The 72,089-nt window shown below is 38.2% G+C and overlaps 2 protein-coding genes and 1 pseudogene across 5 annotated transcripts; 1 reads left to right on the top strand and 2 right to left on the bottom strand.

Moving 5' to 3' along the window:
* Positions 1–43,019: 43,019 nt before the first annotated feature.
* Positions 43,020–43,902, bottom strand: LOC113305469 (annotated as a pseudogene).
* A 3,145-nt stretch (positions 43,903–47,047) lies between these two features.
* Positions 47,048–48,498, bottom strand: LOC113302933 (protein terminal ear1-like). The gene is made up of 4 exons (XM_026551907.1): positions 48,001–48,498; positions 47,760–47,888; positions 47,494–47,644; positions 47,048–47,406 (listed from the first exon to the last, which is right to left on the bottom strand). Exons 1-4 carry the CDS (start codon positions 48,435–48,437, stop codon positions 47,263–47,265), a joined length of 861 nt encoding a protein of 286 aa, XP_026407692.1. The 5' UTR covers positions 48,438–48,498; the 3' UTR covers positions 47,048–47,262.
* Positions 48,499–49,902: 1,404 nt separating this feature from the next.
* On the top strand, positions 49,903–53,857 carry LOC113306931. 4 transcript variants are annotated; one of them, XR_003338913.1, is made up of 6 exons: positions 49,903–50,289; positions 50,438–50,527; positions 50,698–50,744; positions 50,935–50,982; positions 51,880–52,297; positions 53,122–53,623. XR_003338913.1 is itself a non-coding variant. In XM_026555845.1 (6 exons), exons 2-6 carry the CDS (start codon positions 50,492–50,494, stop codon positions 53,430–53,432), a joined length of 339 nt encoding a protein of 112 aa, XP_026411630.1. In that variant the 5' UTR covers positions 49,903–50,289; positions 50,438–50,491; the 3' UTR covers positions 53,433–53,857. The 4 variants fall into 4 exon arrangements, 1 of the variants encoding a protein (XP_026411630.1); XR_003338912.1 differs by having other exon boundaries at positions 50,698–50,782; XM_026555845.1 differs by lacking the exon at positions 51,880–52,297 and having other exon boundaries at positions 53,122–53,317; positions 53,421–53,857.
* The last annotated feature ends 18,232 nt before the right edge of the window (positions 53,858–72,089 follow it).

Here is a 72,089-nt window from a genome sequence, read left to right as displayed (position 1 = left end):
TAACTTAAACTTAAAAAGACTAAGGAATGCAGTTTGCAAACCGTGGCTATAAAAGTTCATGAACCGATTCGAGTGAATCAAATCATCTTTGCTTCAATTGTGTCTTGTGTAGTACATGAGATTTCCTTGCAATTGAACAACTCTCTAACTAGTTCATGTGAAGTCATTTGAACTATTTATGGTGAAGAAGAACGTGGTTGATATGGAATGCTCATATGTCTAACCATTTGGTTAACTATTGTTGAACCAACAAGTGCATATGTTTGGGTACCGTTAACAAACCTAGAAGCGTGCATTATCAAGTGTGTGTAACAAGCTAAGTTTTCGATCTAATGGTTGAGAAATATTAGCTTGAATCTAAATCAGGTTTTCATCTGACGGTGGATATTGATTTCTTTGTTACAAGGTAACTTAATTGCAAACCCTGATTTGAAAGACTATATAAAGGAGACATCTAGTATTGTGCAAAACTAATCCCCACACCTCACGTGTGATACTAGCTTGCATACTAGAGTAGGTTCTCCTTTAACCTTTGGTTTTCTTCTTCTAAAACCAGGTTAACGACTTAAATACTTCATTGGGATTGTGAAGCCAAACCGATACTTTTTTTATCGTAGTCGTGTGATCTGATCTTGCATCTTCTACCGTACGAGTACAATCAGATTGATTGGCTTGAGATTGATATCTCCGATAGGCAAGATATAAAAATCAAACACAAACATCTTCGTCTCATTGTTTGTGATTCCGCAACATCTTGTTTCGCTACCATACGATTAAGATTGTTGTGAGGTGATTGATAACTCGAGGTTGTTCTTCGGGAATATAAGACTGGATTATCAATTGGTTCCTGTTCACCTTGATTATTATCAAAAGACGGAGCAAAACCTTTTAGGGTTTATCTGTGGGAGACAGATTGATCCTTTGATAGACCTGTCTGTGTGAGACAGATTTGTTTATTGTTAAGTCTTCGACTTTGGGTCGTAGCAACTCTTAGTTGTGGGTGAGATCAGCTAAGGGAATCAAGTGCGAAGTATCCTGCTGGGATCAGAGGTGTAGGGAGTACAACTGTACCTTGGATCAGTGGGAGACTGATTAGGGTTCAACTACAGTCCAGTCTGAAGTTAGCTTGGAGTAGGCTAGTGTCTGTAGCGGCTTAATACAGTGTGTGTTTAATCTGGACTAGGTCCCGGAGGTTTTCTGCATTTGCGTTTTCCTCGTTAAAAAAATTCTGGTGTCTGTGTTATTTCTATTTCCACATTATATTGTTTATCTTTATAATTGAAATAATACAGGTTGTGCGTTTAGATCATCAATTCGTATATCCAAACTTTGGTTGTTGATTAAATTGATTGATCCTTGGATATTGGTCTTTGGTACCATCCAAGTTATTTCTTGTGTTTGATTAAAGACTCGCTGATTTATATTAGCTCGAGTAAATCAAAATAAGAGAGAGATATTAACTCCTTGAGATACTTTTACCTAGATTTAGTCTGACGGTCTAGTTATTCTCTAGAAAGTATTTTGGAGTTATTCCTTACATATTGTTAAGCGAAATATTGGGTGATGTTGTTAGACTCCCGCTTTTTCAATTGGTATCAGAGAAGGAAAACACGTTTAAGACCTTACAAGTCCGTGTTTGTAGGGATCTGACTCTATGGAAAGAGATGCTATCTCTATTAACGTACCACCAGTCTTCGATGGCTCTAATTACTTATGGTGGAAAATTGTTATGCGAGTTTTTCTTCAAGCGCGTGATTTTCAATCATGGGTATATGTTGTTAATGGCTATGATGCTCGTTGTGTCAGTTGGAGATGTAAACGTTCCCAAGAATATTGGTGAATATAGTTCTGCCGAGATACTTGCTGCAAAGAAAAATTCCTACGGTTTGAACGCCATCATACATGCCATTACCCCAAATCTTCAGCACCATGTGTCAAATTGCACTAGGTCTAAAGATGCTTGGGATATCTTAGAAACCGTATTTGAAGGTAACTCCAGTGAAAAGGAATCCAGGCTTCAAAACCTTAATTCTGATTGGGAGAACCTTCGTATGGCAGATGAAGATACATTTGATGAGTTTAATCACAGAGTGTCTGAAATTGTTAATGCATCTTTTGCATTGGGTAAGACTATTCCTGAAAATGACATTGTGATGAAAATTCTCAGATCGCTGCCATCTAGATATGAGTCTAAGAAGTATGCCATCGTTGAGGGAAATAACCTTGATAATCTTTCCAGAAATACTTTGGTTGGAAAGTTAAAGATCCTTTATCATGAGCACACATCCAAAATCGGAAAGGATGTTGCCTTCAAAGCAAAAAAGAACACTAAATTACTTTATAAAAGTAAAAGTGTCTATGTCTCTGAGGATGATCAGTCGGAGGGTGATTTTTCAGATGAAGATCTTGACAAATCAATCTTCTTGATCACAAGAGAGTTTAGGGATATTCTATTGAAGATAAGTAAACGATTTTCAAGAGACAAACCCAGGTCATCAGATAAACCTCACAATCGCGTTCCTCCTAAAAACAGGGATGCTGACGAGGCTGATGACGAGGATATGCCACAGTGATTTAAGTGTAAAGGTTTTGGTCATTTTGCAAACGAGTGCCCAAATCGTAGAAAATACATTGGGAACAAAGGACTTGCTGTAACACTTGATGAGATGTCTGAGATCTATGATTCTGATGAAGATAGGAAATCAAGTGTTGGTCTTCTATGTGAAAAAATTGATTTTGATAATTGTAAAAATACATATATAAACCTTGAAGGTTTCAGTGAAGAAGAGAATCTAATCAAGCTGGAAGAATCAATTGACCCATCATTTGGAAACTCTATCTGTAATGTTTCAGGATCTACTATGTGTCTAGCTGCTTTCACACCACAGATGCCTGAATACTATCCAAGATTGACGTGCTCATTTTGTTTTCAGAGAGGTGATGAACTATCAAGATGTTACAAGTACAAACATCAAGTGAGGCACGCCAACAAACTTCACAGAAGAGCAAATCGATTGGCAAGGAAGCTTAAACTTGCCCAGAAGACTGTTGAGGTATGTAGGATTTTATCTTTGTCTAAGAAGTTGTTTTCCAAAAACAAAATAAGACCATTAGAGAAGAAGGTATGGTCAAATCGCTTTGATAGACAGAAGTCAGAGGATTCCTCTCAAGAGGAAAATGGTGGACAAATTGTTGCTCTCCACAACAAATTAATTGTGTTGATTGGTAAATCTTGTCTCATGTGCCTGATCAAAATAGATAAGATTGTGTACCGCTCAGGCTTTAGGAAAAGTTTTTTCTTAGGTTTGTTTTTCCTGTCTATCAAATAAAGGGTTATTATCGACAATTCTACTCTTTATAGGGTTTAGAATTGGACGTCCACGAACCTGTTAAAAGGTTGCGAACCCTACATTCCTTTTTCCTCTCTGATATCCTTTATATATTAAGACTGCTTGTTGAGATTGTGAATTCCACTCACAAAAACCAGTTGTTTATAAATGTTCTCCAAGCATCATGTCTTTGGATGGAAAAGATGTCAATATGATTGTTAAGCCATCAATCAAGGAAAAAGAAAAATCTCGAGTAACTTCTTCCTTGAAAAGAAAAAGGAGAATGCAAGAAAGCCAAGGGTTGTTCCTTCTAACTCTCAGAAGTTTTCTGATGTTCTTGATGAGTTAAAGGAAGATAGAAAGGAGATTCGTGAAATAAAGGCTTGCGTGTTAAGATCTTTGGAAATTTAGAAGGCCCTGGTTCGACATCATCAGCCAAGACGGTTTGTTGGTATTGACTCCTTCCTCCACGAACCTTATATTCCAATGGCTATTGACGACAAGGAGTTCGAAAATGATAAAGAATTTCTCAAAGATATTGTTGCCTAGTATGTCTTCTTTTTGATTTAGTTGGAAGAATAACTAGTGCTTTGAACAGCAACGATTGTGACTACACATAGCTAATATTTTTGAACAGCAACGATTGTGCTTTGAACAGCAACGATTTGTTATATTGCAATTTGTTATGGGATATTGGGGTTTACGACCGTGAACTATGTTTGTCCCATACTTTGTCAAAAGTAAAGTCGTCCGTGATCGACATTCACGTATTGATAAAAGAATGAATGGACTTTTGACAAATACAAAAGTTAAGCCTATATTTTCAAATATTTGATGGAAGATAGGTTAAAATCTTTTGTTTTCAATGATTATATTTATTAAATATCGTTATGCAAATAGTGATGGAAAATAGAATGAATCCTTGTATATTCCGCAGTATTGATCATCCTTGATCCATATTTTATGTATTACTGTGAGGCTTCGTAATATATCTTATGTTGAGCACTATAGAACCAAGTTGATTTTTTAGCTTAGTTGTTATGTCGAGCATATTGAACTAAATTAATCATCTTGTTTGATTATTTAGTTATTGCTCTGTAAGTTTTCTTATGTCGAGCAAAACAAATGACAATTAAATTGATTACTTTTGTGATTAGTTTGGTTGTGTATTCCAATTAGATTAATTATGGGTTCTCTTGTAATTAATCTAGTTGAGTATTTTCGTGTCTCCATAAGTTCTATTATGTTGAGCATAATTAATTGAATTGATCACTTTTTGTGTTTAATTTGATTGCGTATTCCGATTAAATTAATCATGGGTTTACTTGTGATTAATTTTATTGAGTTTTTGGATATAGGAAATCATTCTCATGGTTTTTTTGTGTCCAATAAAAATTCTTCTTTTCTTTCGAAATTAAGGTCGCTCTTGTTGTTCCTTCGGGAATGACATCAAATGGGGGAGAGTTCTTTTGAACTTGTGCTTAATGGTCATATCTTGAGGGGTGTGCGGCTGTGGAATTTTAGAGGGGTTATCTTGTATCTTTAAACTCCTTGATGAATGCATTTAGCTTCGGCTTTATGATTGCTGATGTAGATTTTAGATAACCAAAATTAATGATTAAATGAAACCCAGTTATATCCGCAAGCGCACAGGTCAATACTAATATAGATAGCAAATGCGGTTCGTTCCCACAGGGAGTGTGAAATACTCTACCAACTAATACCAAAACAAAATAATCAAATAGATAATGTTTTAACGATTTTTCAGAAATTAGGGACAAAAATGAAATAATAATAATTCAAACAATAATGGGAAAGGGTTGTTAGGGTTTTCGATTTTCACCAATTCAATCATATAAAACTCTACTAATCTCTATTTATTACTCAAGACAATTTTGAAACCAATCTCATGTCTCGGAAGATTGTATGTTAAATTCTCAAATATAGTTTCTATGTTGTAATCTCCTTCGCTTCAAGGGTAGTGATTCTAAATCATTACCTCTCTATCCTTGCATACCACGTCTAGGGATTTAACCGAAGCATGAAATATCAATTCAAAAGCATAAATAATCTAGAAAATCACATGAGCAATTAAATACCAAGCTATATGAAGAGAAATTACTAATCAATGAATTATTATTAGAAATATCATTGTTGAGTCTATATTACTAAATTGGTTTCCATCTCAACCCTAACAAACAATTTAGCAAACCATGGAGAAAAATGAAATCAAAACTGCAAACCCTTGTTTCTCCGCTTCACGGCTCTGCAGCCCCCCCCCCCCCCCCCCACCCCCACCCCCCACCCCCCCCCCCCCCCCCACACACACACACAACACAGACATCACTCCACCCTTTTTATGGTTCCTCCACTTCAGACATATTAAAGTGTACATGAGAATAATATATTCTTTCCTTATCAAATTTTTGCATGTGAATAATTAAAGTAAAAAGTATAATTCTTTCTTCAATCACAATTAATTTCCCTTGCATGTATCTTTGACCACCAACCAAAATGCATGTTCACAATCTCGTGCCCACGTTCAATATAATTCACTCCCACTAATAATGGTAAGTAAAATAATATTACTTCGTTACTTTATTTTCTTCCATTTTCCATAATACCACTTCATTTCTTTATTTTCTTTCCTTTTCCGAGTGAGAGTTGCATGTATGTGGATCTCATAATACTTCATGAATATATTGTCATGCCATATACCATCTTGCAAAATCTTTTAACATTGAATACTGATTCCCTCTTGACAACCACAATATTCTCTCATTAATAAATTAACACCAATTAATTATCCGTATATATTTTTCTTCTGCATGTCATTACCCGATGGAGGTGTGCCACTAAGGAAACAATCTTGGATATTGAATTTGGAAGTGTAGCAGGTGCTTCAAGAATTAATACGGCTACCTTTGGAAACTCAATTTTGTTTATGCTATACGTAAATTTACGCCAACACCGTTTTAGTTTCATATTCACCATTTCGACTCCCTTCTGTTGTCATGGTAACTAGACTGGTTGCTGATATATGGAAATACCAGGCCAACCCCGTTTCATCATGGTGGTTGTTGATACATGGAGATACCAGGCCAACCCCGTTTCATCATGGTGGTTGCTGATACATGGAGATACCATGCCAACCTCATTTATCATTGTGTTGCTGATATATAGAAATACCAGGCCAGCATATTTGATCATTGTGGTTGCTGATACATGGAGATACCATGCCAACCCGGCTGCAGATACATGGAAATACCAGGCCAGCATACTAAGTGTTGTTGATATATAGAAATACCAGACCAGCATAATAAGTGCTGCTGATATATAGAAATACCAGGCCAGCATATTTGTCATTTTCGTCGCAAACACCATTAAGTCTCACATTTTGCTGTTTATTCGTTGGATGATCGAATTCACTTGTACTTTCTAGAAAAGCACTAAAATAATATAAGTAACTAAAATATTGAATCCCAGCTAATATAAATATGGGTATAAAATGTAGAATTTACATGCTTATCAACACCCCCACACTTATATTTTGCTAGTCCTCGAGCAAAACAGAGATATTATGCAATCAATTTTTTTTTTTTAGTTCCTAAGAAAAGTGAAAATCTGCAAAAAAATATAGGTAATTACCCACTCCCCCACACTTAAAAATTACATTGTCCTCAATGTAATTGAGTCATCCAAGGTAGAAATTAAGATGGGAAATGTAAAAATAAACAAAAATAAAATAAGAGATAGAGTAGAGGGAACAAATCTATGGGTTGACTCACATGAAGCTAAAGTTATTTGTTTCCCGACTTGCCAGTAGCACGTTCTCAAACAATGTGGGGTTGGTACCCCGTGGTGAAGCTGCAAATCATATATGTAAAGCCTGAATAGTTGGGGATCAACCCAACTAATATGATTAGTCATAAACATGAACCTGCAGTAAGAAATATTAGTACCCAGAGAGATAAAACTGAATTCAATCTTATTTAAAACATAATTCGAACCTTGAATATGAAGTAAATCAGGTTCGCAAATAATTAGTAAAGATTGTTTAATGAATTGAACATTTTTTGTACTCCCTAAATCTGGTTCTAAGTCCGACGAAATAACTTGCGCCGCAGATATTGGTTCAAATTCACCTGCTGAACAAGGGATCAAAGGAGCAATAATATCTTGACTAATAGACCCATTCTCATCCACGATGGTTTCATTATTAATATTACCAAGATGAAAACAATCATAACTTGATAGATTAAGGGTCAAAGTCGGAGCTTTCTCGACTGATGGAACTAGTCCAAGCACGGGCAAAACTAGAGGTTCTAGTTTGGGATTCCATCTATTAGTGTCTAGCAACGGTGTGGAGTCTAACAAATCGTTGACTTCACAAATAATACTATCATCATCAAGATCATACCCAAAATGAGCTAAGCGAACCTCTAGTGGATCTTCCAAGTGGTCCTTGCCAAAGCTTTGCGAGTGCATCTTTTCGCCTGTAGCACTTCAAACTAAGGTATACCTGGAAAATATTCAAACAAACTGCGTAAAAAGAATTAAAAGAAATTATATACAAAAAAATAAAAATAAATTATATACAAAAACTGATATCAATTAGAGTGTATTATGCAACCACTCCCCGGTAGCGGCGCCAAAAACTTGATGTAGATTTTAGATAACCAAAATTAATGATTAAATGAAACCCAGTTATATCCGCAAGCGCACAGGTCAATAGTAATATAGATAGAAAATGCGGTTCGTTCCCACAGGGAGTGTGAAATACTCTGCCAACTAATACCAAAACAAAATAATCAAATATATAATGTTTTAACGATTTTTCATAAATTAGGGACAAAAATGAAATAATAATAATGCAAACAATAATGGGAAAGGGTTGTTAGGGTTTTCGATTTTCACCAATTCAATCATATAAAACTCTACTAATCTCTATTTATTACTCAAGACAATTTTGAAACCAATCTCATGTCTCGGAAGATTGTATGTTAAATTATCAAATATAGTTTCTCCGTTGTAATCTCCTTCGCTTCAAGGGTAGTGATTCTAAAGCATTACCTACCTACCCTTGCATACCACGTCTAGGGATTTAACCGAAGCACGAAATATCAATTCAAAAGCATAAATAATCTATAAAATCACATGAGCAATTAAATACCAAGTTATATGAAGAGAAATTACTAATCAATGAATTATTATTAGAAATATAATTGTTGAGTCTATATTATTAAATTGGTTTTCATCTCAACCCTAACAAACAATTTAGCAAACCATGGAGAAAAATGAAATCAAAACTGCAAACCCTTGTTTCTCCGCTTCGCGGCTCTGCAGCCCCCCCCCCCCCCCCCCCCCCCCCCTCCACACACACACACACAACACAGACATCACTCCACCCTTTTTATGGTTCCTCCACTTCAGACATATTAAAGTGTACATGAGAATAATATATTCTTTCCTTATCAAATTTTTGCATGTGAATAATTAAAGTAAAAAGTATAATTCTTTCTTCAATCACAATTAATTTCCCTTGCATGTATCTTTGACCACCAACCAAAATGCATGTTCACAATCTCGTGCCCACGTTTAATATAATTCACTCCCACTAATAATGGTAAGTAAAATAATATTACTTCGTTACTTTATTTTCTTCCATTTTCCATAATACCACTTCATTTATTTATTTTCTTTCCTTTTCCGAGTGAGAGTTGCATGTATGTGGATCCCATAATACTTCATGAATATATTGTCATGCCATATACCATCTTGCAAAATCTTTTCACATTGAATACTGATTCCCTCTTGACAACCACAATATTCTCTCATTAATAAATTAACACCAATTAATTATCCCCATATATTTTTCTTTTGCATGTCATTACCCGATGGAGGTGTGCCACTAAGGAAACAATCTTGGATATTGAATTTGGAAGCGTAGCAGGTGCTTCAAGAATTAATGCGGCTACCTTTGGAAACTCAATTTTCTTCATGTTTTACGTAAATTTACGCCAACAACGTTTTAGTTTTATATTCACCATTTCGACTCCCTTCTGTTGTCATGGTAACTAGACTGGTTGCTGATATATGGAAATACCAGGCCAACCCCGTTTCATCATGGTGGTTGCTGATACATGGAGATACCAGGCCAACCCCGTTTCATCATGGTGGTTGTTGATACATGGAGATACCAGGATAACCTCATTTATTATTGTGCTGCTAATATATAGAAATACCAGTCCAGCATATTTGATCATTGTGGTTGCTGATACATGGAGATACCAGTCCAACCCGGATGTTGATACATGGAAATACCAGGCCAGCATAATAAGTGCTGCTGATATATAGAAATACCAGACCAACATAATAAGTGCTGCTGATATATAGAAATACCAGGCCAGCATATTTTCCATTTTCGTCGCAAACACCATTAAGTCTCACATTTTGCTGTTTATTCGTTGGATGATCGAATTCACTTGTACTTTCTACAAAAGCACTAAAATAGTATTAGTAACTAAAATATTGAATCCTAACTAATATAAATATGGGTATAAAATGTAGAATTTACATGCTTATCAATTGCATCTAAATTAGTTGGTATGTATTTTTTTTCTTTTTGTCATGAAATGTCTCTCTTGGAAATTTTATTATGATCTCGTTCTTGTACCTTTGCCAATTTTATTGACAAAAAGGGGGAGAATTAATATATAGTTCACACTACAAATACATATGGTTTTCGGATCATTATGTAAGAGGGAGTGGTTTCCATGTGAGATGGAGTACTGACTAAGGGGGAGTGATACATATCACCATAGTATTATTGTTGAAGTTATGATACAATTGAACTTTGACGTTGTGTAATAATACTATGACACTGTATAACAATGATCGAGAACTATGTTTTCTCATTGTTATAGATACGGATCTTCAACAGTAGTGATGCTAAACTTACAACCTTTGGGATCATTGGAGTACTTGGAAGTGATGAAGATTTCGAGGAATGTTGAAGATTAGACATGTGTAATAGGAGCTACTAAAGTTTCTTTATCTTTTTGGTATTCCATATGTATTGATAGTTTTGTCACTAAAATTGACAAAGGGGGAGATTGTTAGAGCATTTCTCGGTCGAACTCGCATGCTTTGCTATCTCAAGCATGTTTGTCAATGTTAGTGATCAAAACTATAAGTCTTGCTTTCTAGTCTATTATAGCTATGTCTCGGACTAGGATAGAAAGTGTAGTTGAGATCAAGGACTTCATGGCAATTCATCATACAAGTAGAAGAACTACTCAAGGAACCGGTGGAACTTCTCGACAAAAAGATATGTAAAGACTTGAACTTATCTATCACTCAAAAGTCTATCTACTCTATCTCCTACTCTTTGAGACAAGAAGTCATATGCTATATATATATATATATATATATATATTGATTATACACATTTGGTATTTCGAGGCGAGTATACCTCGTCTATCTATATCTCGAAATATGAGTTGGTAAGCTTTTCGCTTTACCAAGTGTTGATGGTGGTTTTTAGCTTAGAGTTAAAATCGTAAAACCTTACATCTGAGATGATGTCACTACAACCACTAGCGCATTTATGGAATCATTCATCATACCTACGTAAGAATTACCAAGGTACCTTTTTTTTATATACATATGTCATGTTCCACGGCAGAACCCTTAGTATTGACCGACATCATCTTCGTACATACCCTAACTCTCATGCTACCACGCCAATGCATGCCAACCATGCCAGCTGCACCATTGTGCCAATGGAAAACCATGCCAGCCACATCTCCGCGCCAAGGCATGCCAACCATGCCAGCCGCACCACTATTCAAATGGAAAACCATGCCAGCCACATCTCCGCGCCAAGGTATGCCAACCATGCCAGCCGCACCACTGTGCCAATGGCAAACCATGCCAGCCACATCTCCGCACCAAGGAATGCCAACCTTGCCATCCACATTCCGCGCCAAGGCATGCCAACCATGCCAGCCGCACCACTGTGCCAATGGAAAACCATGCCAGCCACGTCTATCGCGCCAAGGCATGCCAACCATGCTAGCCGCACCATGCGCCAATGGCATGCCAAACCCTTGGCCCCACCATCCCAAGCCAACCGGACCTTGCCTTGGCCCCAACCATGCTAGCCGCACCATGCGCCAATGGCATGCCAAACCCTTGGCCCCACCATGCCAAGCCAACTGCACCTTGCCTTGGCCCCAACCATGCTAGCCGCACCATGCGTCAATAGCATGCCAAACCCTTGGTCCCACCAAGCCAAGCCAACCACGCCTTGCCTTGGTGATAGACGCATTTATGTGTCTATTTTGATCTCAATTGTATATATTGTTAGTGCTCGATTTGGTACTTATTTGGTTATTTTATATCTTTGTAGGTGTTTTTGGAGAAATACAATTTTGCGGCGAAATTGGCTCGAAAAGCGGTATTTGCGCTCGTGGCAGAAAATCACTAAAGGCACCCCTTATTTGGATAAGGGGCACTCAATTACTAAGGGGCACCCACTTTTTATTTACAACCAGGACACCCCAAGTGTTAAAGACACCCGACAGTTGGTTAAGGGGCACTCATCCTCTTTGTTTGAAATCTAAATTTTGGCGGGAAATCAAGTGCAGACACTGACAGATTTGGACTTGAGTTTTGGAGCTGTTGTAGAGAGATTCAATCGCCGAGTTGGATTTATTTAGGCCTGTTAATGCTAAACAGGTCCAGTATAAGCCATTACTTCGACTAAATTTGGATAGATATCGGTTGGAAGCAAAACAGGGAAGTAAAGTTACTCGGGTTATTCGAGTTATTTTTGGGAAGATTTTGTTGGAGAATTTCGAGAGATTTAGATGGAGTTTTTGTCGCAGTTCGATTGGGAATATCCTGTTAGGTTAAAACAGCATAGGTACTTGTCTCGGATTCGAAAAAAAAGAAAGGAAGAAACGTCAATTGGAAGAAAACAGAGGTGGAGAATATCACGGGTTATTCGGCGTATCTTAGGAAGTTATCTGGTGGATTTGGAGAATATCTTCCCTTGGAGATTTAATTCTATCATTAAAAGAGTCGATACCAACTCAGTTGACGCATAAAAAAAAAGAATAAAAAGGGAATAAATCCCGGAACTTGCGATGGAGAAGAAAGATTTTTTCGGGACATTGTGGTTGTTGTGTATAAATAGGAGGATAGAAGACCTAAACAAGGTAATAGGGAGTTGGGGGGTCAATTGGGAGGCGACAGAGGTGAAGGAAAGCAGTGCAGAGAATTATTGCTGCTGCTGCAATTAATAAGAACACGAAGAACATTGGACGAACAGAAACAGTCGCAATTCTGCTGCAGCATAAGACTATCGTTTTTCTACAGTCATAGAATGTTGTAACAGTGGCGTCTGTAACACCCTTAAAGCGTTGCAAATCTATGTGTTAAGCAATTTCTTCAATAAAACACCTTTTTGAGCTATGGATTATTATTTGGTGCGTGTTTTTGATATGATAAGCTAAACCCCAACACTGGGACAACGGAGGAAGCTATATTTCATGCATGTGGTAATTATATTTAATTCTTTTATGATTACTTGCACTATTATCATCGTTTTATGATTTTTCTTAATTGATTGTGATGTCGTATGATGATGTATGCTTGGTCTAAGTGCTTTTGATGCGTCATGCTAGTGATTTACTGTCAATATTTTAAAAATCTACTTTGGCAAATAATTAGAGTCTATAATGTTTGAGCTATAATTATTTGGAATAAATATATGAATCGCATAAATGAGTTTATGGTGGAATCCAGAGTCTCAATACCTCTCGTTATTGTGACAAACTTTTGTATATATATTTTTCTATTTCTAAGTCTGAAATCAATCTCAACAAGTCCGAGAAACAAACACTTTACTTACCACTAAAAAAATTACATCAATTTTTGGCGTCGCCGACGCGGACTTGTATTTAGATTTGTTTTAGGTTTCTTTTTATTTTTATTATTTTTGTTCTTTTTATGCGTTTTGGTATTTTTCGATTCTTTTCAGATTTGGAGCGAAGTTACAAGGAAAGAAAAGTGCTATAAAAGGAAAGCATCGCCATAGAAGGAAAGAAAGGAGGAATCTGAAAGGAGTGAAGAAGAAGATTTTGTATATAGTTATTTTGTTTTATTTTTAGAAACTGTAAATAGGGTTTTATTTTTTTAATTTTTCTTTTCCTTTTTGGACATTTTTATTTTTGGACTTGGACATTTTTATTTTTAAACCCTAAGGAAGGGTTAAAATTAAATATAAACTGTTTGCAGGGAAGGACGACAGTTACGATACTGTCTCGGCCCCTCGGGTTCGTACACTGACATAGGAGTCGGTGGCCTGAGTCGACTTCAACGGTTCATCGCCCGTCTGGTACGGGAGGTAAGACTCTATCCACCCACGAATCTCCTGTCAGTAGGTTTTATCTTGTGTGACAACTCACACCCCTGCGGTAGAATGTCGAACCGGTATTACAATATCCAATACAACGAATATCCGACTGAGTTTCAAAATGGACGTTACTACTTTGACCATAGTGTGAATAGTGGTTGGGAACATCATCCTTTTGAAGATTATGGTCCATACCATGGTGAGCCCAATTACTATCCACATACGCACCGGTCATATGAGCAAAATTCTTATATTTCTCCTTTAGAAGAGTCTCTCAGGAAATTAGAAGAGTCGACACGTAGGATAGCTGAGATGAATAATTCAGTTTATGACGAAAGAAAACTTTCTTTAGAGAAATCCCTCAACCTGATAGCTGAGACGAACGAAAAAATTGCTCGAAATAATCTTAATTTTCAATATAGTGTCTCCAATAATACCCTTGAAAATGAGGATAGTTATTTGCATAAACAGGATGACGAGGATAAAATTGGTTACACTACTTGTTTAGATGAGGTTCAACCATTTTCATGTTCTTATAATGATGATTATGATGAGGATAATGTTGATGAAGAATTTGAAATATGTAGGCATAGTGATCAGGAATTTGTTACTCCAATTAAGCTTTACGATGATTATATTATTTCTAGTTCAAATCCAAATAATTTCAATAATTATTCACCTATTCAAAAGGACGAGGATTTGACTAGAGATACACCCGTTTTAGACGATGTAGTATTTCTTGTTTACGAAGTCGATGATGGTTTAGAGGAACGAGTTTATTCTGAGAATACTATTTTAGAGTCCCAGGACTTAGAAACATTAGTCTTAGACGAAGAAGATGAACTCGTACAACTTTTAAATATGAGTGAGGATGCATCACCTGAGTATAATCTACACGAAGAAATTGACCATTTTCACGATTCTGATGATCTAGAAATTAGGGAAATTGTAGCTAGTCTATCTAGAGACACCCAAAACTCTAAGTTTATGGGTGATTATCATTCTCCTTGTGCCTTACCTTTAGCTCTTACAGAGATCCCTCACTTGGGACTTGACATATGTGCCTCAACCATTTTACAAGATTATCTTCATACACGTTTTCCTGAACCTAGTGATGTCCACAAGAAATTTCAGTTATTAGAAACCCATCCTCTGGTTGATGTGGTTTACCCAGGCTATGATACCCAGATTGACTTTGTTTTCCCACCAAATATTTTTCTTCCAAATGTGGGAATGTTTGATTTTCAAATGTGTCGAATATTAAGTTTTGAGACTAAACCTAATTACTTTAGGAGATTAGGGTCGACATACTTGTTTAAGGAAGATAACCACTCTCATTGTGGTCAGCTGTGTAAGTCAAATATGATTGACTTAAAGGATCCTCAATTATTCAGGTTATTATTATGTGTTTCTAAGTTTTTATTTGAGTTTTTCCAGACTCTAAAACCTGAACATTTGGATCTAACCTATAAGGAAATGCAACCCATGAAAATACTTTATTTAGACCCAGTTATAGATCCTGAACCTGAACCACAACTAGATGTAGTTGTCTTAAATAGGAAACTAGACAAGGGTGTGCTTTATTTGTTTATTTTCTTGACAGGTTGCAGATTCCTTTTACTTGTGATAGCTCTATTTGGTTTTGATGACCCACAGATATTTCGTCTATTACTTTATGATTCTATGAGGTGACTAATCCTTTCTTAGTCTGGCTGAAGACGTTAAACTTAGCACTTCTTGGGAGGTAACCCAATATTCATGCGACACGGTAATATCTTTCCTTATCTCTTTTGCTTCAAATGGTAACAGTTTCTCCTTATTCATGCTTTTAATTTCACCTTTGGAACATTGAGGACAATGTTAGATTTAAGTTTGGGGGTATAGGAGAAACTTTTTAGTTGCACAAATTAAACTCCAGAGCCTAGAAATTTATGCTTATTAAGGATGGCACTAACCAATTGGTAGGCTTCTAAAAGGTCCTAAAAATTATCCCCGGCAGCGGCGCCAAAAACTTGGCAGGCCTCAAAGGAGTGTATAAAATGAAGCGCAGAAAAACGCGGGCCTACAGTAATACCGCAAGTGCACGGTCGTCAGTTGTAGCTCGTGCAAGTACGGGTCGATCCACAGAGATCGGGAGTGTTTGGAGTGTTTCTAGCTATTTGGGTTCCTAAATTGCTGTTGGGCTTTGAATACCCTTTGAAATGGGTTGAACTGAGCTTGGGCTCAGTTGGTCTTTGAAGTGTAAATGGGCTTGTGATTGAAGTTGGCTTTGGCCTTATTCCTAAGAATGAACTGGGCTTAGTCTTTTGAGTTAGGCTTTTGGGTTAAGCCCACAGTTGACTGAATTGGGCTTTTAGCCTTAACCTAAACTGTGGTTGGGCCTTAATGAACTTGGGCTTTGGTCTTAAACTTAGGCTTGGGCTCAGTTGTACAAACAATAGACAGTGGGCTTAGAACTGAGAACTAGGCCTTGAACTGGACTGATGGGCTTTTGCTTGGCTGCAGGCTTGGCAGCAACAACAGCAGCAGCAGCAACAACAGCAGAGGCAACACAGAGAAGGCACCAGCAGCAGCACAAGGCAAAGATGGAAGCAGCAGCAGGGGAAAGAAAAGGCAGCTGCAGCAACAGCAAAAGAAAGCAGCAACAGCAGGGTTGCAGGGCAGATGGGTTGCAGCAGCAGCTGCACAAGCAGTGCACAGCAGCACAAGGCCAAAAAAAGAAAGCAGAGCTGGCAGTGAAGCAAAAACAAATGAAGAAAAACAATGCAGCAGTGCAAGGCAAGTGAGAAAGAAAAGATGGCAGTGAACAAAACAGTGAAGACAATAAAGAAAACAAGCAGAGAACAATGCAAGAACTAAACAAAGCAAATACTAGACAGCAAAGAAAGATAACAAAACAAACCAAGGCCTAAGGCCAAGGGCAGGGATGTGGAGAAGCTAACAGAGCAAAGCTAAGGCAAGAATACAGGCAAACAAAAAGAATGGGAAGAGAATTAGCTTGCTATGAGCACTAATTTCTCCCAATGCTCAATCAACAGTGCAACCTAAGCATACACAAATAGAATGGCAAGATAATCAGCTTGCTATGAGCACTGATTTCTTCCATTGCACAATCAGTTCAATGCTTCAAAGGTATCTAGCCTAGCATTCCATCAAACTAACAGCAAATTAAACACATTAACATTACACAAACATCAACAAGAACATAACAAATTAACAGGATATGAAACCAAGCACATTAACAGTAACTTAAACAGGATATGAAAATACATGAAATTAAAACTAACACACATGAACAGAAATGAGTTTGAGCTGAAATTGAAAAGAGAAAAAAACATTAACAGGACATGAAAGTCCTGGATGCTGGCTATTCCAAGCATAAAGTTTTTACATCACACCCACAGGGCTATTTATACCCACAGACCCCATTTCCCCAAAATACAAAATTAGGGTTCTTCACCCAAATCCCCAAAATCCAACAACACAGAAATTAGGTATTTGATTCTACCTAATTTGATAGTACAATTTGAACCCATGTTTTATCTTCTCTTCCTCCTGCTTTCCCTAACAGAAATTAGGGTTTTCTATAAAAATCCCCAAAAACCTAATTTGGACAGTTGAAATTAGGGTTTCGAATTTTACTCACCAAACATGTGATTTGACACTTCAATCGTCGACCCATTATTTTCCTTGTTCACCTGCTCCGTCCCATGCCTCAATTGCATCTTTCCAACTCGTCCTATTTTATTGATTTCTTCCCTAGGTTTTTAGAGAGAAATTAGGGGAGAAAACTATATAATAGGAGGCTAGAACAAGGGGGTAATGATGGAGAAAGATAGGGGTGATGATGGTGGAGGTGTGGTGGTGGCAGTGGAGGTGAAGAAGGTGGTGGTACGGTTCTGTTGAAGAAGGTGGTGAAGTTGCAGAGAGGAATGGGGGAGGTGAAGTCGATGGTTTGGGAGAAGGGTGCGTTTGGGTAGCTGGTATAGGGTTTGGTGCTCCAGTGTGTGTCGGCTTCATCGATTTTTGATGTTCAGCGAGACTAAGCCGTGAGATGTGGAGCTGGTAGGTAGATCGGACGGTCATGCGGAGGCAAGCGAGAAGCGACCGTCGGATGAAGTGATACAACGAAACTAACGGTGCTAGATTAGATTAGGTGTTGTAGTGTAAGTCGGAGATATCAAACTTTGATGAACAGCAAGGGAGCAACCGTTGGATTCAACTACCATCTAATCTGAAGGCTTGGAATTTCAGCGCTGTGGTGCTTGGCAGAGACTTCAGATTTTGATGCTCTATGAAGGAGCGACCATCGGATGCTTCTGAGAACTGATCTGATGGCTGAGAACGGAGGCGTTTTTGTGTGTAGAAAATGAGGTTGTGCGCACCATTCTTCGCGGCTTCCTTGCGTGATTTCTCCCGGCTTTTCACTACTTTTCTGCTCTTTTTGCTCCGCAAGTCATCCAGACTTTATTTATTACCTAAAAATGCAAAATTAATTAATAAAAATATTTATTCTTGAAAACAATGAAAATACAGAATATGGGATAAAATGTATAATTAATGCATAAAAGATGAGTTAAATGCCAACAAAAAGGGATAGATATATACAATATTTGGCACTCATCACCAATCTAAGTGGACGGAAGCATTTTGGTTGTAGGAGTTGAGGAACCAATCTGACTAGATGGCAACATCTAAAAAGTATATTCATAAAAGCACAGAGCTCAGGTGTTAGAAATAACATGATAGTTTCACCATATCTCGTTGAGTCCTTTTCACTTCTGTTTTTATTTTGTTTTGTTTTTAAACTATGCTTCTCTAAGTGATTAGGTGGAGCTCACGATTCAAGTTGTTACCAATGCTAGGGTGAATTAGAGTGATTGAGATACCAAAAAAAAGAGAGAGAGAAATTGAGACCAAACCATCAGACCAACTGGAATAAATTCAATAAAGTCGACCACTTGAACCCTTGTATATGCCAGTGTGTTGACCTAGAGTTAGGATTATCAATCACTGGTTCCCTTGTATATGCCAGTGTGTTGATATTAGTCAAACTAGTATCTCAGTCCATTAGGATAGGTTCATTTTAGCGGAGGCCTTCAGACAGATATGAGAAACACCGTTCACCTAGTAAACATCAAAACCATCTATGTTTTTCTATATCCATCTTCTTGATCTATCCATGTGATTAGTTTTGACTCCGGATATTGATGTCCATAGTGCGACTATCTGAGTAGAGCTCTGTCACTTCATATGAATTTTAGTATGCTTGAGTGCAACCTCGTGTACAACAATTGGAATTTCGCATCAGGGTACTTCCTCCTGTAGTCAATAAGTAGGCCAACCAAGGAGATTCTTTAGTGCCTTCCAAGGTTCTGCGTAGATAGTTAGGCTCTGAGGAATAAAGGTTTTGTGGGTATACCTCTGGTAAACCCTCCGGAGACAACACTCCGCTACTAGAGCCACCTAGGGGTTTAAAGGCTTATTGCATACGCTAAATGCAATCGACGATGCCTGCGACAGTGAGTTAGGATTTTATTTTTATTTTATTTTTGCTCGAGGACTAGAAAATAATAGGTTTGGGGGTATTTGATAGACGCATTTATGTGTCTATTTTAATCTCAATTGTATATATTGTTAGTGCTCGATTTGGTACTTATTTGGTTATTTTATATCTTTGTAGGTGTTTTTGGAGAAATACTTATATTTAATTAGGTGTTTTTGGAGAAATACTTATTTGTGCGTGTTTTTGATATGAGAACCTAAACCCCAACACTGGGACAACGGAGGAAGCTATATTTCATGCATGTCGTAATTATATTTAATTCTTTTATGACTACTTGCACTATTATCATCGTTTTATGATTTTTCTTAATTGATTGTGATGTCGTATGATGATGTATGCTTGGTCTAAGTGCTTTTGATGCATCATGCTAGTGATTTACAGTCAATCTTTTAAAAATCTACCTTGCCAAAGAATTAGAGTCAATATTGTTTGAGCTATAATTATTTGGAATAAATATATGAATCGCATGAATGAGTTTATGGTGGAATCCCGAGTCTCAATACCTCTCGTTATTGTGACAAACTTTTGTGTATATATTTTTAAGTCTGAAATCAATCTCAACAAGTCCGACAAACGAACACTTTACTTACCACTACAAAATTGCATCAATTGGCCCCAACCATGCTAGCCGCACCATGCGCCAATGGCATGCCAAATCCTTGGACCCACCATGCCAAGCCAACCGTACCTTGCCTTGGCCCCACCATGCCAAGCCGTCCATACCAAACCCTTGGCCCCACTATGCCAAGCCATCCGCTCCATTGGCCTTGACCCCACCATGTCGGCCTTCCCTATGCGGATACCAAAACGAAGGCGTGCGACGATCAACGGCCACATTTCCATCCTAGATGCAAATCCTAGCCGTCCAAGGTCGCCAAACAACGCATGGTAACCTTTGGCCCAAAACCCTAGTTTTGGCCACGCCAAATCGCGCCAAGGCATGCCATACCACATGTGCCAATGGCATGCCAACCACCTTGCCGCTCCATATCATGTCGGCATTCCTCATGCGGCTTCCAAAACGAAGGCGTGCGACAATCAACGGCCACCCTTCCATCCTGGATGCAAATCCTAGCCGTCTAAGGTCGTCAAACAACGCATGGTAACCTTTGGCTCAAAACCCTAGTTTTGGCCAGCCAAATCGGGCCAAGGCATGCCATGCCACGTGTGCCAATGGCATGCCAACAACCTTTCCGCGCCACACCATGCCGGCCTTCCCTATGCGGCTACCTAAACGAAGGCGTGCGACGATCAACGGCCACCCTTTCATCCTAGATGCAAATCTTAGCCGTCCAAGGTCGCCAAACAACGCATGGTAACCTTAGGCCCCAAACCATAGTTTTGGCCATGCCAAACCGCGCCAAAGTATGCCATGCCACATGTGCCAATGGCGTGCCAACCACCTTGTCGCGCCATAGCATGCCGGCCTTCCCCATGCGGCTACTAAAACAAAGGCGTGCGACAATCAACGGCCACCCTTCCATCCTAGATGCAAATCCTAGCCGTCCAAGGTCGCATGGTAACCTTTGGCCCAAAACCCTAGTTTTGGCCACGCCAAACCGCGCCAAGGCATGCCATGCCACATGTGCCAATGGCATGCCAACCACCTTGTCGCGCCATACCATGCCGGCCTTCCCTATGCGGCTACCAAAACGAAGGCCTGCAACAATCAACGACCACTTTTTCATCTAAGATGCAGATCTTAGTCGTCCAAGGTTACCAGCTAACGCATGACAACCTTTGGCCCTAGTTTGGTCGCGCCTAAACAAAGCCAAAACCTTAACTTTTGGCCGCGCCTAAACTCGGACATATTAAAGACATTGATGGTATTTTCAATGATGTTGTAGTAAAGAGTTCGTTGAGGCTTGTGAAGGAAATGAATTCTAGACTTAATAGAACTTAAAAATATAGAAAACTTAACTCAAAATTGATTTCAAGTGATTGGAAAATAAACAAGACACTAGAATCCACTATTACACATGAATGATGTCAAATATTTCATAACTCTAATTATCCTTTTAATCCTTTATTTCTTAATCCACAAATAATCAAACATATTCTCAAAAATTAATTGTATCCCCTAAGCATAGATTATCTAACCAAAGCATAACCTATCTAATTGAATCACAACTAATGAAGAAAATTATGTAAACTTTTAAGAACTCTGCAAAAGCAGTGATTGAGTGAAATATAATTAAATATTAGAGAAAATGAAATAGTTACCCATTGTTCATGTGTGAATAGCTTCATCCATTGCCTTGGTTACGAGAGAATTAGCCGCTCATCATGTTGGAAACACGCTCAAAAGTTGATTTCATTTATGCTCAAAGGGTTACAAATGATGAATAAGGGAGAATTATAATAAAAATCGGGTTTTCAACGCTTATAACTGTTGCAAAAACCGTTACAAAGAGCCCTACTGTTGTTGTTGCGTTTTTAAGTCTGCTTGTAAACTGCAACCCACAGAATGAGTTGCTGTCACTGTTCAAAAACGACTGCTGGTGCAGGTCCGTTCTTCGTGTTCTTCAGCTTTGCAGCAGCAAAATGGCAGCTCTGCAAATTTGATTTTTCGCTCTGTGGTGCTCTTTTTCTCTCCCAATCTCTCGGTCTCCTTTCTCTATGATCCCCTCACCCTATGTATACTCAACATCAGCAAAATATCACGCCATAACTCTCACAAATTTTCATTAAACTCGGCAGTGAAGAAAAATATTCTAGGAATATTTTCTTCCCGGTTTTAGCTTCTCACGTGTTTCTACAGCTGCAAAATCTCCTCATTTATCTTCTTCACGGTCCAGAGTGTTGCTAGAGTCATCATACACGAGCAGAACACGCATAAATCTTCCAAAACCCGTGAACTATTCTTCTCATGCACGGGCTGCCCTGATTCCTTGTCACAGATTTTCCAGCCAAATTTGATCGAAACAAACACCCATACCAGCTCTTTTATGACATATCACAACTACCCATGAAGTTTCAGCCCTTTAGTCCACCTAGAACATCTTCAAATTTCGATCGAAACATTCTCAGAGAGCTGCCACATTTTTCCCGCCAATTTTTAAGTTTCAAATGAAGAAGATGGTGTCCCCCTAACCAGTTGTGGGGTGCGAATAGCAGCTGCCTTTTTGGGGTGCCCCTTAGCCAAATCTGGGCTCCGTATAGCAAGTGTCCTCTGTGGGTGTTCCGAGTGATTTTTCGAGCCGATTTTTCCAACAATATTTATTTTCCAAAAATACCTAAGAATACACAAAACAACATAATAAGGACGAAAACGAGTACCAACAATACGAAACATTGAGGACAAATTAGACACATAAATGCGTCTATCAACCATACTGATCATACTTTCATGCCACTGGCTACCAAACGAAAGGTTTGCAATAATCAACGGCCACCTTCCTCTTAAGATGCAAAATCTCGACCGTCTAAGGTCACCACCGAGCCGGCAAGTCTCCCAAGATCAACTTTCCAGACAACAACAACAACAACGTGCTACATGTTTTCCACGAAAACACTCGAGACATCAACACATGTCACAAACTGGGGGATGCTCATCGGGTATTGGTTTGGCGGTTTACAGCGTGCGGCGTACACTACGCTCGTTATTAGAAAGTGTCATAAGGATGAGGCGGTCAGTAAATACATGGAGTAATGGTGAAACGCTTTCTTTTATGGAACATCAATTCCAAGCGTTACCGGTTACCTTCTCCTCCCATTTACTCACCCGTTTTCCATTTCTTAATGAGACCAGAGTACGTTTCACTTCGACTTGTATAAATAGGCATTACCTATTTCCACCGAACAACAAGTTCTGGTTAGGAGCATACAACAATCAGAAAATGTTTGCTAGCTTTCCCATCTGTTAGCTTCCCACTTTCTGATACAAGTCACAAAACAACTACTCTTCCGGAATCAACTATTCTGGTCTCAACACTCTCTTCGATTCCCTCCCCAAAACCAACCCTTCTCCTCCACTTTGTGATCGAAGCAAGTCTAGAACGACCATTTCTTGGTTTAGGCCGGAATTGTACAGATTGATCTCTCGAATATAAAGTACTCCCTTGCAGTACATTTTTTAAGGTTTAGATTTGTTTCTCACCACATCACACGTAATTACCGAAACCAGCAATAACTGTTTTCACCCTTAAACAATTGGCAATCACAGTGGGAGATTGGTTTTGCGGTAACAATGTCAATTTTCAATCCTCTATCTCATACTTCGACCCAGACGTCAGGACGGTATAGGAAAACGATCCGCACAGGGATCGACGACTCAGCTACCAGACGGACCGATACGATCTTTTCAGGGATCGACGACTCAGTTACTAGACGAACCGATTACCAGTCATGACACGGAAAGGGGCGACTGGGGACTTCCCAGAGGTTAAAAACAAACGATCCTCCCAGGGATTGACGACTCGATTATCAAGTGACTCAGGGACGACTGGGGACTTTCCACAATTGCGGTGCTTCTCACAAAACTCAGACTTTCACCTGACTCATTTTTCGTTAGAAGATCCAAAAAACCGAGTAAGTCTTACCTAGACAAAATACATGGTTTATTATTTCAAGTTTTCACGGGAATGATAAAACCGATAGCCATGTTATCTATCATCCCATGCCATCTACCGACACACAACGTTCACGGTTCCATATCTTCCCTGGGATGTTTGTGTCACTTACAATCATAACCAAAAACGGCATCATCCTAAAACAGTCCATCCCGAATAATAATCCAAAACCCTCATAGGTAACACTTGTCTATCAACCCAAAAATCCAGAAAATCAAAACCATAAAGCCAGGTGTTTCATTTTCCTTTCAAAAAAAAAATGAAACAGAAGAATTTCAGAAGACAGAAGTGCATTCAAAGGAAGCCATTCAACGGTGTTTTGCTCTTCTCGAAGAAGGCGTCCTTCGTCATTTGGAGGACCGCCTGTTTCAGCTCAAACTCTTTGGACAGCCTTTCGACCTCTGCTTCTTTCCCTTTGACCACGTCCGCAGAAGGACCTTCGGTCACCTTGGCCTGCAACTTTTGGATCTCAGAAAAACCCTAACGCCCAGTTACTCGTGGAATCAGTCACCTACCCGTACGTACCTACTTTGCATAATAACTATTACGAGTCACTATTCATGAGGTATCCGACGCTACTACAGTGATATTCGAAGAGAAGAACAATATTTTTACAGATTCATGGAAGGTATACCTATGGATAGGATTTGCCCCAAAATAAGAAAACAAATTGAAAGAGAAACGCTGGAGTACATAGCTGGAATACGCTTGCCCACTTTATTTCTACCGCGCTACCGCTAACACCAGGACGTGAAAACAAAGATACGAGATAAAAAGGAGAGCCAACCCCTTTCATACGCATAACACTTTTGTAATTTGAATAAGGAAATGATTTCTTATTTGAGCTAGTATGGAAAGAGGCAAATGGGCCCGCAAGAACAAGTTTGCGCCATGCCAAGCCAACAGTCCGCGCCATGCCCAGCCAACATTCCGCACCATACCAAATCCAAGCCAGCGCCCATTCCAATCCGATCCAGCGCTAACAGCTTTCATCTTTCCATCGCCAGCAGCTTGCATCCTTCCAGCGCTAACAGCTTGCATCTTTCCAGCGCCAACAGCTTGCATCCTTCCAGCGTTGCCTTTTGAACGCCCAGTATAAGGGAATCACCAATATAATTTCATCACACGTAAAGATCAGGAACGACTTCTCCAAAATCGAAGCAAAGAAAATCAGCAACCCCCTTGAGTTCACAAAGACTCTCTTCCTGTCAGGAGCTGCATGATTTCCGGGGACTTCGCCCACAAAATCGTGCAGTCTATGATAAAACACTTATGTGAGATTCTGTAGGCGCAGAGTCAAGACATATTCGCAACCCTCAACCTCACTGTATCAGGGAATCAGCTGTTTCCAACCAGAGAAGTCGTTCCCAAACCCTAACATCTCCTGGAAAGCACGATTGATAGATGGAACTGGGGACTCCTAACCATTGTTCGCTTGAAGGGTGTCCAGTTTGACAGCACACTGATTAACGTAGCCGCTTCACTTCAACGTCCTCCAGCAGCGGCTCCGCTTCAACGTTCTCTCCGACATCCGCTCCGCTTCAACGCTCGCTTAAGCAGCCGCTCCGCTTCAGCGTTCTCTCCATAAGCTGCTCCAGAATCCGAAGCCGAGGCTTCAGCGTTTGGCTCCTTAAGTTTCAACATCTTTTGCAAGAGCCGAAGCTGCTTCAATGCCGTTTCTTCCTGCAAATGGTTGTACCACCATGCTCCCCATGTCAAGGATCATGATCACAGCTAGCCAACCTTCGTAGTCATGACCACCTTTTGATCCATCTCGCCAAAACTCGTGATCATGGACAGTTTGCTCGCTTACGCGTCCAGCCAATCCTTTTACTTCCATGGATTCCCATACAATTACAGCAACCTACTTTATTACCACGACAATGTAGTCTCTTCTGATTACATCTGCTACCAAGAACTTTTGCCGCTCATTTGTTGATACCAGCCAGAGCTTCACCACAGAAGTAATCACTACAATAGTAACCTATACTCCTCCATATTTTAAGTTCTATGTGGAAGAAGTAACAAAATCACCAGTACGAACGCACGATGGTGATGTCTTTAACATGGTCAACCCACTGACCATACAAGATGGAAACATGTAAACCATACTTGGGGACTGAGGATATACACGGAATCCCTTCACTGTCAAAGCTCAGAAGACACTTTCAACCAAAAGTTCATAGCCACAACAAGGTCATCTACTCTTCAAGGGTGCAGCGCAAGAAAATCATCACCTATCTGTCCAGAAGACGCCTTCAACACTTTACAAGGATGCAGAGGATCCCAAGCCTGCTCAGAGGAAAACATCTTCAGAAACTGAAGAAAAATGCGACTGGGGATTGCTCATCGCAGTCCATCCCGACGACCATCAAAGACTCATGAGATAACTCCAGAGACGCGTCTGAAACATTTTTTTGGAGAAACATAGGGAGCCATGATAAACAACATAACTCTCTCATTCCTACCACTTCACTATCCATGATATTTCATCATGTGATATTCCGATCACCCCAGCGTCACATCCACAAGAGTACGATAAGATTATATCAAATCCCATGGACGTGGATTCAAGGCGATGCAATGAAAGTAGGCTATACACAGGGACTACCAACATGGGATGCTTTCACTCCCCTCAACCAGGTTATTTATGATTTCAACATCATCACTGTCGAAGTTTTACGAGCCGCATGAATTTCTCAACATGAAGCTGTACATGTGCACCGAAGACTCGAAATGCATGCCACAAAGATACATTCACATATTCGGCCAAGCCATCTGATCTAACAGAAGCATAACTGGGGACTGCTCACCACATCTCATTCCACACGATAGTCCAAGATTCGGAAGATGGTTCGAAGGATGCCACTTGGAACCAATTCCTTGAAGACTTGATAGTAGCACATCGCCAACGAAACGTCTCCAAACTCATCTATTTCATCCAGTGTCTCCGGAAGATTTCGACCAATACAAGCATCCACAACATATTGTCATCGCGATCAGAGGATCCAGGCACTGAACAACCTAAAATCAAGGATGGACCGAAAACGCAACCACATCCATCCGTCCCAAGAATGCAATGGAGTTTGATAAATTTTGGATCCACTGGAGAGACACTGCAGACGAAAGCACGGATCCGGACGAGCAACAGAAAGCAGAAGAAGGTCAATATCTCTTTTCATGCGGACGGAGTTTCTAGAGTTTAAACAAAATAAATATTCCTTATTTATCCATTAAACAGATGACTGGGCGCGACTATGCCACCTCGGGCCCGCAACATCCCTCCTGAGTTCTTCCTGAATTTTACTGTCGAGCTCTTTCACCTCCCGAACGAGCTCAAAACCTAAATATTTCCCGCATAGGGAGATAGGAAATTCTTTTCTGTTTAGAATGGAAGGGCGTATCGTCAAAATCCGAGTTCGTACGAAAATTCTACAGCGATTCTAGTAAGGGGCGCTAATTAGGGTTGCAGCATGCTAAAAACTGAAGCAAGTTGTTACCTTCCCGAAGCCAGTCGTCACCTTCCCAGGGAACTAAAGAAAGTTTTTATCTTCCTGAAGCCAGTCGTCACCTTCCCACGGAACTGAAGCAAGTTGTTACCTTCCTGAAGCCTGTCGTCACCTTCCCAGGGAACTGAAGCAAGTTGTTATCTTCCCGAAGCCAGTCGTCACCTCCCCAGGGAACTGAAGCAAGTTGTTATCTTCCCAAAGAAAGTTATCATTTTCCCACGGAACTAAAGCAAGCTGCCATCATTCCACGGGCCCGCAATTCTTCCTGAATTTTACTGTCGAGATGTTTTCACCTCCCGAACGAGCTCAAAACCTAAATATTCCAGCGAAGGGAGATAGGAAATTCTTTTCCGTTTAGAATGGATGGGCGGACCGTCAAAATCCGAGTTCGTACGAGAATTCTACAACGATTCTAGTAAAGGGCGCTAATTAGGGTTTAGGCATGCCAAACCCTAATTCAGACAAAGTTGTCATTATCCCATGAAACTGAAGCCGGTCATCATCCTTCCACGGAACTGAAGCCAGTTGTCATCCTTCCAAGGAAATCAAGCTAGCTCCACTCCAAGCCGAGCAACGCAAGCAGCTCCATTTCAAGACGACCAATGTTGACGGCCCTCACTCCAAGCCGACCAACGCATGCGGCTCCCATTCCAAGCCGACCAATGCCTGCGGCTCCCATTCCAATTCGACCAACGCCCGCGACTCCCATTCCAAGCCGACCAACGCCTTCGGTTCCCATTCCAAGACAAACAATGCATGTGGCTCCCATTCCAAGCCGACCAACGCCAGTGGCTCCGCTCAAGCCGCACCAACACCGATAACTTGCTAATCCAGCACCTCCGCATTCCCTAGCCCAGCCAAGATGACGCGTGACCAAGCCAAGCCGACAGTCTGCATCTCAACCAACAACCGCCTCTACCATTTCAAGGTCTAGCCAGCAACACCACGAGTAGAATTTACGCAAGGCCGCCAACACAAGAATCACGAATTCTCCTTACCTCTCGAAAAAGGTTAGTCGGGTCTTCCTGACCATCTTTTTATGACTTGCCATTTCGATTTTGTCCTGGCCTGTCACCATCTTATGCTTACCTCGCAACAATGCTCCGGTTCCGAGCTAAGCAGGAGACTTAATGTTGATGGTGGTTTTTAGCTTAGGGTTAAAATCGTAAAACCTTACATCTGACATGACGTCACTACAACCACTAGCGCATTTATTGAATCATTCAACATACCTACGTAAGAATTACCAGGGTGCCTTTTTTTTATATACATGTGTCATGTTCCACGGCAGAACCCTTAGTATTGATCGACATCATCTTTGTACATACCCTAATTCTCATGCTACCACGCCAAGGCATGCCAACCATGCCAGCCACACCAATGTGCCAATGGAAAACCATGCCAGCCACATCTCCGCGCCAAAGCATGCCAACCATGCCAGCCACACCACTGTGCCAATGGCAAACCATGCCAGCCACATTTCCGTGCCAACCATGCCAGCTGCACCACTGTGCCAATGGAAAACCGTGCCAGCCACGTCTACCGCGCCAAGGCATGCCACCATGCTAGCCGCACCATGCGCCAATGGCATGCCAAACCCTTGGCCCCACCATTCCAAGCCAGCCGCACCTTTCCTTGGCCCCAACCATGCTAGCCGCACCATGCGCCAATGGCATGCCAAACCCTTGGCCACACCATGCCAAGCCAATCGCACCTTGCATTGGCCCAAACCATGCTAGCCGCACCATGCGCCAATGGCATGCCAAACCCTTGGCCCCACCATTCCAAGCCAACCGCGCCTTGCCTTGGCCCCAACCATGCTAGCCGCACCATGCGCCAATAGCATGCCAAACCCTTGTCCCCACCATGCCAAGCCAACCGCACCTTGCCTTGGCCCCACCATGCCAAGCCCTCTGTACCAAACCCTTGGCCCCACTATGCCAAGCCATCCGCGTCATTGGCCTTGGCCCCACCATGTCGTCCTTCACTATGCGGCTACCGAAACGAAGGCGTATGACGATCAACGGCCACCCTTCCATCCTATATGCAAATCCTAGCCGTCCAAGGTCGCCAAACAACGCATGGTAACCTTTGGCCCAAAACCCTAGTTTTGGCCACGCCAAATCGCGCCAAGGCATGGCATGCCAACCACCTTGCCGCTTCATACCATGCCGGCCTTCCACGTGCGGCTACCAAAACGAAGGCGTGCGACGATCAACGGCCATCCTTCCATCCTCGATGCAAATCCTAGCCGTCCAAGGTCGCCAAACAACGCATGGTAACTTTTGGCCCAAAACCCTAGTTTTGGCCACGCCAAGGCATGTCATTCCACGTGTGCCAATGGCATGCCAACCACCTTGTCGCGCCACACCATGCCGGCCTTCTCTATGTGGCTACCAAAATGAAGGCGTGCGACGATCAACGGCCACCCTTCCATCCTAGATGCAAATCCTAGCCGTCCAAAGTCGCCAAACAACGCATGGTAACCTTTGGCCCAAAACCCTAGTTTTTGCCACGCCAAACCGCGCCAAGGCATGCCATTCCACATGTGCCAATGGCATGCCAACCACCTTGCCGCGCCATACCATGCCAGCTTTCCCCATGCGGCTACCAAAATGAAGGTGTGCGACGATCAACGGCCACCATTCCATCCTAGATGCAAATCCTAACCGTCCAAGGTCGCCAAACAACGCATGGTAACCTTTGGCCCAAAACCCTAGTTTTGGCCACGCCAAGGCAAGCCATGCCACATGTGCCAATGGCATGCCAACCACCTTGTCGCGCCATACCATGTCGGCCTTCCCTATGAGGCTACCAAAACGAAGGCCTGCAACAATCAACGACCACTTTTTCATCTAAGATGCAGATCTTAGCCGTCCAAGGTTACCAGCTAACGCATGGCAACCTTTGTCCCTAGTTTGGTCGCGCCTAAACAAAGCCAAAACCCTAAATTTTGGCCGCGCCTAAACTGGGACATATTAAAGCCATACTGATCATACTTTCATTCCACTGGCTACCAAACGAAAGGTTGCAGTAATCAACGGCTACCTTCCTCTTAAGATGCAAAATCTCTACCGTTTAAGGTTATTACCGAGCCGGCAAGTCTCCCAAGCTCAACTTGCCAGACAATAACAACATGCTACATGTTTTCCACGAAAACACTCGAGACATCAACACATGTCACAAACTGGGGGATGCTCATTGGGTATTGGTTTGTCAGTTTACAGCGTGCGGCGTACACTACGCTCGTTATTAGAAAATGTCATAAGGATGAGGCGGTTAGTAAATACAGGGAGTAATGGTGAAACGCTTTCTTTTATGGAACATCAATTCCAAGCGTTACCGGTTACCTCCTCCTCCCATTTACTCACCCGTTTTCCATTTCTTAATGAGACCAGAGTACGTTTCACTTCGACTTGTATAAATAGGCATTACCTATTTCCACCGAACAACAAGTTCTGGTCAGGAGCATACAACAATCAGAAAACGTTTCCTAGCTTTCCCATCTGTTAGCTTCCCACTTTCTGATACAAGTCACAAAACAACTACTCTTCCGGAATCAACTATTCTGGTCTCAACACTCTCTTCGCTTCCCTCCCTAAAACCAACCCTTCTCCTCCACTTTGTGACCGAAGCAAGTCTGGAACGGCCATTTCTTGGTTTAGGCCGGACTTGTACATATTGATCTCTCGAATCTAAAGTGCTCCCTTGCAGTACATTGTTTAGGGTTTAGATTTGTTTCTCACCCACATCACATGAAATTACCGGAACCAGCAGAAACTATTTTCATCCTAAAACACCAAGTTTATCTTTACCCTGTGACGAAAGTCATGATATGTTTCAATCATCTAGAAAATTGCTTTGACGAGAAATGGTGTAACAAATACATAACGTCCTCTAAGAATGTTTCAATGATTGAAATGAGAGTTTAGATTACATAACCAATGGTGGACATAAGCATTATTGTGGAAACACATTTATGTATAAGTCCTATTCCTTCAACCAAAGTTTGCGAACTTTGTTGATCAAGAGAACCGGAAGAATGGCGTGAGACAAGTCCGCGAACTGCCGAAGTTCTCAAACCCAAGATTTATGCTGGAGTTGACAAACTATTTGCGTGAAAATAAGTCCGCGAACTCAGTCCGCGAACCCAGTCCACGAACTGGTGAAGTTCTCATACCCGAGAATTTCTGCTGGAGTTTGTAAACTCTGCCCGGTAACTTCAGTCCGCGAACCTAGTCTGCGAACTTGAGAAGGTTATATATCTGAAGATGATTTCTTAACTTAAACTTAAAAAGACTAAGGAATGCAATTTGCAAACCGTGGCTATAAAAGTTCATGAACCGATTCAAGTGAATCAAATCATCTTTGCTTCAATTGTGTCTTGTGTAATACATGAGATTTCCTTGCAATTGAACAACTCACTAACTAGTTCATGTGAAGTCATTTGAACTAGTTATGGTGAAGAAGAACGTGGTTGATATGGAATACTCATATGGCTAACCATTTGGTTAACTATTATTGAACCAACAAGTGCATATGTTTGGGTACGGTTAACAAACCTAGAAGCATGCATTGTCAAGTGTGTGTAACAAGCTAAGTTTTCGATCTAACGGTTGAGAAATATTAGCTTGAATCTAAATCATGTTTTCATCTAACGATGGATATTGATTGCTTTGTTACCAAGGTAACTTAATTACAAACCCTGATTTGAAAGACTATATAAAGAAGACATCTAGTATTGTGCAAAACTAATCCCCACACCTCACGTGTGATACTAGTTTGCATACTAGAGTTGGTTCTCCTTTAACCTTTGGTTTTCTTCTACTAAAACCAGGTTAACGACTTAAATACTTCATTGGGATTGTGAAGCCAGACCGATACTACTTTTATCGTAGTTGTGTGATATGATCTTGCATCTTCTATCATACGAGTACAATCAGATTGATTGGCTTGAGATTGATATCTCCGATAGTTAAGATATAAAAAGTAATCACAAACATCTTCGTCTCACTGTTTGTGATTCCGCAACATCTTGTTTCGCTACCATACGATTAAGATTGTTGTGAGGTGATTGATAACTCTAGGCTGTTCTTCGGAAATATATGACCGGATTATCAATTGGTTCTTGTTCACCTTGATTATTATCAAAAGACGGAACAAAACCTTTTAGGGTTTATCTGTAGGAGACAGATTGATCCTTTCATAGACTTGTCTGTGTGAGACAGATTTGTTTATTGTTAAGTCTTCGACTTTGGGTCGTAGCAACTCTTAGTTGTGGGTGAGATCATCTAAGGGAATCAAGTGCACAGTATCTTGTTGGGATCAGAGGCGTAGGGAGTACAACTGTACCTTGGATCCGTAGGAGACTAATTGGGGTTCAACTACAGTCCAGTCCGAAGTTAGCTTGGAGTAGGCTAGTGTTTGTAGCGGCTTAATACAGTGTGTGTTCAATCTGGACTAGGTCCCGGGGTTTTTATGCATTTTTGGATTCCTTATTAACAAAATTTTGGTGTCTGTGTTATTTCTATTTCTGCTATATATTTAATCTTTATACTTGAAATAATACAGGTTGTGCGTTTATATCATCAATTCGTATATCCAACCTTTGGTTGTTGATTAAATTGATCCTTGGATATTGGTCTTTGGTACCATCCAAGTTATTCCTTGTGTTTGATTAAAGACTCATTGATTTATATTAGCTCGAGTAAATCAAAACAAGAGAGAGATATTAACTCCTTGAGATACTTTTACCTAGATTGAGTCTGACTGTCTAGTTGATTCTCTATAAAGTATTTTGGAGTTAGTCCATACAGATTGCTAAGAGAAATATTGGGTGGTGTTGTTAGACCCCCGCTTTTTCAAACGGTATTACCCATTTCTGTAATATGCCTGTGCTTTCTTTCTGCTAAGCCATTTTGCTCAGGTGTATTAGGACAGGACAATCTAAGATGAATTCCATTGGAATCAAGAAATTGTTTAAAGATCCCTTAGCAAGTTCACAGGCATTATTTGTTTGAAAATACAAAATCTTTGTAGAAAACAAATTTTCAGTAAGAGATTTGAAATGTGTAAAACAACGAAAAGCATCAGTTTTAAGTTTCATAGGATAAATCTAGTGAAATCTACTGGCATCATCCAAAAATTGAATATAATATTTAAAACCAGCATGCGAAGTAATTGGAGAGGGTCCCCAAACATCACAATGAATAAGATCCAATGGCTTAGATTCATGAGAAGTAGAAAGATGAAATGGTAACTTCTTACTTTTAACAATTTGACAAGAATGACACAATTGATTCTCATGATCAGAATTAATAAAAATGACTTTAGTGGAATGCAAGTGTTGAATAATTTTCTTAGAGGGATGACCCAACCTATTATGCCACAGAGATGGAGAAGCAATAATGGATGAATATGAGGTAAACAAAGCATTCTTATTGGCAGAGATATGAGAAAGAGGATACAACTTGTTAACCATTTTCCCTTGAGATAAAAGAGCATGTGAACTTAGGTCTCTAATCTCAAAACTCCATGGATCAAAAACAAAATAACAACAATTATCCTTAGTAAATTGTGCAACTGATAAGAGATTTTGTTTAATCTCAGGTACTAGTAAGACATGTTTAAGTTCAAAACTAACTTCTGGTGTTTGTAAAATATAAGTACCAGTTTGAAAGATTTGTAAGGTCTTACCATTGCCAACAATGACTTGATCTTTTACCTGATAATTTGAAGTATTCTGAAGAATCCCCTTGTCACTAGTCATGTGTCTTGATGCACCAGAATCTGAAATCCAAGTTTTTGAATTAGAAGCACCAGAATGATCATCACACAAATCAGCAACATGAACTTGTACACCACAAAAAGTTGTTTCAACTTGAGCCACATTTGCAGTAGACTTTGTCCCAGAACTAGGTGGAGGATGATATCTAAAGAAACATCTAGAAGCACAATGTCTTGTTTTACGACATATTTGACATTCAACAGTAGAGAAGTCTACAAAGGATCTAGCATTAGAACCACCATCTGAAGCATCAACACTTAAACTAGTAGAGCCAACAACACTCTTAAATTCAACATTACCATTACCATATTCAGAAACATGCCCCTTGATTGTTCTTGTTCTTTCCTTTATTCTTCCCATTATTGTTACCAGTAGTAACATTTCTCCCATAAAAGGCTGAAGGATTATCCATAAAAGTACTTGATTCTTGAGTTTGAGCACTTAGCCATTGTTCATGTGTTAACAGTCTAGCTTTTAATTCACCAAAAGTATATGGTGTGTCACGATTCTGTGCAGAGATTACAAAAGTATCATATTCCCTACCCAGATCATTAAGAACATACATCATCAAATCTACATCTGAAACTCGATCATTAATAGCAGCCAGAGAATCTGTGATTGTCTTCAAATTATGTAAGTAGTCACGAATTGATTGAGAACCCATTCTAATACCATATAATTATTTGAGTAGAATATTACGTCTTGCTCCATATTGAGATCGAAAACTAGATTCAAGATATTGCCAGATCTCTTGAGCAGAAGACAACCCAAAAACATCACCAGAAACGGTTTCAGTGAATGTAGCCTTTAAACAAGAAACTACAAACCTATCTGTCTTTCTCCAGTAGACCCATCTTGGATTAACACTACTAATACCATTGATTAAAATTTGAGATGGAGGTTCAACAATCTCACCACTGACATGACCATATAGATCAGTAGAAATCAATACAGATCTAACTTTAAAGAAACAAAATTTCCTATATTATTGAACGGCAAAGCAAAATAGCTATCATTACCAGACATATGAGCAGCGGAATTAGGAATTTTACCCTGTGAAGCTGGAATTTCTTGATTATGTTGTTGTTGTTGCTGTTGAATTTGTTGATATTCATTGAACCTCTAGTATTCGGCATTGTGAGATGAAGAAAAAACCAAGATTCAAACTAAAGAAGATCAAGATTCGGAAACTTTGTTGAAAAATTGAGCAACCAAAGTTGAAAGAAGATCAGAAGAAAAAAAATTGAGAAGGATATTTGATCTTAATAGAGTGAAACAATCACAATTCTGATGAAAAAGTTGTTGAAATATTGTTACAGAATTTTACCTAGATCGTACCTTCAATGATACCATGTAAAGATGGTAAAGAAAGTAGTAAAGTATTATTACAGGTAATGTTTAGATAAGTTTACAGACACAAGTATATGAAGTATTTATAACTCTTATTACAGGACTTAGTCAAGTCAATATTTAGTTGAATTGACTATACAGTTATACTCTAATAAGGAGGGTATGAAAAGAACGCCTAGACTTGCTTCACTGTGGATAAAAAAAGCGACAAAGGAACTAACCAGGATGCTATGATTGTTTGGAAGAATTTTTCTTAACATGTATGGGAAAACAGAAGATAAAACCATGTTTTATTCATTAGCAAAACATGATGAAACTAGTTTCATCCAGTATAATCCGAGATGAAACCAATTTCATCCAATGGTAATGCATGATAAAACCAGATAATGCATCAATTTACACAAAGATGAAAAAAATCAGCAAAATGTAAACAAGTATCTCCTTAATTGCATCAAATTCGATATCAGGATCGAAACAATTTCAAGGAATTAAACTAATATGTATACGAATTGATCAAAAAAAAATTAGGGTTTAACCAAACAAAAAATTAGGTTCAGAAATCTTATTCACCTTGCGAAATTGATGAAGACAATGCTCAAATTTATTTATTTTGTAATCAATCTGAGAAATCTTAATTTAGTTAAAGTATTTGAACAAAAAAAATAATATTATCGATATTGGTGGTGTTGTCGACGATGGTGTAGTTGCTGATGGAAATGACATTGAAGGAGTATGATATTGTTGATGGTGATGTAGATGTCGATGACGGTTATTTTGATGTCTGTTGTGATGGAGAAAGATAGTGGAAAGAAAGGATGTTGTCATCGGTGATGGTGGTGGTGGTCGATGACGACGGCGTTGGGGTTTATGGTGGCGAAGAAACAATGAAAACGGTAGTGTTGTTGATGGTGTTGTCAGTGTTTGTGGTAGCGTAGAGGATGGAGGTGATGTTGTTGATGGTCGAGAAGAGGAGATGATGTACGGTTGGGAAAGACGGAGTTTCTAAAGATAAAAATGTACAAATTGCTATAGATAAGGGGTACAATAGTCTGTTTCAAATAAAATTATGTCATGTCCATTTGACCCGGGCTGAAAGTTTAGCCGTCCATATGGACCGGGAAACGTGTTTTTTTGGCTAAATCGCCCATTTTCTAGAATAGTTTAGGAGTTGGTTATTTCATGTTGGGACACCGACACCAGTTAAAGTTATTTTAGGAATTAGTTTTCGGTTTCCATATTTGCAAGTTATTATGCTCTATATGTATTCTTAGTTTGTTTTAGGTTTGAGCATTCAGTTTATCAAACTATTAAGTTTTGTTTAAAAGTGGCTGATCTCCATTCAACGGTTGAATTAGTACCAGGATCATATCAAAATGTAGTTACAGGAAATCCCAACACCCATTAATTATTTCTAGACCTAAACTTATTTAACATGAAAATGAAGATAAAAATGATAAGAAATGTAAAATAAGACACAAGATTTACGTGGTTCCATCAATGTGATCTACATCCACGGGGTTAGGGTTCACTATGATTGTTGAAATTACATTTGGATTACATTGAGACTCCATTAATGAGTATTTGGAGCTCTAAGTTGGTGAAGGAAGAAGAAGGAGATGATAATAATACAAATTTTGTTTTCTCTCTCTTTGACTTTCTCTTTATATAGGTGTTTATATAGTGGATGACAGCTAACATGTAGTGGGGTATAGCTAGGGCTGCACAAAACCGATCCTACCCGCCGACCCAACCCACACCCGCCGAAAAATACCCGCACCCAACCCAACCCACCTAGACGCGGGTCGACTATGGGTGATAACATCTGAACCCACCATATGTTGGGTCGGTTGTGGGTAGCAGCTTATGTCACCCGAACCAACCCGCCCACCCGCCTACCTTAACCCTAGATCTCCTAACTATTAATCATAGCCGTCAATTCTCATATATAAGTCAAAAATCTAACTTAACTAGCCCTAATCGCTTTTTTCTCTCCGTTTCTTTTTTATCTTTCCTCTCTTCTGCAGTCTTCCTTCTTCACTTCACCACTAAATCGAAATCACCTCCAATTCAATTCGATACCACCGTCAAATTACAGAAAGATAATTTCATTACATGATTCAACTGAATGTTAGGGTTAATGTTCTTTGATTTGAATTGTTTTATTGTTAGAGTTTATGTTCTTTTGTTTTGAATCTCTTTGTTTGATACTTTGATTGAAATTTGTTTTTCATTTGACGTATTGGGTTTGTATTTGTTCTTTAATTCATTTGCATGTTTTTTTTCCTGTATTTGTTTCTTTTAAAAGGTTGAAAATAACTAATATGTTGATACGGAAGTAGATTTTTTTGATTTGGGATGTTTTTTTTATCAGGGTATGATGATTTCCTAGGTTTTGATTTGTGGGTATGTTGATTTTTTAGGTTCCAGTATTTAGGTATGATGATTTGTGGGTGTAGATGGGTTCTGATGAAAGAAGAAGATGAATTCGAGACAATATGTGTCTGTGGTTGATTGATGTTGTCGGTAATAAGATGGTGAAATTAAGGTTCTTAATCAGAGAAGAATTGGTGGTAAATGAATTGAGGAAATTGCTGATGGGAATTTCTGTGCTGACGATATCAACCTCGTCATCGTCGTACTAATTAATTAGGGTTAGTTAAGTACTACTGTACCATGATCTGTTTATTCCTGGTATTCTAGTTTTTATTATCATGTGCCAAACTGCCAACCTTGGTTGGTTTTCCAGTTCCTATGCATGTGTTGAGATATAGAAAACTATTAGATGCAGTATTTTTGTTTTCTTTTTCTGCATAATAGTGTTTCAGTGTTGATTGTATTCTAGAAACCAATAAATTTTCATATGCGTGAATTTAGGCTTTAGTTGTGGATCTTTGAAGACCTAATGTGCTTATGTATGCTGAGTTGATCATCTGTTATTATATAAATCTGTGTAGTTGTATCCAATAATTCACTATTCACTGCTTCTTTAGTTTTATCAATTCATTTTTTAACATGTGTTGCATTGTAAGAGAAGCTGTCTGCTAAGCTTAGCTCCTACTGCTGAATGTCCGGCTCAACTTTGTTAATGTAACTAACTTGCATACTTCGTTTTATTTCAGGCTAGCAGAGCATTCAGGGGTAAAACATCAACATCTTCTCGGGGATCGTTGCTAGTCGCTTTATATGATCTTAGGATATAGTATAGTAGGCAATAGCCTTTAATCTTTTGAGCTTTGAACAGTTGAACACTTGAATTCATTTCTTGTACTTTGTTTTGCATGCACTTTGTAACTTTGCAGTTTGCACCAACTTCTTACTTCTCTGGATTATTGTCATTTGCTTAAATTTGGGTTCAGCTTTTTAATCCTCATCTGTAAGAGTCTTAGGTATGTATGTAAATTCTTTTTTTTGTTTTGTAAGTAATGTGTATTTTATGGTGGGTAACCCACCACCCACCCGATCCGACCCACTGAAAAGTGGGTCGGGTGAAAACCGACTCATTGTTATGTTGGGTCGGTTGTGGGTGAAAACTTATGTTACCCACCATCAGTGGGTTGGGTGGTGGGTGAGGCCAAACCCGACCCAACCCGACCCATGTGCAGCCCTAGGTATAGCTAATATTTCCCCTATTTTAGGATTTAATGTGTTCTCGCTCCCATATAATATGATAACTAACCGTGCGAAATTTTGCCCCTACACAAAAGATGAATAAAAAGGCCAAAGTTGAGATGAATAAAAAAGCCAAAGTTTCCCAAGAGCATAGAAAGGTTCATTTTCTTCTTATTACCCTTTCCCTTTTAATCATGTTTTTATGTGATTGTAGGTTTTAATTTGTTTGATTGTGAGTTTAAACCTTGAGTTGGTTGTGTTATAAACTTTTAAGAGTGTTTGAAATTAAAACCTTGAGTTGGTTTTAATTTGTTTCTCTGGTTGTTTATGTGTCCGCGGTTTTGTATTCATTTGCAGATAATAAAGGAGCTAGTCAAGGTTTCTAGATCGTGGGAAACTAGTGACTGTGGCGACTGCAAAGACAAGTTCACAACCCACTTTGATTCAGATACTAGTTATACATTCTCGGCATATACATGCTGGAGGCTGGAGATTTTTTTTTTTTAACTCAATGGTGATGGAGATTCATTTCGTGGAAATCTGATGATCATCGACTCTCCTGCTGTTAATATTGTTTTTATTTTTATTTTTATTTTTATTATTATGTAGGCTATATGGAGGGGCTGGGTGGGCTAGTGTTGATCTTGGAATATTTCTCTGCTTGCGGTGTGCGCAAATACATCGATCGGATAAGAAGATATCCGGAGAGATACACTTGGTTTGCAGTTTCATTATAGTTTAAATAGCATATCTCATTGCGCTGTAGGCTGAAACCATGATGTCAAGTTATGTCAGGCCAGATACTGTTGGTGAATAACAATTAAAAATTAATCAATCAACTAAATAATATAAGAGGCACTTATCTGATTTTTTGTGTGTTCTTCTTAGTCAACTGTTAATGTCTTGAACATCCTGTTAAACACCATGAAAACAAGAAAACGGTAATGGTAGATTGAGGCGCATGTTCAACATACTGTCCTTAAGACAAGAATGCCCGGCTACACTCTGAAAAAGATGATGCCATAGCCCTACGGGTACATCTGCCAACAAGATACAACAATCTTAACAAGCTTGAATAGCACATTCAAACTTGTCCTTCTAGAACTTGGCAGCGGAAAACTCACGAATCGTTAGCACTTAAAACTCTCGTATCAAACATCGAAAAACGAATAAGAAATACTCAACCCTCGGGGGATATGAGAGAGGTTTTTCTATATATATCGGCATCAAAAAGAGGTTCTTCTTATATAAAACCCTAACCCAAATCCAAAAAATATATGGTAAACTTATCCCGTAAAAAACTAAGAGATAAATTTGGAAGGTGTTTTTATTTTTGGAAAAACCTTTTTATTAGTAATTTTTATTCACATAAAACTGTATTTTTTCCAAAAATCCCCCACATGAATAAAAATACGATAAAACACGGAAAACAAGAAATATCACGAAAAGGCATAGGTGTCCATAAGGTCTTGAACCTTTGCTTAGTGAGAGGTTACCTGAACTACTTATTAGCCAGTGTCCATTAGGTCTTGAACTGTCTAACATTTGGTGTAACTCGCGATAACAACCACACATGATATCTCCAAGGTTGCTGCCAAGTTCCGCCGTTGTGTCCATTTTGGCCCTGGACGTCTTGTTTCTCAGAATGCTCTAGAGAATCAGCTCATATTCTCATAGAAAGCGACCCACTTCCTCATTCAGATAGGTGAGTTCCATTAAGAGTGTTCACTGCTACACCCCACTTCAATCTTAAATTGAAACTATGGAACTCATTAAGACTTATTAAAAGTCATCCTTCACATGCAGTCACACTATCACATCTACACCATAGGGAAGGGACAGAGAATATAATTCTCTGATAGTGTTTACCTTTACCCGCCACAAATTAGTTGTCTCATTCGAAACCTTGATCTTGGGATCTCCAGTCAGCAAGGTTGAGTATCCTTCATGGCAATTTTAATTTATGAGCTTAAGCCCCTTCCCCCTCGATGTACAATTACGAACTATCTCTTTAGAAAATCATTTCGTCAAAGGACCACTAATTTTTCTGTTGACTTCCCTAAGTCTGTGAGGTTCTCTTTTGACTTTACATGTCTACTGAGACCTCTTTTTGACTTCACGAATCAACTAAAATTACTTCATTAAAGAGGATAGTTATCTTACCGAATTAGCCTTCTCCGAGTATGTCTAGACTTTGTCATTGCTCATTTACTTTAGACTCACATAGTCAATTGAGTTTCTGCAATGATGGCCACAGGCTTCGGTCACAGAGGAATATCTTCTAAGAAGCATCTTAGTAATCATTCGTCTTCCTCTTATGCTTGAATTAAAGCACACGAACTTTGATTTCTTCAATATACAAGTTCATCTTGTCTGTTTTAAGGACTTCCTTAGACAGACACTCCTTAAGAGGATACACACATAGGCTAAGATTTATCCATATCCTGAAACAACAACATCTCTTAAGGTCAGTACAACATATATTACATACACAATTTAAGATGTACCTCAAGTATCGCAAATCTCTAATCAGATCATCTCAGTAATTCTCTTGAGATACAAGAGTATTTGTATACACCTGATATACTGCACATTTACAACACACATTAAATGCATCGAGTTTGACAAAGACCATTTCCTTCAGAATATATTTTGGTTCCCTTCGATCCTTTAGATCAAATCAACCAATTGGTATTTCAGTCAAGTCGTAAATATCACATATTTCATAGGTGGTTGTAAAGCATATAAAAAATACATGTACTATTCAGTAGTACATTCTTTACATCTTCCTCAAGATTAATGTTAGTGCAATATATATCACATATGTGAAATTACATATGTACCTCATGCATTCCAATCTCTGATCCTTTAGTCAGAGCATCCCTATGATTTCCCAGGTTAAACGCGGATGCAAATCTGTTTTACAGCACATACTAAACGCGTTAGACAGAAACTATATCCTCAAAATTTATTTTAGTTACCTACTGATCCTTTAGACCACTTCAACCGCATAATAGTTTCCTGTCAAATCTTAAACAACAACGATTTATTAGTAGATGTAAAACAGTTATATGTTTGTCACATCACAAGATTTCATCATATCCCAAAATATCATAATAGAGACATGTGATACGATAAGTATCTAGGTTTATACATATATGTATAATATGGTTATATCAGGTACATTTCATATTTCCAAAACTTGTAGTTTGTCCCACAACCATTAAGAATACTTTCTCCACATCTACTTATGTATCATTACCTAAGTCAAGTGTTCCTTTTGGGAACAAAAAGGTGCACTAGCCTACAGATGCATAAGCAACTCAACTGGCCAAAATGCCTTGAATCCATCCAAGTATGACTATGGCCAAATGCCCCCCCACATTTTAGTATTTCCAGTAAGTTTAAAATGGAAACTAGGATAGTAAACCAACATGATAAACCAACCCTCTTCTCTTTTAGATGAAATTCCCAGCATATTTTAGAATGTTCTTATTCTACATTCTCATTATAAAGGTATACTACCAATATAGTTTTCAATGCAAATCTCATACAAGACTTGTATTAGGAATGATAACTAACCCTGAGTATTAATTTCTACTCCAAGAAGAGATTTACCTAATCAAAGATATATCTCAAGATGTGGGTTGGTACCTGAAACGAGTTCCACTGTACCTTTTCATAATTATTTGAAGGAGATGATTGCTGCACAATACTCACTAGTACCGTCACGGATGCTTTTGTTGGTAGAGCACGCACTTCGATTCGCAAAATCTAGTGTTCCAGTTCCACATCTATCGCCTCATCTTTGCAGGAAAGTTGTTTACCTTCCGGGACTTGAACAATTTGTTTGCTGCTCATCAGCTCCACTGTCATTATACAACATTAAGACTGTCCTGGTCCAAATCCTGATCGTATTCAGTCACAGGAAGGTGCGATGACTGGAAGTTACCCCACTCCGTGTTGATTACCATTTCTCTTATGTGTGCATGCTCGATATATGCTGCGTTTGTTCCGGTTTCCAAAATAACTGCAGCTGCAACATCATTATTAAAGTATTTTCCTCCAGCTAATGTACCAATTGTGTCATTCACCAGAGCTGCAACACGCATATATATACCCTGTCTGTCTAAGACCACATCTTTATCAACCGCATCGTCGATGGAGAAAACCTTTGTCCACCTGATAAGAGTATCAGATGCGATCGATAACTGCTTCACAAGGAATGAAAAGGTGAAACCCAATTCCCTCTGACTACCAGGAGGGAGGAAAAAACCTTATCCTCCCGTAGCTATAAATCTTGCGAGTTCTTTAGCAATGAAATCAAAATAGTTCGCTTGAAGTGGCAGTCACCAATTCAGGAGGAATTGAGATTTCGGTAAATTCTTGTTTAGCAACACGTCCATCTCTTCCACCCAACTGTACACGCAACACATGGAAGTTTGTGCCGCCGAGATCCAAGGCATAGAATAATCCATGTTCATCTCCAGTAGGGAGATTAGCAACATAACTGTTAAGCATCTTAAGCTTGCTACCACCTTCAGAAGCAAGACCAGCGTGCATCTCAGCAGTCATAGCATCAGCAACTACTCTTAGTTTCTCAATTGGTGTAGCCCACTGTTTTTCAAATTCTTTTCATATCGACATAGCTTTACTCCGTGTTTCTGAGCTTGTCATCCCATGTGTTTCAATTAATTTAGCTGCAACACAGGCTTCTGCTGCACGAATACGTTTTAGAGTATTACAGACACGCTTCATCAGCTTACGCAGCGTAGAGTTAGGTTGAAGAGATCCTAGGAAAATTAGCTTGAACCGGGCATTAGCAAAGAGGAGAGATGATTGAATCTTATGATCTTTTTCTTTGAAGAATTTAAGAAAAGTCTTTCTGAATTTATTATTAGCAGGTCAATCTGGATCTATTCTTCCTCCTGACATCTTTTTGTTTTCTCTATGATTACTCCAACTCCGGTATTCTTTTGTCGTGTTCCCTATGATTTCAGTCGTCTTGCGGCAGTAAGGGACTTTCCCAACACCCTGTCGAACGCTACTAACACGTTCGATGCTGAACTCCCCATTCGTACTGCATCCATGGAGAGAGAAATTGCACTCCCCATAATAGCAGCACAACAACTTTTCTTCGTCTACTCTCCTTATTTCTTGCCAATCGTCTCCATTCGATATCAAGACCCACAAGGAGATTATCCAACCAGTCATCTCTTTAAGATGCGTATATATCAGGTCGGAACGTTGATATCTTGCTGCTGTCATCTCTTTCGCCAAAGTATCAAGTTGAAATGTTGATATACTTGTTAAGGTAGTAGGCATGTGGTGCTAGCTTTCTGCCGACCAAAATTCAAACACATGTTCTTCAATTCACTATTCTCCGCTTCCAACTGTTGTATAATCACATCAGATTCACTAGTGTTTATGTCTGACCTATCCTTCGACCTTTGCCATTGGTGTTTTGTTTCCTTTCGAATGTCAGGCGGCCTTTCAGAGTCACTGTCATCCTCTTCTGAAGAACTTGATCTAGGTGGAAATCTGCTGGTTGGCTTTCCGTTATCACCTTTACCGTACATGTTCCCATTTCCATTAACAGGTTCCCAACATGATGTAGATCCCATCGTACTTTTGGATGATTATCGAAGAAGAAAATCAGGCGAACTATCTCCAGCTGCTACAAGCTTCTTGTTACGTCGACAGGAGTATCCAACTTTACGACAGAGTGTGGTCCAGTATGTCTTTTGCATCTGGACAAGTCGTTCTTCAAGCCTAGCAAGCACAGTTGTACGTTCAAACCCTTGTTTATCATGAGCTGGCTCAACAAAGTTAGCCTACAGTACACCTGATTTGAAACATACCACATTAGATATTTGACTAGAGACAAACCAAACAACCAATGCAAAACAATATTTTTTTTTTTTGTGGTTTTTCTTTAGATTACGACCAGAAAAACAAAGTTAACATTCCTTGTTTGATTTTTTTTTTTTTTAATTGTTACTACGAAGCACATCTTGTCTTAAGATTGTTGGTGAATAACAATTAAAAATTAATCAATCAACTAAATAATATAAGAGGCACTTATCTGATTTTTTGTGTGTTCTTCTTAGTCAACTGTTAATGTCTTGAACATCCTGTTAAACACCATGAAAACAAGAAAACGGTAATGGTAGATTGAGGCGCATGTTCAACATACTGTCCTTAAGACAAGAATGCCCGGCTACACTCTGAAAAAGATGATGCTATAGCCCTACGGGTACATCTGCCTCCAAGATACAACAATCTTAACAAGCTTGAATAGCACATTCAAACTTGTCCTTCTAGAACTTGGCAGCGGAAAACTCACGAATCGTTAGCACTTAAAACTCTCGTATCAAACATCGAAAAACGAATAAGAAGTACTCAACCCTCGGGGGATATGAGAGAGGTTTTTCTATATATATCGGCATCAAAAAGAGGTTCTTCTTATATAAAACCCTAACCCAAATCCAAAAAATATATGGTAAACTTATCCCGTAAAAAACTAAGAGATAAATTTGGAAGGTGTTTTTATTTTTGGAAAAACCTTTTTATTAGTAATTTTTATTCACATAAAACTGTATTTTTTCCAACAGATACGATTGGTACTGTACATGTTTCATGGTTCATTGATACATAATTTTCAGTCTAATGCAGGGTTCTTCGAAAACATTACTGTGATGCATATATATATATATATATTTGTTTTTTCTTTCCTTTTTCTCTTCTTTGATGAGGGCTTAGATACATTAATGATATAAAACGTGTTCTGCCATTATTATTGTAAAATAGCTAGCTGTTATTTATCTAATTTATGAAATTATGGTACAGGTGAAATCTGTGAAATATGATATATGGCTTCCTGAGCAGGTTAACTTTATCAAGGGTAAGAACTTCACTTGCTATCAACTTTTATCTTCTCGCTTTATCATTGAGGTTAAATTGATAATTATCTCTAGTACCTTATCTGATACCAAATGTGGTGATATGCAGCAATGGGTAATGATATATCGAACAGCTACTGGGAAGCAGAACAACCCCCAAGCGACGAGAGGTTGAATATGTACTCCTTCATTCCTCAAAAGTATGTATATGTCAAACTCTTCCAATGTTTTTTCTTACAAAGGATCATCTTCTTACTAGAGAGTTGTAATATGCCTCTCCATTTTAGGTATAAAGAAAAATTGTGGGTTCCTAGGGATGCCAAATTAGGCAACAATACCACTCATTCCCAGCAATGCAAGAGGCATGGGTACTCCGGCTGCTCAGGAAATTCTTCTGAGGTACAAAGTAACACGACACCTCCTGCTACAAGAGGTAACACGACCTCCTGCTCCTAGAGTATCTGTTCAGAATCTAAACATATTTTTCTGACTTTGTGTCTTTAGCCGAAATTCGTATGTGAAGAGAACGCTTAAAGGTTAATAAAATCAGAAATTAGAAATATAAGAAATATGATTTGTGTCAACGATCTACCAAAATATACCGTTTTCCTTTACATTATAAATCAACAAAAAATCCCTCCGACGGGAAATGGTGTCTATATAAGAGCAATCATTCAAAATAATCATATTTTGAGGACTCTTAAGGTAAGAGTGATGCGCACATCCAAATGTAATTGGTCAATCAATCAACCAAAATCGAGGTCCGTTTGCTTTTAAATCTGGAACATACATTTCTGACGTCTTTTCATAACCTTTTGACACAGAAATAACAAGCCATTAATATATATATTAAATCGAAACACTCTAAAAATAACAAGCCATTAGTCTCACTGTACATATATATATATATATATATATATATATCTGTTCTCGAAGCAACACAAAATCATGCAACAAAAAAAGCTTGGCAAACTAATTAGTAGTTATTTTAATACTGCTTCTCAATTTCACCATCACCACCACCTCTTTGGCCTAAATGACAGACTAGCTAGCTAGTGAAGCTGGTTTACATTTATCCATTGCATTAGGACTGCAAGCTTGGTTCAGTCTACAAGTGGGTTTCATCAAAAGTAACATTCCTAGAAAACAACATATACAAAACAACATATATATAGATGAAGAAGTGATTCATCCTTGCTAGATATGATTGATCCTCCTAGCCTTGACGCTGACCATGGAGTGTAGGGAGAGTTCGTGAAGTGGAACCGTTCCGAGGTGGAGAAAATGAAATTGGCAAGAACTCGTCCGTGTCACACTTGAAGTAAAAGCGCTTAAAGTGGCCTACATGTGCATCCTTGCCCTGATATATATTGTTATACAAGTAAAATATACACACCCATTAATATTACTACTCCATATGATTAAGATAAATTAAGTACATAACTACCTGAATTCTTGCAGGACAAATTTCGCAGATTTTAGGTGAGTCAATGAACATTGACTCCTTCCAACTTAACTTGTCAAAAGATTTGTAAAATCTCATGGCAGCAATACAAGTTATGAAGTTGACAAAAGCATAACCCAAGTTGCCCCTCCTCCTGATAAACAAATCACAACATCAATAACAAACATCATTTTAGTACTTGAAAACTAAAAATTAAAAAAAATATAGAGTAGCATCAGCTTAATTATATTCAAATGGCTTGATGTTACATCACGAAATCTATAGGCAAGTAGAGGAAGTCATATTCAGAAAGAATAGCATCCTGGTGATGATTGGACATTGCTTTCTTGTTCTCTTCTATGCAGTGTTGGTCCAGTATTTCCATCAGCTTCTCCCTACTGTTTTTGTTTGTAAACAAAATATCATCAGTAATAATAGTAATAGTAGAAGCCAAAAACCATAAAACCGAAGACAGTGAAAACATAAGAATATTAGAGAAAGAGTGTGAACCTTATCGAGGGGGGAATATTTCTCATCATAACACTAGTATTACTAATAGTTTTAGCTGTCTTCCTATTTCTTATCTGTTGCCTGTTAGTATTTTTAGGCTTGGTCATGATGCGTCTACCTTTCTTCCTATGAGCATTTATCTTTTGCATTAGCCGGTAATACTCTTGTGTTTTACCAGAAACAGGAAATGGTTGTTGATGATGGGGTGGTGGTGGTGGTCCAGAGAATGGCAAGGGAGAGTAAAAGGGATTACAGAGTTGAGGAGTTGCAAGAAGTGATGGGGGGTTGGGATAAAAGGTATTCAAGAGTTGCGGAGGAGGCGTCGGAGGAAGAGGAAGAGATTGTTCCTGATAGTAAGAGTAGTAAACTGTAGGAGACATGATGTGCTGCCTGCTCATCTTTTGGTACTCAAACGGCTTGGCATTTGGGTTCAGCATTGTAGTTACAAACAGAATTATATATAGTGAAGGATGAATATATAGAATGCTAAATATTTGGTGGCGGTGAGGAATTTGTGCTAAAATGGATGAAGTTGTGGTTGTAATTATAGAGATTATGAAATGAAGGTAGGGGAGCAAGAGATTTTGCATAGGAGACAAAAATGGTACTGATAATCGCAAACGAAGTTGGGAATCATCACTGATCAAGTAAAACAAATATACGTCCATTTCTTTGCTGCTGTTGTTTTTACATGGAAAGTTATCGAGGAATGCAAAGAGCCTCAAAGAGGAAATGATCGAGTGGTGTAAACTCTCTAGGGGAAAAAAGAGTGATATGTCTCGGTGAAAAAATGTCTCGGGGGAAAAAGTGGATGACACTTAACGATTTCAAGTACCTCTTACTAACATATCGAAAATTATTGAATAAATACAAACACTAACCAACAAATTGGATATTGTAAAGACAATATTCCATGTTTTCCCCAAGATGAACTCAACGTAGCCAAATTCCAACGATAATAGGTCGTTGGTGCCACCACTTCTTTATTACCCGAAAAGAAAACTTTGGTTCAATAATTGCGGAAAAAAAATGGGCATAGTAATTATTTTATCTTTATGTAAAGATAGTACTCTTTTTTTTCGATAATACTTCACCAAAATCAAAATGCTAAACTAATGAAATAATAAATTCTAAAATTATATTATAGAATGTGATTAATCGCAAGGGAATGGATCTTCTACCAAAAACAAATAATCATAAAGGTCAATTGAGTATCGAGATTGTGACAAATTGGTGATTGTAAAAACACTCCACCAAGAAAACTCCACCAAAATAAATTCCCTGATCTAGTGGAATAATGAACACGAGAATAAGCAACCGAGATAAAATTTCTTTATTTGGGTAAAAGATAAAATTTCTTGTAAGCAAACAATTAAGAAAACTCTACCGAAATCATCTAATGAAATAATGAATCCTAACATTACACGAAAAACATCAACCACATGGGAGTGGGTTCCATACAAAAAAATTTATAAAGAAAAATTTGATATATATATTGGGATTGCGTCAAATTGACCACTGTGAAAACATTGTATATTATTTGGGTTAAGATGAAATTCTTTTTAAACAAACAGCCAAAAAAAATTCCACCAAAATCAAAATCGTCATTTAGTGAATAATGAATCCTAAAGTTATAGGAATGTCATTAATCGTATGGTAGTGGGTCCGAAAGGAAAATTTTGATACTGGAATTGTGACAAATTGGTCACTGTAAAAATACTATATTTCGCTGGCTAAAATATGAGATTCCTTTTAAACAAATGACCAGAAATATTCCTTTTAAACATGAATGCCATTAACCACGTGGTAGTGAGTCTCATATAAAAAATCATAAAAGAAAATTTGATGAACCGTTTGGAAAGCGATAAGTACTAAACTGAATGCCATTAACAAATGTGGGGCACTATGTATTGGGGATATTTGGGAGAAGAAAGGGATCCAGCAATTTCGATTTAAAATGTTTATCTATCTCGGCTGAGAATTAACCCACCTCCAACGCCCCCATCCGACGTATGTGAGTAATTCAAAACCGCTTTGAGGCGCATATCAGGGTCTTTCAGCCGGAACCAATGAAAAAACGCATCAATGGGAATCAATGTCTCCCTCATTGTCATTTATAGATCAAAAAGAAAACGCATCGAAGGAACTCAGTGTTGTTCCTTCAAAGATGAATCTAAATTATAAAACCACACAGTATGAAATGCTAGAAAATATTGAGACGGAATAATTTTTGGAATTCCATAACGGGTCAGTGATTTAGGAAGTCTACAATCTCAATCCTAAAACCAGGTATGACTTTCTCTCTTTCTCATTTGGGTATCTGAAATTAGGTTTCTTATGTCACTTTGATTTGATTGCTACAGTTTTTATTCTGAATATGGATTTAATTTGAAAAAAAATTCTGCATTAATGGATAATTTTTGTCTTCAAATTTCAGGAGAGTCAGTTTTTGAAATTGTTAGGGTTTCTTTGTAGTCCGTTATCTGGGCTTATGGAAGGTGCTACTAATGCTCTTTCTAATGGGGGAGTAAGTATTTTTACTGTTTAATTTCTTTTATTTAGTATTCGGATGAGATCAAATCTAGGCATGACAATACTGGAATCATCCTTCTTCGTGATATTGCAGTGTCCGTCTCTTGCATACCATCGATTTCATCATGTGTTGTGACTTCTGATTCTTTACCTTCCTTTCTATAGCTAATTCTCTCAGCCACGATGGAAGAACTGAAAGCTTTTTCTTCGTTGTAAGTCGCTCTTCATTCATCCAACCATCCATGGCAAAGTAAGTCTAACAAATACGGAAAACAAATTACCTTCATAAACCCCCCCCAAAAAAAAATCTTTGCGTATTTTATTTTGTGCTTCCCAAATGTTGCACTTTTTTTTGTGTGTTTTACCTTAAAATACGATCTGATTATGATTTTGTTTTTGCAGATTTGTGTTGATGCTCGACATATTTGGAGACAAACCAACATCCATCAGGTATAAATTTATTTTGGTGATGTATTAGGTTAGGAAGTAAGCCACATTGATGAAGTTTTTAACTACAATTTGATTTTTACAAATGACACCGATAGATTTCAAAAGAATATATCTGACACCCAGTTGTTGATGTAATATGTTGTACATATTTATATCAGGTTAGGGCATTGTTTGTAAAGTATTGGAAGTTTAAGAACTGAACCAATCTCCAAGTTTATCCTTCTTTTGACTGTTATCTATTGTTTGACGTAGGATGGAATATTTGTGAACTTCACATCTTTCTTGATCACACGTTCTGAGATTTTTGTTTTCATTATCATTTATTGTCTATTATCTTAGAAATGTATCCTCTTCCGACGTTAGTAGGTTTGAGCCATTTTACTACTAAAGCACACTTCACTTTGGATTTTAGGTTGGACTGTAGCAGCATCCATGAGAGGATAGAATGGTTGCAAGCTACATAAGAAAAATCATTACATTACATGTTCAGCAGAACCCTGATTTTGAAAAAATCCATTTCCCTTTCTCTTACCACAAAATGGATGAGGACCAGTAAAACTCCACCTGTAGTGTTGATTCATGTCATGAGAACTCAGACTTAAACATCATTGGTGAGAAATTGCAATCACCTTATATATAGATACCAAAAATCCTATAGAGTTTTACCCAAGGAATCATACTATGAACACCATGTAAACTTCGATAACCAAGAACATGAACAACATGTGAACTTTCTCACTTCTTCCTAAGTAAACCCTTCGAAAGCCTGCTATTTAAAGAGGACCAAGTACCATTAGCCTAACTTTTTATCCTATGACATAATAGTATAGTTAAACGGATTGGTAAATTTTGACAAGTACATGAAATTCTGACTGAGCCTTATCTTTTTCTGATCAGTTTGCAGAACCAACTCCAATGGGTCTTTGCAGTGAACAATTCGTATAAATAAATGTTTCCTTCAGATGAACCAAGGGGTCTTTGCTGAAACTGAAAAATTCATATAAATAAATGTTTCATTCAGATTCTTGGTATTCCTACTATAATGTTAGGCTACATATGGGATGACTGCTCTCTTTGTCACACACACCAGCCTCATTTTAAAACACCTATCTACTTTTTCGGATCCAACAGCAACATTTAAGGCAGTCTGATTTTCACCGAATTGCAACTAGGCACGGTCTATCACACTAGAAGTCATGATGCACAACAGAAATTAAGAATTCTCAACTAAGATTACAACTCAATGACATCTGTAACCCTATATGCAGTTAACAATTAACCTCTGTGTACCAGCCAAAACACAATGAAGGATATGGTAAATCTCTTTGTCTAATCTTGCTGTCTATTTCAATAGTGTCGCTGGTGATTTTGCAGCTGCTACGTAACTGTTGCAATTTTTTTCTTCGCTCTCTTATTCTCTGGCTATCTCTCATTTCTCTGGGACTGAGTCCTAAAAGAGTTACTGCTCGACAAAATAAAGGGGTGACGCAAAATACTTTTATTAGTTTATGCTTGCTAGCGATATTGATCAAATTGTGCTTAAATTTTTAGAAATTGTATACTTTAAAATACCCTTTTCTGCGTAAATATGTATTTGATTTCTTTATTCCCAAATAAGAGCTTTGTTGAGTTGTGTTATAACATTGTAGGATTCAATGCTTTTGTGAAGTTGTAAAGTTAAGCTTAGAAAGATATAGGCATGTTAAAATGGATCATCACTTGAACATTTTTGAGGTCTATATATCACTGGTGATATAATAGTGTGTAAATTTGTAATCTTATTTTTAAATACATTTAGAATTGTTGTTAGTCGTCGTTCGCAGAGATAGATCCATTTGAGAGTCAATCAGCCATACCAGTTACAGTTATAGTTACAGTAACATTTTCAGATTCATGTTTATTTCTGAAGACGAATAAAAGAAGGGATAGATGTAATGGGGTTGGTTACTTAGAGAAGAAGATGAAGAGAATTCTTGCTTCAGACTTCTTGCTTTACTTTTACTTAAACTTTTGTTTGGATAATACTACGTGGTTGTTGTTGGGTTAGACCCCTAAATTTTCATCTATTCCATTATGGGGTCATATGCTTCAGTTGTTGGTTCTATTGTTTGCTAACAAGGATGTTACATTCTTTTGTAGGCTCATTCTCAGCATTCTTAGTATGTCATATCTCTCATTTTCATCTGATGGTGGTTTTTGTATGATTCATCGATGTGCTACTGCAAGTCAAATGGTTTACTCTACTGCAGCCATTTACCTTTTCTTAAGTTGGAGTTGTTACAACCATGGGAATCCATCGCTGTGCTACAAGATACTGCAGGAAACCTTAATTTTTGTCAGTTGACACACGTACATAAGACTCTATCGCTGTTCTAAAATCTAAACTGCTAAGAAATTTTGTTGCACCCATGGACACTAACATACGTTATTATTGGCAGCGAAGCAAATGAAATTAGAGCGCATAATTGTTTGGAATAAGCTCAATTAAAGTGGGTCAATCTAATATCATCGGGTGGGATGGTTGGCGATAAAGTTGATCACAAATGTTTCTCTGTGATTAATATGCGCTATGATTGATTACATGATTGTATAATGGCCTTTTAAGTAATTGATTAAAGAAATGGCATGATGAATTCAAAATGATGGCCGATAGAAAATGCATGCATCGGTGAATTAAGGACATCTCGCGCTTTGATGCCATTAACATCTTTGCAGGTAAGTGAAGTGAAGGGAAACCCATGCGATTTTTTCCCCCGGATATATTTGTACCATACAAAATGATGGGCGTTTGTTTTTTTTTGTTGGGGAAGAGTCACATAGTTAGAGGGTAGCTGCGACTCATCTATAGAAATAACTAGATAAATAGCGAGTATAGTAGGCAAAAAAATGAATCAACAATTCTTAACAGACACCAACAAAAAATGCTCCCAGCAAAAAAAAAAAGAAAAAAGAGAACAAACAAAAAATGCAAAAAAAAACGCATGATAAAAGTTTCTCTCACGTTGTATGGACCCCGCACCACATGGATTAGTTGAGGCTAAGCTTTGGGTCCTGTCATGTTGAGAGTAAAATTTTCTGGGTGTTTTTCTTTCGGTTTTCTCAAACTTCTGTCAAACATCTTTGAAAAAAGTTAGTACGTAAAATGTGATAAGAGAAAGGAATAGTAGTTTATGGAACAAAGCTCACGAATTGTCTATAACTAAATTTTAGTGACCCAAAATCAGGGACAGGTTATATAGCCTTGGTTAGCCCCACGGAAGGTCCGTCCATCCCTACAGCACAAGTAAGTTAATGGAGTTTGACGGAAGTTAATGAAGTTTGATCTACACAGAGAAATCCCGGAGTCATGGCGAAAGCTTTTGCATGACCATGAAACTATGCCATGAGAAGCAGTTTGTAGATGATCTTAGGAGGATTTTATTGTTCTCTGCGATAAGTTAGGACAAATAAAAAACATTAGATTCTCTTTTTTATTCGAAAATGAAAATATTGAGTTTGCAATTTATTTAATGACATGCCTACTAGGGAACTTGGGTAGGCGAGGTTTCCACCTAAATTGTGCAGAGTAGACCAAAAGAAGTTTGAATAAAAAAAGACCAAAAGAAGTTTTGTGCTATGTTTTAGTGCAACAGGCGGTATACTATATTTTAAACCTTAAGCATTTTTAATCCTTTTTGAAGAAAAAAGGTTAAATACATTGAAAAGAAAAATCAAATAACGAGTACAAAGAAGGATGAGGATTTTTACAAGCCCTATATTTGTTTTTTTTTTTTTGAAAATTCCATCAGCCCTTCCTCTTTTTTTTTGTATTGTTTGGAGGAAGAAACCAGGGACGCATTAAAAATTATTTTTGAAGATAATCCAAAATCAAAATTCACGATCCAAACACAACATAACTCAAAATGACATACTCCATTTTAGGGAAAATGGTACTTTCACATTTTAATTTTGCCTAAAAATATGATATATTGAAAAGGTGAAAGTATCACTTTTTCTGAAACGGAAGTAGTATGACATATTTTAGAAGAAACATTGAATGTATTCCGAACAACAAATGTTGATTTAGGAGAAACATTGAATATATTCCGAACACCAAATGTTGATAAGATTAAATTAAAAAACAACGCTAACGGGCCAGGATCTGTGTGGTAACCTTTAGATTTCTGTGTTCTCTTCGGACTTTTCTTGGATTTGCAACTTTTACACATATTGCTAATGTTTTGAGGTAACGGCTTATGCAGCTAAAAGCAGTATGCAACTTTTACATACATCGTTATAGCTTACAAATTTATTACAATTTTTATTAAATGGCTAAGACATAAACTACCAGCAGGCACCATATGTCAAAAACAAAAACAAAAAATGTAGATGTTATCTATGTAAAAGAAGAAAATTCAGAGATCGGTGTTATTGACAACAAACAAAAACTCGGGCCGTTACGACACAAGTCATATCCTAGTATTAACATGAAAAAAAAACATAAACCTACAAACTGGACATTTTAAAGACACTATAAATGTTTGGAAAAGATGAACTCAAGGTGTCCAAATTCCAACGATAATAAGTTATAGGTTACATCATTTTATTTATTTAATTATTTTTTTTGTCCCAAATGGGAAATTTGGTTTTGTGAGTGCGACACGCTGGACATTGTAGTTATTTTATTTTTAGGTGAAGATAATACTCCTTCTTTTCAAAAACCAGAAAAAATCCACCGAAATTAAAACCGTTCTCATCTAATGATATAATGAATCTTAAAATTACACCAATGCTATTATTCGCATGAGAGTGGGTCCCATACAAAAATCATAAAATAAAATTTAATATTGGGGTTGTGATAAATTGGCCACTGTAAAATACTGTATTTTGTTCGGGTAAAAGGTGAAATTCCTTGTAAACAAACAACCAAAAAAACTATTACTTCCAGTGAGCCGCAAACCTAAACAGAAATGATTGTGCATGAAACAAGTTGCTTGATAATGGTCATTTGTCATATATTACTTTGTAAGGACTACTGTGTTGCAACGCTATACTATATTCGTATAAAATACTAATATTTATTTGCTTAAAAATAAGACTCCTCTAAACCAAATAATCGTAAAATCCACCAAAATCTTTTTTTTTTTTTTTGAAAAGAGTAGTTTTTTATTTGATTAAGTTTGAACTCCGCTGGGGAAGGAGATCCCCATAGAATCATTCATTACAATTACATTAAGGAAATCAGGACACATATTGTCCCCAAAACATGTATTTGTGTTTTTTCTTACCTATAGCTGATGTTGTGTTGTCAGGTTGGCGAAGCCATCCGCCGTCTGGTTCGCTTCTCGATAGATATGTGAGATTGATAATTCTTCTATTTGTTGCAGATGGTTTTGGATCTCCTGTATCATGTTGTGAATGATCCATGGTGTATGAGAGTTGCTTTTCTTCAGTAGAGTCAACATTGTTGTTGAATCTGATTCGAACTGGACTCGTCTCCATCCTCTCGTGATTGTCATTCTGGTATCCAGAAGGAGAGTCCAAGTTTCTACTACCAGTGTGGTGGTTAGGCCTATAGGTGCTTTCATAGCCATAATCACTGTTCCTCTTGAGTCTCTACATGTCCATCCTGCTCCGGATACTTCCGGCCTTCCTCTTGGTTTCCCTTTGCTTACTCTATCTCTGTTTATTTTCATCCAGCCTTGTTGTGGTTTACTCCAACTTACCAAAATGATTCGTGTGTTTCTTCTCCTTTGGCCGGTTGTTTGTTGTTGTTCGTTACCAAGTTATGTGTGGATGTTGTTCATGATTGCCCAAATGTATTCTTAGCCTAGTAACTCCGTAATTTGGAATGTTTATTGCGGGGTTTCTATGTTTTTTTTTGTAGACTTTCGCATTTCTTGCCAGCCATATATTCCATAAGGTGAAGCAGAAAATTGTGAAGTGCTTTTTTCTTTCAGAAAACTTCAAAAAATCCTGGAAGTTTGTCGAGTCCGTGCATCGGATTGTCGTTATTCTTCCTTGTCTACTCTGAGGTCGTTGTTGGTTAGCTCCCTGAGTTGGTCGATGTATTTGATACGGACAAATAATTGTCGTCATCGGGTGAGGTGGTAGAGTAAGACCAGTGTATGGATTGTTTGCATCTGGATCGGTGTTGATGTGATCACACAGAATCTTCCAGGTAGCAAAGGATTTTGGGCATTCGAAAAGGAAATGCTGCACTGTTTCCGAATGTAGATTGCAGATTAGGCATATATTGGTAGTTGTTATATTTCGAGCCTGTAGTACTTGGAATGTGGGTAGTCCGTTGTGCCTGACTTTCCATAAAAAAAGTCTCAATTTTTGGGGGAAGTCGGCCTTCCAAATTTTGTTGTAGTTCATGGCATCTAATGTTGAGTTGTGTGCATGTTGGTTATCAGTCGGTAAAGGTAGTGGTGTTGTTAACACTTCATAACCACTTTTGACCGAGTATTGTCCATTTTTGGCATGAGGCCGTATTGGTTTATCTTGGGTAGGTGGGTTTGGGATATGTATCGCTATGATTGAGTTTGCTACTTTGGGTGGAAATATCTGGTTTAAAAGGTTAGTATCCCAATTAAATGAATGAGGTTCAATTAATGTACTAACCAGATTATTTCCCGAGTCTCAAGGTGTTGGCGTGTTTACATGCATGGGGATCCAATTTTATTTGATTCTAGTGGAGTTCCCATTGCTAATCTGGATTGCGAAGTTTGCCTGCACAAAAGGGGAAACTTTGTATAGATTCTTCCATGTAGCACTTGCCACATCCGGTGGTTATGGGATGTCCTTGAGAATGAACCTCTATTGCATGTATTTGGTCTTGTACATGTTGTTGCAGATAGTGTCTGGTTTTGCATGTATCTGCCACACCCTTTTACCCAGTAGAGCAAAGTTGTGTTTTCTTGAGTTTCAGATCTCTAAGCCTCCTTGCTTGATCGGCATGTTAAGTTTCTCCTTGCCTGAGACATGTAATTTCCTTGTATTTTTGTCATGTCCCCAAAAAAAGTTTCTAGCAATTTTGTCCACTTTATGATGTACATGAGCTGGTAGAAACTGAGTTTCCATTGTATGATTGACCGTTGGTAGCTGCGAAGATTTGATGAGGGACCATCTACCCGCCTGGTTGAGACACTTTACCATCCATCCTTTGGATTTTATTTAGAATCTTTGTAGAAGTTTGGCAAAGATTGGAGAAGAATTTCTTCCCTACTTGAACTCCACACCTAAGTATTTAGGTGGATTGTGAGTGGTGGGTATGTTGAAGGTGTGTGTAAGCTAGTCTTTGATGTTTTGTGGTGTCTGAGGATGGTGTATGATGATTGATTTTTGAGTGTTAATTGTTTGGCATGCTGACGTGGCATATGTGTGAAGGATTTTGTTTAGGTTTTCACAAGTTTTTTGGTCAGCTGAGCAAGTAATAAGTAAATCATTTATGGGGCTCAAACCTTTTAGTTTTTCTTGGCTCTCTAGTCTAGCCAGATTTGTTGAAAGTTCTCATCACAAAGAACGAATATGTAGGGTGAGAGGGGGTCTCCTTGTCGAAGGCCTCTCTTTGGTTGTATGTGCCCATGTGGAGTTTCATTAACCTTGACCGAGTATGTAACCTTAGTTATGCAAAACATCACATATTCCACGAACTTTCTAGGGAATCCTAGGGTTATTAGAGATTTTATGATAAAACCCCAGTCTAGACTATCATATGCCTTCTTGAGGTCTAGCTTCATGGAAAGGGTTCTTTGTTGGATGTGTCGATCTAATATGGTGGAAAATCTCAGTTGCAATGGCAATGTTGCCATGGATGGACCTATTAGGAACAAATGCACTTTGATAAGGGTTGATCATGAATTGCAAGAGAGGTCGTAGTATACCCACTAGTAGTTTTGAGATAATCTTATAGACTACATTGCAAAGTCCAATCGGTATGAAATCAATTTGGTTTGGTATGGTTATCTGCTTTTGGTATGATGGTTATGGTGGTGTGATTGAAAAGTGTTTCTAGTTTTACCTTCTCGGAGAACTGGTCCATCAAAGCTATTATTTGTGTTCTAGTGGTATCCCAAAAAACTTTGAAAAACTTACTTGTATAGTCGTCTGGCCCTGATGCTTTCTCCGATCCAATAGAAAGCAAAGATTTGTGAATTTCCTCATGCGTTGGAGGTTTCATGAGCTCCATGTAGTGGTATCTCGATATCCTGGGTGTCAGGTTGTTGAACAACTCCAAGTCGATTATCGTAGGGTTTTCGATATATTGTTGTTCGAAGTGTCTTACCATCATTGTTGTTATTTGTCTCTGGTTAGTCACCCATCTGTTGTTATCATCTTGCAGCTGATGTATGTGATTGATTTTGTGATTTGTTGTTGCCTTTGTGTGGAAGAATCTCGTGTTAAGATCTCCATTTTCAGCCAATCAACTCTTGATCTTTGCTTCCAGTAAGTATCATGGCAGTGTTGAAACATTAGGTGTGTGTTTCTTGTTTCTCTTTCATGTTCTATCCAAAACAAAAATTCATTACAATAAGTCGTTGCATATTTTGATTGCGCAAGTTGTATTTGAAATTCTGCCCCCTGAGCAATTCTGGTGGTTGTCCAAACGTTTGTTTGTGCCATTGTTGCAGAGATAATGTTGTTTTTTTCATTTTCTTTTACCAAAATCTAATTAACTCATCACCATGTGAAATAATGAACCTTCAAATTATACGAATGTCAGTAGCCACATTAGAGTAGAACCCATATAAAAGAAATCATGAAGGAAAATTTGGCATCGGAATAGTGACAATTTTTTAAGTCATAAAAATATTATTGATAGCTAAAGATGTTACAAAGATAATAAAACGGACAACTAGTCCTTAAAAGGAAAAAAAAAAATTGGCATGTATACCCTTCCGAGAGACTATTTAAATCTGAAATAACTGATGCCTGACCCCTCGATACTAGTTAAGAAATTCGGTCTTCCTTGAAAAGAAACAAAAAGTACCTTGGCGACATGGTATCCGCACAAAAAAAAACGCGGAAAACACGTATAAATAAGATATTAGCATGCATATTCTCAATCTTCGCCATCTTCCCGAATCTTTCCATGGTAACTTGCCGCTAATAAAAGCACCAACAGCACTCTTTGAGTCAGATGCAATCACGATTTTTTTATCATCCATAAAATTACCTACTATGTGTCCCACTCCAATCCAGTGATAATCGCCTTTATCTCAATATCATAGTTAGTTGCAGATCCATGTACCATGGTTAAAGATCCAAGACAAGCACTTTTGTCCATCATGAAGAATAAAACCAGCACTAGCAGGGTCGGGGTTGAGATTTTCAACATATTCACACCATAGCATCATTTTGTCTTCCTCAAAGCAAGTTGCATCACAAGTCTTCCATAACTCAGATTTTTTAACAAGTACGGCTAGCAACACAGGTCTCATAACTTATAAGGGAAAATTTTGATATTGGAATTGCGACAAATTGGTCACTATAAAAATACTATACTTCATTGGGGTAAAGATGAGATTCCTTTTAAAAGTATTATTCTTCTCCCAATTTTGATGTTGCTTTATGAGCTTTCAAACAATTATGAGTTACTATATTTTCTCGTATATATCTCTCTTTAAGTACTTCTCTTAAACATTTAGTATTCTTCGTTGATACCTTTATGTAAGTAGCCGCTACAACGTGGTCAAAGTGCTTTACCGCATTCTTCACATTTACTTTTGTTCGTTCTCTCGAAATAAAATCTTGCTCTTTTCGCCTTATCAGTGAGACGTATATATGCCTGCAATTGATTACTCAAGCGTGCTGCTCAGACCCATTTACTAATTTAAGTAAGATTTGTATTGGATCCCATAATATGTACACATTTCAGGATCATTTATCAATAAATTTTCAACAAAACTACATCTTTATGGCAATTAAAACATATATTGGTAGTAGGATCTGAGCTCAGAGACAAGTTTGAATGCAAGTTCAGCATTTGGATGATGGTTTTTATCAGGATGAAGTTGCAAAGCTACAAAACAAAATACCAACAAAAAACTTATTGAGGGAAAATTTTGATATTGTAATTGCGACAAATTGGTCACCGTAAAAATAATATACTTCATTGGGGTAAAGATGAGATTCATTTTAAATAAACGAACAAAAATACTCCACCAAAATCAAAACCCGCATTTACTGAAACAGTTGACCCTAAAAATACACGAAGGCCATTAAGCACATGGGAGTGAGTCTCACATAAAAAAGAAAAGAAAAAAGATGGACCAACGTGGAAGCAAAATGCATTGGGGAATTTTTCAGGGGAAGAAAGTGGATAACATCTAGCAACTTCGATTTAAAGTTTTTATTAGACTGAAGAGAATTATTGACACAAAAACAAACACAAACTTACGAATTGACATTTTAAAATTAGTATATCATATTTGACAAAGATGAACTCAAGGTGACCAAATTCTAATGATAATAGCTAGGTTGTGTGTCCCATCATTTTTTTACCTGAAATGGGAAACTTGATTTTGTGATTGTGACACACTGGACATTGTAATTATTTTATTTTTAGGTAAAGATTTCTTTTCAAAAACCATAGAAAATCCACCGAAATCAAAACTCTTCTCATTTAATGAAATAATGAATTTTAAAATTGTCCGAAGTTATTAATAGGCCCCGTACAAAAATCATAAAAGAAAATTTAGTATTGGGATTGCGACGAATTGGCCATTGTAAAAACATTATACTCTATTTTGGTAAATATGAAATTCCTTGTAAACGAACAACCAAAAAGAAAAAAAACTACTACTTACATTGAGTTGCATAACTCAAGAAAAATGATCGTGAATGAAAAGAGTTGCTTAATAATGGGTGAAATGACGAGGGTACCAAGTACACCACAATCTTTTTGATATCAACCTATAAATTTGATGCCTTGCGTGACCTAATATAGACCGTCAAGAAGATAGCAACCACAAGATATACACTTGGTATATAGTTTCTAGTTCAAAATTGAATCTTAAATTGCAGGGATCATCCCAAGTATTTGGGACTAACGTACAAGTGGAATTACTTTAATTATAACTTATGCAAATTATAATGCGGAAAGTAAAGTAAAGCACACAACAAGATTTTGTTAACGAGGATATTGCAAATGCAGAAAAACTATGGGACCTAGTCTAGTTTTGGATACTCCCAGAATTAAGACACTATACAAAGATATTACGTATAGTTGAGACCAAGTAAACTACCCCTAGTTACCTAGTTTCCTCAGTATCCACGCGTCTACAACCAATCCGGCCTGCGCACGTGAATCCTAAGATAGAGTCCACTATCTTAAGTTGCTTCAGCCTCTCTGAAGACTTTGAGCACTCAACCCTTTCGATCTTCCAAACAGTAAAGGACTAATTTCTTTGGCAACCACTCTCCTATTTGGAGAAGTTAAAAAGAGATATGTTGTTGAGCGTAACAAAGGCTTTTTTGTTTAAATCAATTAAACTCCTTTGTCGGGTTAGATCTTCCAAGATCTGTATTAACAATTTAACCAGATCAAGTCAAACAGAACTACCAGATTTGGATACTGAAGAGTACAACCAAATGATAGCTTGTCGATTTAAACATGACTAGCAATAACAAGTTGATAGACACATTTTTGTGTCTACTTTGTCCTCAATGTCTGTATAGTTGGAACTCTATTTTTGTACTAATATTGTGTTTTTATGTGTTTTTAGGAAATACACATTTTTGGAAAATTCGGCTCGAAAAGTTGATTTTGGCACCCGGAGGACAAGTGTTATTCGGACTCTCACTTTTGGATAAGGGGTAACCTAATTACTAAGGGGCACCCACAGGTCACCCCCAAGGCATCTTCTATTCGCACCCCAGTTCAGGATAGGGGGCATATCATCTTCAACCTTTTTGAATTTCAAATTTTGGAGGGAAAAATGAGCTGGTATGGGTGTTGGATTCGGTCAAAATTGGTTAGATAACCGGTGGGAATCAAATCAAGGAAAATATTCTAAAATAGAAAAAATATTCTATTCTTGGAATTCTTGGATGCATGGGTTGATTCTATTGGCTGGAAACAATCCATACAGCTCAGGGATGACGCGTGAGAAGAGATAAAATAGGGAACAATCCGTAACAAATCAGAGAATTAAAGAAAAAATATTTCGGAATATTTTCTTTAATGGCCGGATATTCTTGGAATTATTACGAGGATTTGAGTGACCTGTTGTGTATAAATAGGTCCCTAATGTCGAGAAGGAAGGGCTGGCAAGTTTAGGGAGAGTTTGGAAGAGAATAGAGACGTAAAATCGAAGAACTAGGCGTTGTGAAGAAGAAGTTCCTGCTGCTGCTGGAACTGAAGAACACGAAGAACATTGGACGAGGCAGGAAAGTCGTTAAAAACTGTCGCTTTATTGCGACACTTTTCCACTCCTGAGTCATTGTACCAACAGCACTATCTCTGTGTCGTTGATTCTGGACACCTTCTGTGGGTCGCAGAATCCTGTTCTATACTATTTACTTCTCTTTCTCTTCATTGTAAAACACTTTTGAGCATCAATGAAATCTTTTGAGAGGTTTTTCATCATGAGTAGCTAAACTCAATCCCATGGGTGACAGAGGAAGCCATTCTCACAATAATTATGTGGTAATCTCTATTTTATTAATTTATGCAATATTTTTATATGATTAATTGCATTGATAAAAATTGATTTAAATGGTTTTTATTAATCAACTGTGTTTTCCCTTGATAATGCATGTTTAGTTTTAGACTCTTGATGCATTATACTTGTGATTAACAGTTGATATTTTGGAAAATATGCTTTTGGCAATATTTAGAATCAACCCAATTATTTAAATTGCATAATAAAAAATATTAGATCACATAAGTTTTGATTGAATGGTGGAATCTTAACCCCTATTTCTCCCTAAAATTTTACATCACTTTGCTATTTTCATAAATTCTATTTAAATCTAGAAATTTTGTTACCTCCACAAATCTGAAAAGAACCCACTTTTACCACTATCTCTACAACTATTTGAAAATACATCAAGTTTTTGGCGCCGCCGACGCGGATTTGTGCTTAGGTAGAATTTTTAGGTTTTTATTATTTTTTATTATTTTCATTAGTTCCTCTTTACGTTTCTTTGTTTGTGTCTTTGATTTGCAGGTTTGAAGATTGGACACTAAGGACTTGGAACAAAGCTCAAAGCTAAAAGAAAAGAAAAAAAGAAGACAAATAATTTTTTAGGATTTAGTTTTATTATTATTTTTTTTAATTTTTAATTTTTTTTTAGAATTGTATTAGGAAATTTTTGTAATATTTTTGCACTTTACTTTGGACTTTGGACATTTGGACAATTTTTTTTTAAACCCTACGGAAGGGTACCCTTAAATACAAATTGTTTGCAGGGAAGGACGACGATTACAATATCGTCTCGGCCCCTCGGGTTCGTACACGACATAGGAGTCGTGGCCCGAGTCGACTTCAGCGGTTCTTCGCCTGTCTGGTACGGGAGGTAAGTCTTTCGAAACACTCGCGAATCTCCTGTAAGCGAGTTACTATATTCCTTAAGGTGATTCATTGATTGAGGACGAATTTGGACTGTTTTTAAATTCCTAGTAAAGGGCAAGGCCTGGCCAATACAAGATAAGGGTTTGGATTTCATCACCGCTCCCTTCTTGCCCGCTTTAGGAAAACGAAACCAAACGCGAACCTAAGCTTAAAATTTTGACTAGAACGAGACCTATAGGGTAACGAGCTTAATAGGACAGTCATTCGAAAAATATTGGTTACTCTTTTGAGCATACTTCGAAGTTCAAGATGGTTTCTGTGAGTTGAATGCGTGACTGCGCCGCCTTGAATACCGGTGAGGCCTTGGGTATCAAAGCTCCACTGAGCTTCCCTCGCCTCTATTCAACTCACTTTGACTCGTACTGATTCCAGAGAATTTGCTCAGATTGTAACGAATTCCTTTGCGAAGGATTATAAGCTGGTCTAGAAACAATCTAAGTGGAGCCATCATGCTTTTTGTTTGCTAGAAATTTTTAGGTTTGATTTGGTGGAGTCGGCCTGCTGTGTGTTTTCTTAGAACCTCCCTTCCTTAGGATTTTTTTAATGTATGCCCGAAAGGGCCTGGAAAAGAAATACTTTTGGCCGTTTGATTAGTGACGAGCCTAGAAGTTCTTCTTGTGAAAGTGGGGAGCTCGAAGACTCTTCTTTTGAGAGCCCTATTTATGGAAACTTCAGTTTTGAGAATCTGTCTCTTCGTGAGGAAATTACCCCTAGTACTTATGTTGTGCCAGCAATGACAACTTTGAAAGATTACATGTTCCCAACTAGGTCCACCCGAGCCTCTTGCATTAAATTGCCAGCCACTACGGCTAATTTCGAGATAAAACCTAGTCTTCTCCAGATGATCCCTATATTCTTAGGAAAGGATGATGAGAACCCTTATTTTCATATTAGGGACTTTGAGGAAATTTGTGGAACAATTAGGATAAAGGACCTTACCGATGAAGTCTTGAAACTTAAGATGTTTCCCTTTTCTTTGAGAGACAAAGCCAAGACCTGGCTGAACAACCTACCGTCTGAATCCATAGAAACATGGCAGGAACTTATCGCTGCCTTCTATATGAAGTTCTACCTTAAGCATAAAACTGCAGCTGTTAGGCGGAACATTAGTACTAGTGTGAAACAATAGGGAGAGTCTCTTTATAGGTTTTTAGAGAGATTCAATGACCTCTTATCCCAGTGTCCTCACCATGGATTTGATAAGATGAAACTTGTAGAGATTATTTATAATGGTTTAGACTATTCGACCAAAGGCATGATCGAGTCTATGTGCGCTGGTGAGTTCACTAGTAAAAATGCTGATGATGCTTTTACCTTCTTAGGAGCTATCGCTGAAAAATCCCAACAGTGGGAGTCTTGTGTTGAACCCCCTAAAAGACTCTTGGTCAATAGAAGTAGCACCAATATGGTAGATACGAGTTTTGCGTCAGATGCTAAGTTTGATGCTTTATCTAGAAGGTTAGAAGCATTGGAAATGGGTCAATCTAAAAATAAGTCCCTTTTTGAACCTAATAAAGCCTCTCAAGTCTCTAGTTGTGGAATAGAGACCGATAACTCATTCTGGGAAGGTCAGGTTAGTGAAGAGCAAGCTCATGCTGTCTATAACAATGCTAGGTTTGAAAACCGTCAGAAGTTTGACCCCTACTCAGAGATCTACAACCCTGGTTGGAGAAACCATCCTAATTTCTCTTGGTCTAAGGGCCAGAATCAAGGCCAGTCTAGTAATTCTCAGCCTCCCCCAGGTTTTGGTTATACTAAGAACTCTTCAGGTCAGACCCAGAACCCATCTGAGAATAGAATACTAGCTTAGAGGAAACCCTTAGTATATTAAGGAAGAGCCAGGAGATGCTATCACAAAGCCAGTAAATGTTAGTAAAAATCCAGGGTAATTTTCAAGAGGAAACCAAACAGAATTTTAAGAATAGTGCCCAGTATTTTGCTAAATTAGAGCTTCAAGTCGGCCAAATAGCTAAGTTTACCAATGAGAGAGAAGAAGGAAGGTTCCCTAGTCATACTGATCCTAACCCTAGAGGAGACAAATCGTATAATCATGTGAACTCTGTTACAACCCTTAGGAGTGGAAAGAAAGTTGATAATAAGGTCGACATACCTGAAAGTGAACATGCTGTAGTTCACCCTTATGAGCCAGAAAATGAGGAGACTGATAGAGTCTCCAAAGAGACCAATGAGGGTCCTGATGAGCCCGGCTTTGTTCCCAGAGCCCCGTTCCCCCAGATGCTAGTTCCGACTAAGAGGGAGTCCAACTTTAATGATATATTGGAGGTTTTTAAGCAGGTTAATATCAACCTTCCATTATTAGATACAATTAGGCAGATTCCCTCTTATGCCAAGTTCCTTAAGGACTTGTGTACGCGAAAGCGTAAGCTCAGTGTCCAGAAGAAAGCCTTCATAGCTAGTCATGTGAGTTTTATTATTCAGAATACCACTACTCCTAAGTATAAAGACCCAGGGTCCCCTACCATTGCTTGTACAATAGGTAAGTACCGTGTTGAGAAAGCGTTGCTTGACTTAAGAGCCAGTGTGAACTTACTGCCATACCATGTGTACCTTAAGCTAGGACTTGGTGAGATGAAACCTACACAGATGACACTTCAGTTAGCTGATAGGTCCGTTAAAATTCCTCTTGGTGTGATCGAGGATGTTCTCATAGAGGTCGACAAGTTTATATATCCGGTGGATTTTGTTATCCTAGATACCCAACCTGTCCCTGACCCAGAGAACCAAATACCAGTGATTTTAGGTCCCCCGTTTTTAGCCACGTCTAATGCGATCATAAACTGTCGAAATGGTATTATGAATCTATCTTTTGGTAATATGACTATTGAGTTGAATATTTTTAATGTCAATAAGCTACATTCTGAGCTAGATGACACGTGCATTGAAGATGTCAACATGATAGGAACCTTAGTTCTGAAGTCTGTACCAAACACCGAATCGGAAGATCCATTAGAGAGTTGTCTAGCCCATTTTAGCATGAATTTAGACGATGATAGCAACATTGAACAAGTAAATGCTCTGTTGGATTCTATTCCTACGTTAGATACCTAAAGATGGAAATCTAGGTTTGAACCATTACTAGCTACCGAATCTACCTTAAGCCCTTATTTCGAAGAGCCCAAAGATCCTTCTAAGTTGGACCCTAATTATGCATTTGTAGACCCATCTGAGACTTTGCGTATAACTTCCGATTTGGATAGTGATCATGAGATTAGGCCAGTAACCGTGCTTCAACACAATAAGGAAACTCTATGGATGACCATAGAGGATATGAAACATAAAGTCCTATAGCTAGTATACCTCAAAATAATTTAGAGGATGAACCACCTAATTATAACTCAGAGAAAGCAATTGACCTTTTTCAGGAACCGGATGGTCTAGAAATTAGGAATATTGTGACTAGTTTATCTAGAGACACCCAAAACTCTAAGTTTGGGGGTAGTGAACTAGAAGAAGCTCTAGAGTATTTTAAATACTCTCCGGATCCGGAAATTCAATCCATAGTTAAAGGTCTTACGGAGAATAGTGATTACCCTAAATTTGGGAGTAGAGATTGTCAATTATCCCCAGTAGAAGTCCCTAACTTGGGACTCAAGCCTAGTGCATCTGAGGTATCGCTTGAGTCTATTCAGACTCCACAACCTGATCCGCCTGATACTGTTCAGGAGGAAATCCATATATTAGAAAATCGTTTTTCGGATGAATCTATTTTTCAAGACACTCTTATGAAGCCCAACTGGAGGCTCTGGAGGCTCTGGATAGATCCGGTTGTCTTGCAAGAAACCTTATATGAGGATGTGCTCCTTCTGTTCATTTTTCTGAACCAATGCAGTTGTCTTATATTGGTGTTAGCTCTATTTGGTATTATGGACCCACAACTTTTTCGGCTATTGGTATATGACTTTGGAAGGTGAAGATCCTTTTTGAGGTATTTGATGTCTGGATGAAGAGTTTAAACTTAGCACTTCTTGGGAGGTAACCCAATCTCACGCAACACGGTAATATCTTTCCTCAACCCTTTTTGCTTCAAGTGGTAACAATTTCTCCTCGTTCATGCTGTTAATTTTATCATTGGAAACATTGAGGACAATGTTAGATTTAATTTTGGGGGTATGGGAAAATCTTTTAGTTGCAATAAATAAATACGCTCCAGAGCCTAGAGATTTATGCGTATTCAGGATGGCACTAACTAATCTAAGTGAATGGAAGCATCTTGGTTGTAGGAGTTGAGGAACCAATCTGATTAGATGGAAACATCTATAGAGTATATTCATAAAAGCACAGAGCTCAGGTGTTAGAAATAACATGATAGTTGCACCATATCTCGTTGAGTCCTTTTGATTTCTTTTTTTTTATTTTAAACTATGTTTCTCTAAGTGATTAGGTGGGGCACGCGATTCAAGTTGTTACCATTGCTAGGGTGAATTAGATTGACTGAGTTACTAAAAAAAAAGACCGGATCAGTTAGACCAATCGGAATAAGTATTAACACTTGGATAGCAATATGTGTGTGTTCTCCCTGTTTCCGTCGCCTAAGCAAGCGTGGAATGCAGGACCCGTGGGAACTATCATGTAATCTGCTGACAAGAAGCATGCGCTTGGATCAAAAAGATCTATTCATGCCGTTAAGTTAAAAAAAAATGGTCATTGTCTGTGTAGTCAACTGCTGGTTCCCTTGTATTTGCCAGTTTGTTGATCTAGATTTAAGTTATTGACCACTGGTTCCCTTGTATATGCCAGTTGTGTTGATATTAGTCAGACCGGTATCTCAATCCATTAGGATAGGTTCATTCTGGCAGTGGCCTTCAGACAGATATGTGAAACATCGATCATTTGGTTAACATCAAAACCATCTACATTTTTCTATTTCCATCTCATTTTTATATCCATATGATTAGTTTGACTCTGAATATGATGTACATAGTGCAACTATATGAGTAGAGCTCTTTCACTTTATATGAATTTTAGTATGCTTGAGTGTAAACTCATGTACAACAATTGGAATTTCGCATCAGGGTACTTCCTCCTGTAGTCAGTGATTGTAAGCCAACCAAGGAGATTCTTTAGTGCCTTCCAAGGTTCGACATAGATAGCTAGGGTCTGGAGTAAAGGTTTTGTGGGTACACCTCTGGTAAACCCTCCGGAGACAACACTCCGCCACTAGGGACACCTAGTGGTTTAACGGCTTGCTGCACGTGCTAAGTGTAGTCATTTTACTTTCTAGATTAGATTTGCTCGAGGACTAGCAAATAATAAGTTTGGGGGTATTTGATAGACACATTTTTGTGTCTACTTTGTCCTTAATGTATGTATTGTTGGAACTCTATTTTTGTACTAATATTGTGTTTTTATGTATTTTTAGGAAATACACATTTTTAGAAAATTCGGCTCGAAAAGTTGATTTTGGCACCCGGATGACAAGTGTTATTCGGACTCTCACTTTTGGATAAGGGGTAACCTAATTACTAAAGGGCACCCACAGGTCACCCCCAAGGCATCTGCTATTCGCACCCCAGTTCAGGATAGGGGGCATATCATCTTCAACCTTTTTGAATTTCAAATTTTGGAGGGAAAAATGAGCTGGTATGGGTGTTGGATTCAGTCAAAATTGGTTAGATAACCGGTGGGAATCAAATCAAGGAAAATATTCTAAAATAGGAAAAATATTCTATTCTTGGAATTCTTGGATGGAAGAGACGTGCATGGGTTGATTCTATTTGCTGGAAACAATCCCTACAGCTCAGGGATGACGCGTGAGAAGAGATAAAACAGGGAACAATCCGTAACAAATCAGAGGATTAAAGAAAAAATATTTCGGAATATTTTCTTTAATGGCCGGATATTCTTGGAATTATTACGAGGATTTGAGTGACCTGTTGTGTATAAATAGGTCCCTAATGTCGAGAAGGAAGGGATGACAAGTTTAGGGAGAGTTTGGAAGAGAATAGAGACGTAAAATCGAAGAACTAGGCGCTGTGAAGAAGAAGTTCCTGCTGTTGCTGGAACCGAAGAACACGAAGAACATTGGACGAGGCAGGAAAGTCGTTAAAAACTATCGCTTTATTGCGACACTTTTCCACTCCTTTCCGCGACTGAGTCATTGTACCAACAACACTATCTATGTGTCGTTGATTTTGGACACCTTCTGTGGGTCGCAGAATCCTGTTCTATACTATTTACTTCTCTTTCTCTTCATTGTAAAACACTTTTGAGCATCAATGAAATCTTTTGAGAGGTTTTTCATCATGAGTAGCTAAACCCAATCCCAGGGGTGACAGAGGAAGCCATTCTCACAATAATTATGTGGTAATCTCTATTTTATTAATTTATGCAATATTTTTATATGATTAATTGCATTGATAAAAATTGATTTAAATGGTTTTTATTAATCAACTGTGTTTTCCCTTGATAATGCATGCTTAGTTTTAGACTCTTGATGCATTATACTTGTGATTAACAGTTGATATTTTGGAAAATATGCTTTTGGCAATATTTAGAATCAACCCAATTATTTAAATTGCATAATAAAAAATATTAGATCACATAAGTTTTGATTGAATGGTGGAATTTTAACCCCTATTTCTCCCTAAAATTTTACATCACTTTGCTATTTTCCTAAATTCTATTTAAATCTAGAAATTTTGTTACCTCCACAAATCTGAAAAGAACCCACTTTTACCACTATCTATACAACCATTTGAAAATACATCACAAGTCCATCAAAATATAAATTACATATAGTTGGATCCCAGTCGATCAAGTTTGTGTACTAAGCAGATCATAAAGGTAGGAAACTAATACGAAAAATATTCTTGTCTTATAATCTCCAATATTCTTCTGTACCTGCACAATAACAGATTTGATTCCACGTTATGATTGATCCTGCACAGAACAGAATATATTAACAATGGATGATCACAGGTCAATGTCAGATCTAAAAATAGATATGAACTACCGCTAATCTCTTGACCTAGTTTGAGTGACCTTATATTAGAAGAGAAGGCTCTCATGAATAATCAAAACAGGTATATCAAGAGTTAACAACTTTTAGCCAATCAAATAAATAATCGAAAACTAAAATAATAATGCAGATTCTAGTTTCCCACCGGTGGTACTAATAGACGCTTCTTGATTCCAAAGAAGTCTTTAAACCAGCGGACGTAAGAGATTTCGCCTAATTAGGTTGTCCTTCTCTCCAAGATAGTATTACAAGTAATATTATTAGTCGGTTACAGCAGTGACTACGAAACGAAGTGCCTGCCTCGGGATAAGCTTGTAAAAAGAACAAACTTCACTATTTGTGTACCAAGGTAGTTTGGACACTAAGAAATTTCCATAACCGAAAATATTCTCAAGATATGCAATAAATTACCTAAATTCGGTTTTGTCTAATTCCAACCAAAATCCAACTGTATAACCGAAATTTTTCTTGGACAACTCAATATTAGCTAGCACTTAACTAATATATCTTTCCAGAGATATGTTTTGCTTGCTGGTAAAACCTATTCATTCGAAAATGTTAAAAAG

The sequence above is a fragment of the Papaver somniferum genome, chromosome 8 (assembly GCF_003573695.1).
Source record: "Papaver somniferum cultivar HN1 chromosome 8, ASM357369v1, whole genome shotgun sequence".
NCBI lineage: Eukaryota > Viridiplantae > Streptophyta > Magnoliopsida > Ranunculales > Papaveraceae > Papaver > Papaver somniferum.
Note: the sequence above shows the minus strand (reverse complement) of the source record. Positions and strands in the feature narration are given on the sequence as shown.

Bases quoted from the DNA above. Each gene is read 5' to 3' on its own strand.
- LOC113302933 (XM_026551907.1), bottom strand. From the start codon at position 48,437: ATGCTGAACCCAAATGCCAAGCCGTTTGAGTACCAAAAGATGAGCAGG. The intron at 47,645-47,759 runs GTAACATCAAGC...TTTGTTTATCAG, and splicing joins TTGCCTATAGATTTCGTGAT to GAGGAGGGGCAACTTGGGTT. The intron at 47,407-47,493 runs GTAGTTATGTAC...AATATATATCAG, and splicing joins TTTGTCCTGCAAGAATTCAG to GGCAAGGATGCACATGTAGG.
- LOC113306931 (XM_026555845.1), top strand. From the start codon at position 50,492: ATGGAAGGTGCTACTAATGCTCTTTCTAATGGGGGA. The intron at 50,528-50,697 runs GTAAGTATTTTT...TCCTTTCTATAG, and splicing joins ATGCTCTTTCTAATGGGGGA to CTAATTCTCTCAGCCACGAT. The intron at 50,983-53,121 runs GTATAAATTTAT...ATTCTTTTGTAG, and splicing joins GACAAACCAACATCCATCAG to GCTCATTCTCAGCATTCTTA.